The sequence below is a fragment of the Vicugna pacos genome, unplaced genomic scaffold, assembly GCF_048564905.1.
Source record: "Vicugna pacos unplaced genomic scaffold, VicPac4 scaffold_19, whole genome shotgun sequence".
Classification (NCBI taxonomy): Eukaryota; Metazoa; Chordata; class Mammalia; order Artiodactyla; family Camelidae; genus Vicugna; species Vicugna pacos.
In genome coordinates this window covers 72,260,823-72,332,414 of record NW_027328740.1, presented here as the reverse complement: position 1 = coordinate 72,332,414, position 71,592 = coordinate 72,260,823, and the positions used below count along the sequence as shown (strand labels likewise).

At 43.8% G+C, this 71,592-nt stretch overlaps 1 protein-coding gene across 1 annotated transcript; it reads left to right on the top strand.

The window, feature by feature from the left end:
• The first annotated feature begins 11,466 nt into the window (after window positions 1–11,466).
• LOC140693512 (uncharacterized) lies at window positions 11,467–63,751 on the top strand. Its single transcript, XM_072957332.1, has 18 exons — window positions 11,467–11,743; window positions 12,021–12,245; window positions 18,291–18,490; window positions 18,794–18,920; window positions 30,849–30,975; window positions 48,888–49,008; window positions 49,274–49,472; window positions 51,048–51,164; window positions 51,584–51,758; window positions 51,877–51,968; window positions 55,193–55,279; window positions 55,614–55,684; window positions 56,868–56,955; window positions 59,158–59,290; window positions 59,678–59,731; window positions 60,006–60,202; window positions 61,971–62,080; window positions 63,477–63,751. Exons 12-16 carry the CDS (start codon window positions 55,646–55,648, stop codon window positions 60,061–60,063), a joined length of 372 nt encoding a protein of 123 aa, XP_072813433.1. The 5' UTR covers window positions 11,467–11,743; window positions 12,021–12,245; window positions 18,291–18,490; window positions 18,794–18,920; window positions 30,849–30,975; window positions 48,888–49,008; window positions 49,274–49,472; window positions 51,048–51,164; window positions 51,584–51,758; window positions 51,877–51,968; window positions 55,193–55,279; window positions 55,614–55,645; the 3' UTR covers window positions 60,064–60,202; window positions 61,971–62,080; window positions 63,477–63,751.
• The last annotated feature ends 7,841 nt before the right edge of the window (window positions 63,752–71,592 follow it).

Below are 71,592 nucleotides of genomic sequence, written 5' to 3'. Positions count from 1 at the left end.
TTTACAGTCTTAATTTTTCTGTTTGTAAAATAAGGCTTAAACATGTGATTTTATTTTGATTCCTTTGCTTAATGCTTCAGAATAGCACAACGTCCATTATGTCTTTCTACCTGGAAAATTTTTTCTGCTGATATCATAGTTTTATTCTTTTATCTCGCTGTGAACATTTCAGACTTGCTGTGCAAACAATGGCAAAATCGGGCTTTTCTTCTAGTGTTAGAAACCAGTGAGCCGGGATATTATAAACAGCTAGAAGCTGCCTCTGGAGCACCATAAAGCTGAAAGGTGTGTTGAGTTCCCTGAGTATTGACCCCGCCGCTGTGTGTTAATTGGTGGGAGTTGATTTGGTACATATATGATGGGGTGTAGTTTCTTGACTTGGGTTTGCCTGCACGTGCTGACACTGAACCATGTGATCCTGAGTCAGCTCGTTCTGAGTTTTCCCCTCGTCTGTGAGAAGGGGACACTCATATCTGCTTTGTAGCATTGTGAGAATTAGTAATTATGTAACATGTTTACCACAGTGGGTATGTCAAGAGAGCTCATAAACTTTAGCTGCTGTTTTGTGTGCAGCCATCATTTTATAGTCTTTGGTAATTACAAAGAAACAAGAAAATAAGAAAAGCTGATTTTATGATGAAAGATATTTGAGGGACGTTCCATAATTCCTACACCCATAATTTAGCATCAGCAGAGTCAGAACTGTTACCACAGTCGCCCTGGACCAACGTTAAGCCACAGAAATTTTTTGTTACTTCATATATGTTGGGGCCTAAGGGGAACCAATACTTATACACATGTGTCTCCAGCAGCCAACTGAGAGATGACACAAAAGAGTAGGCAGGCGATAAATTCTTCTTTGTTACTGATGAAGCCACGTTCTCCATGAAATTCAGGGCTGTGGATAAATGAGTGTCATGATACTGTGTCCCAGAAGTAGAGACTCACCCTGTCCCAGGAATCTCTGGGCCACAGCAAGCTTCCCTTGAGAGAATGAGCCCCATCATGCACAGGGCTGTTCTGCAATGGAGCTGAGCATCCAGGGTGCTTCCCTAGGGTAGTCCAACACTGGAGGGAAAGGAAGGGTTTCACATGCCCTGCTTGTCTCCCCGGAATCACAACTCAATCTGTTAATGTGAGGAGGGCTAGCTGTGGGCCAGGGGTCAGGGGCTGTGAAGGGAGTAGCACTCTGCATGGCCAGAGGAGTGGGGAGGAGGTATCCCTTCCATCAGTTTTAAACAGGTGGTGGGATGGAACAGAAGGGTTCATCCCTGAGTTTATAAAAGGAGAAATAAGAATTTCCTTTGGGTATTAGTCTAGCCAGGAAACACAGAAGATGAGTAGGAAGGAGACTTGTAAACCACTGTAATATTAATTTGACATTTGTGAGCACCCAAAATGTGCTACATTCTTTCTGAGCGTTTTACAGAATGAATCCTTCAATCTTCTCAACAAGCGAGTAAGGAAGGTTTGATTGTTATCCCAGTTTCACAGTGTGGAAATTGAGGCACACAGAGGGTAAGTTGACCAAGGTCACAGAACTAGTAAGTGGCAGAGCAAGTATTTTAACCCTGGCTGTATGGTATTGTGGCTCCCAGAATGGCTTTGGGTGTTTAGATGTATCTGCATCCCTCGATTTCTGTACGTCTGTGCATCAATTAGCCCAGAAAGGACAGGGAAAGGAGAGTTACACAGGTGCTCACAGTCGTGTCTCGGCAACTGTCCACGAAGAGTGCACCGTGATTAGAATTAATTGTTTTCCAGGCAGCAGATCTGTTGGTATAACAGAAATTTAGTCCATTGAATTCATCTAGAAATCCTTCCCTGCTCGCTTCTGTCCACACTTGCCATGTGACTGCCTGCCCCGTGTTTGGGCCGTGGAGGAGAACATATACTCATGGTTGAACTCTGATATTGCAGTCTGGTTCATAGTTTTACATCTTCTGTTACATTAATAAGTTAAATTTCTGGTTTTCCTTGCATCAGTGTCTCATGAGTTTTGTTAATGTGAAACCATGGGAGCCCAGGGGGTTATGATGGTATAAATTTTTAGCACGTTGTGGCACTTCTAGCCATGCAGACATGACTGGGGGATGTACGCCTTTCTCACTGATTTCTCCCAACAGCAGGGTCCTCTCACGGATGTGAGGCTGGGAGCTCTCTGAGTAGCTCAGTCCAGAGGCCAAGTCCACCAATCCGAAAAATGATGAAGTACCTGGAAGTGGGTTTAATAAAAGTAAAGGGCTTCCAGGTAGTCCGATGGGCTGTTCAAGAAATTTGGTGAAAAGCTGTCCACTGTCTGTGGGTTTAGCTGCTGCTTTGCTATTGAAAAGTCTGGAGTAGATGAAGGGATTTTAAAAAGCAGAAAGGAGGATTTCAGGTGGTACATCCACACCGGTGAGAAGTGATGGATGACCGCCTGTGTGAGGCACAGACAGAGTCTTACAAACTTCCATAAAACAGCTTCAAATGCTCTGCCATCTGAGTGCGCTTCATATGGGGTCCAGTTCATCACTGGTCACGCTGTGAGGGCAAGTAACTGGACGATGGCAGAAAGGACACGGAGGCATCAAAAAGGTCTCACTCATGTTCCCTGTTTAGAGAATGTGGCACAGTGTATTATATTTGAGCTGGTTTTTCACTGAACAGTTTTTAGTGTTTTCTGGGACTCCCCAGTGCCCCAAGGTTCCATGCAGCTGGGTGTCCCCCTCATTGCAGCTCCGTCAGCGCTTGCCCTGGGCTGATGTGGTGTCACGGGAAGCAGGACGGTCAGCGTCCCCGGCTCCTCTGAGCTCCGTCTCCTCATCTGCAGAGCCTGGTTTCCCATCCGTGTCTACTTAGTAGGGTTGCTGAGAATCACACGTGATGGTTATCAGGTGTGATTTCTGGTTGTCTCTGCGATTGGCAAATAGCCAATTAATGATAGAAACTCTTGTTTTTTTTTATTGTAATTGTGTCTCCTAGATTGCAGTGGTTTTTAGTCTGCATTTTTTTATAACTTTACTCATTTTTAAATATGCCCTTATTTTATTTATTTTTTTTTTTGAGGTACTGGGGACTGAAGCCAGGACATTGTGCATGCTATGCAGGTGCTCTACAACTGAGTAATACCCACCCTCCTTTTCTGCACTTAAAAATAAATATTGCAATACACAAAATAGCTCTTAAACTCCATCATGGGACCTGGTCTCTGTATAGGCAAATGAACACGTATACTATTTCAATAAGAATAAATGCTGTTGAGACATAAGTTTCTGAATCTGTTAATGTGCTTAAAAACGATCATAGCTAGTGATAAACACGAGACTTAGATCAAGGACTTTTTAGGGTATGTTTTGCCATCATGGGAAATTACATTCTACCGAGAAGGCTAATTGGGTCTCTTTGATATTTGGATGGTTTAGCAGGTGATCAAGGCTTTCCAAAGCTGACAGTTTTGTATTTTAAACTAACTACAAAGTTATCTTCTAGAAGATGGAAATCCTAAGCTTGTGAATTTCCCAGTAATCCAGGGGGTATGTGTCTGTGTCTGTGTCTGTGTGAACGTTTGTGTGTGTGATTTCAGGAATGTAGAAATAAGTTCCATATAGACTTCTGATATCTTTCTCTTCCAGTTCAAGGTTTAAGCATATACTTACACAAATAAATTGATTTTCTTTTGTCATTTGGCATATTGGCGGGAATAAGAGGTTCTCATACTTGTTTCAGAAGGGTTGGGAAGCATGAGCTTAGAAAACGGGAGGAGAAAGAGGCAGGGAGACACTTCACACTTTGTGCAGTATATGAGAAACGGTAGCTTTTCTTTTCTCTTTTCTTCTAAAGCAAACTGGCTCTGAATTGTAACACACTATTACTCAGAATTGCTTTTCTAATCAGATACAAGTGCCTCAGATTTTTCAAGGCAACATGAATGATGAAATGTGTTTTAGCATTTATCTTTAAAAGTAGTTTTATTTCTCAAGTAAAAGACTATAGCCTGTTTCTTCCAGCGTCTCAAGAAATTCTCATTGATCTATGTACATGTTCTATGTGCTTATTTTCTTTTCTTTTTTTTTAAGTGCTTGTTTCATTGTGGTGTGAATCAATGTTTAAAATTTCTGGATTTTGATCTTTAGAAAATGCTGATATATCAGAACTGTTAAAAACCTGATTGTTCTTTGGTCCTTGTTTGGTGGGGCACCCTATTGATTACTCTTGTCTGTTAAAGAGAGAAATTCTTCCTCTAGCCTGCAGATCATTAAGTGTATGGTTTGCAGTATGCCTTTAAATTTCATTGAATGCATTGAACATGATTGTCCAGTGAATTTTGAGTTGACTCATAGTAATGACTTTGCTTTGATTCTGTGGCTTTTGCTCCTCTCCACAAGAGCTTGAATTCTCTGTTGCATTTTGTATACGTGTTCTTCACAGTGGAAGAAATTTTGCATTTTTTACAGAGGTGGTTTTTCCTAACACCTCTGAATGCCTTCTGTAATTGATACAACAAAAATCTGTTATTTCAATGCTTAATTATTTCATAAACTAGTTTTTGGCTTAATCAGAAACAATGACAGAGTGATAATAAAAAATAGGAAAACTTTCCTTCCTTTGAAGAATAGAAATCAGGTGGTCAGGCTCACCCATGCTTTGGGCCTGACACACTTAATCTCATGTCATTGTGTATCATGATTCGGAGATGGAGTTGCTTCAGGTTTATTGATTTTTGTTTTAACATTTGTGTTGAATTCTTTCTCCAGGCTTATGTATCCTGTTGGGTTTGTTGAAACTGTAGAAGGGAAACAAAAGCTTTTTTTGGTTTCCGGAGGCCTGAGTTGCTGATGATAAGGGTTGAGGGTGGGCTGAGGAACAGAGTGACACTCCCTCTGCTCCCAGCTGAAATTGATGAACAATGAAATCAATTAAGTGTATCGGTATTTGACCAATAGAAGTTAGCGAGCCCAAACTGGCTAGTTATGCCCAAAGAAAGTACTGAATTCACCTGCAGAATTAGGTGCTTTACCAAGAAGAAGCAGCTTAGAGCAATCAGAAAAATCAGTCCTATGATGAGATATAAAGTAAATATAATATCTTTTATTTCTGAAACTTTTCTACGTTAAGTTGTGTAGAGCTAAAATTAAGTTTCAAGCACCAGGAGTTAACAGTGTGGGTGGTTCTGTATGATCATTATTCAGGAATGTGCCTAGACTCTGCTAGAGTGGCTGAAGCTGGCAGGAAAAGACCCAGAGCCAGGATTTGTCACCTTAGGGTGTCCTCCATAATGGTTCCATGTGGGAGCCCATGATTGGGTTAACAAATTGTAACAGATCCCAGCCGCCTGTCAAATTTAAGAAGAAAACGTATGCTTAGTAACTGCTTTGCAAGCAAGTGCCTGTGCATCCTCACTCCTGTCTCCTTGCCTTAAAAAGCAGAGATAATGCTTTGCTTGCGTAGATGATGTTTTAGATAGCACTCTGCTCATCGCAAAGCAATGACCCAGGCCCACAGGTATAAAGGCTGGGCTTGTGTGCAGTTAGATACTCTATTATCCCCCAAGCAAGGACCTAGCTGGTCTGGTGGTCTGCTTTGTAATTCACATGTCTAAAGGATGTATCTTATTCCCCTCACCCCATGACTTACCTAAAGATACACTAAGCCTTTGTACTCATGGTGGATTCTACAATCTCTGTCTCATCCTTCTTTCCCCAAGTTCCTGCTTACTATCACACAACTGTTAATGACGTTTTCCTTTGATTATACACAATAAATATGGGATCATTTGAGAGGCTCGTGGAGTTGGGTCCCTACGCCCTCTCTCTTTCGTGACTTTTTCCACAGAGTCTTGAGTATTCATTCCCTGTACGTAAGACTTCTGCCAGCCAGAACCCACAGTTCCAGGTGAGAAGGATGCAGGCTTTATCTCTCCTACCCGAGGGAGAGAGAGTAGAAAATTGAGATCTGCTCTTCCGTGGTCCCTTCCTGCCCCAGGTCTGCTCCAGTTCACCTGCAGCCTTCTGGCCTCTGCTCACACTGCCTCTGTCCCAGGACTGACAGCAGCCTTTTCTTCCCTGGTAAACATTTCCTGTGCCTTTTAGAAGTTGGTCTCTTCTCTGCAATACAACCCTGGCAGATGTGATGGTGGTAAACGTGCTGGAGGGCAGTCACTTGGGGACTGCCAGGAGCCATGCTGATTCTCCTGAGTCTCTCATTCGGGGTTACAGAACTGTCGAGCAGCAGAGGAAGCCCTTTAACGTGAGGCCAGCTCAGCATTGCATCACTTTCATTTTATTTTTGAATTTTCAGTGGAGAAATTATTTGTAGCAAACTGTTCCAGATTTTTGGCTGCCTGCTTTCCTCACCACCATTTCCTTGTTGGCTCTGGTGCTTGTTGTAAGAACCAGGTTTCTTCTCTGGTTATTTCTAGCAGCTGGGCTTGCCGAATCCTTGATCTGCATTTGAAGCAGAATGCTTCTTCGTGATGTCAAGCTGATTTTCCTATTTCTGAATATTTCGTGTACACTCAGCAACTCTTTCAAGTGAAATGCTCTTGTCCAATTCTGTTAACCCATATTTGCCGATCTCCTGCTTTCATGCTGAGGGCAGTTTCTTCTTCCTGTAATAAAAGTTAGCAATTTGCATTTACTATTTGAAGGTTCTGGCCCTAGGTGCTTTTGTCCTTAACAGTTTTAATACAATTCACCCATTAAAATGTGCAGCGGTTTTTACTCAAAGCCCAGAATTGTGCATCGCAGTCAATCTTAGAATATTTTCATCCCCCAACAGGAAGCCCTGTATGCACAAGCAGTCATTCCCATCTTCCTCATCCTCCCCCAGCCCCAGGCAGCCATTGTTCTCTCTCTATGGATTTGCCTGTGCTGGACATTTCATGTAAAACAAGTTATTTCATGTAAATGGAACTGTCTATTGTGACTGACTTCTTTCACACTGAGTAACTTTTTCAATGTATTTCCAGGTTGTGGCCTGGGTCAGTACTCTATGCTTTGCTATTGCTGAATTATATTCTACTGTATATCTGGGCCCTACTGTTTACCCATTCATCAGGTGATAGTCGTTTGTGTTGTGTCTGCTTTTTGTTTGTGAAGAGTAATGGCGCCGTGAATACTCCTGTAGGAATTTTTATGTGGACATTTGTTTTCAGTTCTCTTACTTGTGTGACCAGAGAGCAGAAATGCTGGGTCATTCATAAACCAAATGTTCAACTCTCTGAGGACCTGCCAGGCTGTTTTCTAAAGTGGCCACCCTGTGTTACATCCTCAAAAGCAAGGGCTGCGCGCTCCGCTTCCTCTGTGTCTTCATTAGTGCTTGTTACACATTTTTTTTTATTATAACCTATTGTAGTAAGTGTGAAGCGGTTTCTCCTAGTGGTTTTGACTTGATTTCTTTTACAGCTAATGATATTGAACATCGTTTGATTGTGCTTATTGGCCATTTGTATATTTTCTTTGAAAAATACATTTTCAGATACTTTATACACATTTTAATTGAGTTCTCTTTTTCTTGTTGAGTTGTAGGAGTTTTTTCTTTTATTTGAAGATACAAATACTTAATCAGATAAATAATTTGAAAAAATTTTCTCCTCTCAGATGTTTTTTCACCTTCTGGATGGTGTCCTTTGAAGCAAATTTTTAACATTTGATGAACTCCAATTTATCACTGTTTTCTTTGTTCCTTGAGCTTTTGGGGTAATATTTAAAATCTGAGGTATTTTATTTAAACTTTTATATAAAAAATAACTTAATTCTTAAGACTGTTCTAGGAGATGGGTGCTGTGGCTGTCCCCAGTCTATGGATAGGAGACTGAGGTGCAGAAAATTTCACTGAAATATCAGTGTCACAGCTACCCAGTGCTGTGGGATTTCAGACCCTCATGTTTGTCCCCAGCATTTGTGATCTTCACCACCATGCTCCACTACTGCCTGGAATCATTAATGAAAAAGTTTTCCTTTTTTGATTTCTTGATTGTTTGTTTTCTCATTGGGGAACTCACCTCTTCATTTTCCTTGCAGAGATCTGTGTAGGTTTATTTTAGATCTCATGTACTTATTTATTACACAGGCTCCAGCGATGATTGTGCCTAGTTGATCTAATCAATTCATACTCAAGTCTTTCCTGCTCATGACACTAAAAAGAGAGTCATGATTTACATAATGCTCAAAGAAGAATGTACTTGAGTGATTTTATTTTTCTAACCAATCAAACAAATCAAATAAAAACCCGGTGTTGGAACAGATTATAAGCCCTGCAGAATAGGGTCACTGTCTTCCTTGTGTTTCATTTGATTTGTCACAGTGTCTGGATAGTGCCTTGCTGTCCAGCAGTTTTGTGAGTATACGGTGCTCGTGAATCATTGTAAGGAAAGAATTTTGACAACAGACTGTGTTGTTCATTTCACAAGGGAAAAGATCATATAGAAATACTGCTCAGATTTATTTTAAAATTAAGCTTGGTGTCTTGAGAAGGGTTCAAGAAACCATACAAAAATCTTTTTCACTAATTTTAAATCTATCTTAGACACATTATGCATACATGGCAGAGTAACTTATCAACTAGTTTTGACAAGAGGAGTGTACTATTGATTATCTATTTTAGTTGAAATATTCTACCTGGGATAAAGTAATCAGTGCCCATAAATGAACAAATATGTTTGTATTTCTATGCAACGTGGGGGCAGACTTCATATGTTTTTATATAATATATATGACTGTGTGTTTTAATCTGTCTGTCAGTGTTTTTATAGTTTTTCATCAATGTTGTAACTTTAGAATTCTTCTATGGAAATCACCCCCAATTCTAGTGCAGTTTGTACTGTGTATCCTGTCTTATGCATGGGATTCCACTGTCCCCTCACTGAGGAATTTCCTCTCCTATTGAGTTAGTAGCAGAGTTAAAGGAACTGTGATTTCTAGGCCTTTGCTCTCCATGTGTTTGCAGTTGGCTGTCAATCAAGATTTTCTCTTTCGTGAGTTTTCATTGTTCAATTAGAATTTTGGAAATAACAATTAATATGTTGCAACACTCTCCCTAGAAACTTGATGTGTTTGTGCTTTTCCGTTTCCAATTTACAAAAAATGTAAATGCACTCTTGTTTTTAAATAGTCCTTTTTCACTAGATATTTGTTTACTTCTTTATAGTCAAAATATTTTTTTCCCAATGAATGAATAGGTTTGCATGTTTTAAAAGATACCTTACTTTTTAAATTTCTTATTCTAACAGGTATATTCGTTGTACAGAATTTAGAAAATAAGGATAAACACAATTATAACTTAAAAATGGCCTCTAATCTCACCTGGAGATACAGTTGTAAGGTTTGAAATTGAGAATTACAAGTCCTCTCAAACTGTTCTTCTATTTCAAGTACGGTTTGGTTACTGAGATCCTCGAATTCCCATATGAATTGTAGCAGCAGATAGTCAGTTTCTGCAGAGGAACCCACTGGGATTGTGATCGAGTCCACGTTGAATATATGGATCGCTCTGGGGAGCACTGCCATCCCAAGAATGCTGTCATTTGATTCAGGAATGTGCGTGGTGTGTCTGTCCAGGTATTTAGGTATTCTTTAATTTTTTTCAGCATTGCATAGAGTTTACATTGGATTATTTTACTATATATTTTGCCTTTATACTGAGGACAAGTGTGCAAGGTACCGGGATCAGAAGTGTATTGGAGCTCCGCAGCTTGCTGCCACCATGGACGCTGTGCTCTTGCTTCGCCCACTGTACAATGTTGCACAAAATAGGACCTAAGTAACTCTCTCTTGAAAGAATGATTATATGATTGCTGGATGATGCTTGAGGGTCCTTGTGATGATGTCTTTTTCCCAGAATTTCCCCTCTTCTTTACTATGCCCTTTCCCTTCCTTTCCTCCAGCCTGTGTTTCAGCCTGCCTGTGGCATTGATTTTCCTTGTCTGTGGACTCTTCCTTTCACTAGTTCGTGATAATGTTACATGTGAGATGTGGAAACTTGCTAGATGTCAAGAAAGAGGAAATCCATTGCATTCTAGTTTTTTTAGAGTGTGCTATTGTATTATCGATTGAAATGAAATCAGGCTGACCCATTGAGCCATCCCCTGAGCTCTTTTTGCCTTCCTACAGGTGATACTGCTCTCGTTGCTGCATGTGCCCTTCCCCCAGACTTGGTTTTGGGGTTGAGTAAGTCACCGTCACTGGAGCCCTCTCTTTAAATGATGAAGAGAACATTTGCTCTTTCTCCCTGTTTGGGGACTTGGATGAGATGAGGCAACAGATAAAGAATGGAGCCCCACCTCATTCTGACCCCCGCTCTTTCCGTTCCTTTCTCCAGGGGAAGAGTACAATTCAAAAATATAAAGATTGTGAACTAATGAGATAGACAAGACAACCGATCATTTATTAAATACCCTTTCATGCCAGAAACAAATGTATTATACACACAAAAAGCACATAAAATACGGTAGTACTGTGGTTACAAACGTGGGTCCGAGTTCGAGTCCTGGTCTGGAGTGACAAGTCCTGTGAGATGGAGAATTGGTAGGTCGGCTTAGCCTCTCTTGGACTTGTCTTCTGTCCTGCAGAGATGGGGCTCGCTAGGCGTCCCTCCCCCGTAGAGGTGCTGAGGGGTGTAAAAGACACGTGTAGGCAGACCGAGCACAGCTGCTCTTTCCTCGTAAGTGCAGGATAGCATCGCTTTTGCGGTGATGGCTTTATGACTGCACCGTGTAGACTCTCAGTGCTCCAAAGGGATGCCTTGCAGATTGGAGATGGGATTCTCACTTCTGTATATACCCAAGGATTGTGTTATTGGGCCTTGCTAATTTGACTCTATTCTTTAGAAAGTACATAATGTAGATATATTTTTCAAACATGCATGATTTTTTCTTTTATTATTTATAGTTCTACCCTCTCATCTCTTGGTGTGACTTTTCATGGAATCCAGGAAACAGTCCTAAGCAACCTGCCTCTTCACACTTCTCCGTGGTGGTTTCCTTCCCTGACTAGAAGAGGGTTTTGCATAGGTAATTTTGATTGCTCCCCTTCTCTTGGAGACTCTCTGTTTTTCTGCCCATCTCTCACCTGTCCATCTGTCCATTTCTCTACCCACTCATTCTTCTGACTTGTTTCAATAAGCATTTCAGGCAGCTTACAGAAGAACAGGTACCAAATAAACAGGTGAGAAAATGGGGCCAAGTTCATACAGTGAGGCTAGGAGTTGAGCCTGTGTGAGAGTTGCCAGCGTGAGACACACGCCTCTGCCTTGTGACTTATAAGATAGACAACATCAATGTGCCTGAAGCTCCCAGCAGACACAGGGAAACAGGGTTTGTGGGAGATGCTCATTGGCTGTGAAATAAATAAGTGGCTTAGTAGAAGCCCAGCCTTTCCAAGTACTAAGGCTTAGGAGAATATTTTAGTGTCTTCCAAAATCAGATTATTGCATCTTTTCTTTTTCAGAGTTTTATGTATAGTTGGTTTACATTCTATACCTGGAAATTTCTCCAAAACTTCTGCCCACGTGAGTCCCATGACTCGGGAATGGGGTGGTTCTGCTCATTGACGGGTGTTGGCCAGAAACGGAAAATGACAGCCTCAAAGGAGCCTGGGATTTATCAGTTATGTTTTGTCAGTGCTGTAGATTTCAGAAAATGCTTTCACCTTTTCTTTCCATCTGAGGCAGCAGCGCGCTCTCTTACCAGCATCAGGAGCTCAGGGCCACGGGATGGTGGGGGCTGACTGCACTGCCGTCAAGACAGCTGAGCTAGTCACTGCAGGTGTGGTTCTTTTACATACTGCAGTTCATGCTCTTTACTAGAATGTTTCAACAGGGAGTTAATTAACTGAGTTAATTAACATTTTATAAATATGATGCTTTGTTGAAAAGACAGTCATAGGCAGAATATAAGTTGTGATCACTTTAAAAATGGTTTCATTACTGAAATTTCAGTAGGAAAGATCCAGTTTATCTTATTTCCGCCTCTCTTTAAAAGTAACAAAGAAACAAGACAGAAAAAGCAGAGGATGATTTCTGTTCTTCCTCTCGGCTTGCAGGTGCCCTCACCTCCAGTGGCATCCATCCAGACACCAGCACTGACACTGGCCGTGCTCAGAACTGCCTCAGCCCTGAAGACACATCTGACAAATGGAAGGGGGCCGCGCCCTGTTACAGCAGGTGCTCTCACTTTGTGGGTCCTTATGTAACTGCGCGGTGTTATTCAGGATCGCCCTTTCTACACTTTGTGACGCTGCTGCGGTGTCTCCTAGTTATTTGTTTCTGTAAGTACTCGTGTAATTTTCCAATGTGTGGTACTAGACATCTAAAAATGCATTTTTCAGATGAAAAATAGTGTGTATTTAATATAAATGTATGAAAAAAGGGTCAAATGGATCTATCCTGGTGCCAGTACTCAGAGATAATAATTAACACATTAACATCTATTTTCTGTTCTTTTCATCAGTGTGTATTACCTCTGTCATAAAAACCAGCGAGCAATGTGTGCCTGTATACTGTGTGGAGACCTCCATTTTCCATTCGGCTTATTACACATTTTTCTACAATATTCTATCTCCCCTGGCATGATTTTTAATGACTAGTATAGCATTCTGTCTTGTGGAGTCCTCGTCCATTTTACTTTGGACTTAAATAAACTTTTAAATTCCAAGTATACTTAACTGAAATTCTGAAAAGAGATCTGTTGTGGTACCGAAAGTCCCCTACATCCCTTCCCCTTTTTTCCTGAGAGTAAAAACTGCTGACAATGTGGAGTATATATTTCATGACCTTTATGCCTATGTCATATAAATAAACTCATACATACACGTATATGAGAAATCTATGTCTATGTGTGTGTATATATGCTTTATTGAAAAATAAGGCCATACTATATGTTTTCTGCAGCTCGGTTTATTCACTCAGGTATATATCACAGACGTCCTCTCTCTCCAGACTCACCCGGTCCTTTCAGATAGAGTAGAGGGTTTTCCTGATATGCAGGTTTGGTCTCTTGTGTAAGGACACCTTTCGTGGGAGCGTACTGTGGACAAGGCCTTGGACCACGCCGAAACACCGGAACTTTAGTGCCCACAGCTCACCGTGATTTACCGCATCATTGTCTTGATGGTGGACACTTAAGTTTTCTCCATTTTCCACTGTCAGAAAGGGTGTTTGACTGGCATACTTCTTATACAAACATTCCTGTGATCTTGTATGAGTATTATTTTCGTTAAGGTTTCTGGAAATTTAGTCCTTGGATGTGACAACTACATAAATCACAGGCTCCTTTCAAGTGAATCAAGAAATTCCTTCTCCTGTGGGGCATGAAAAGATGTAGAATAACTTATGTAACCAATTCTCTATCGCTGGATATGATTTCACTTCAGCTTTTCTTCTCACCATTGTAAACAGTGCTGTGTAAATGCTCTGATAAGTACATCTTTTTGAACTGAATTTTTCTAAATGAAACGATTCCAAAATGTGGAGTTCAGCCTGTGTGTACACACGTTTTTCAGAGTTTACATATCCATTGACATGTCATCCTCCAAAAGATCGCTCACAGTTTGTTCTCTCAAAGATGGACACTAGCTAGAATATCTTTTAAAAATATGTGCCAATATGATGAGCAAAAGTACTTTTTCATTGTTTTAATTTGCACTTGATGACCAGTGAGGTATTGAGCATTTTTCACTCATTAGCCATCTGACTTTTAAAAAGTGAATGATCTCTTTTGTCCTTTGCACACATTTAAGTGAGGCAGCTTCTTGTTGCTTTGTGACAGCTCTATGTATATTATGAACATTAACCCCTTGTCTTCATCAACATGTATCAGAGAGCTTTTCCTTGTCATATTTTGCCTTTCATTTTGTTCAGTAGGTTCATTTTTGTTGTGGCCCAAAATAATCTTAAGATTGTAAATGTCTTCTTTTTGGGTTTTATTCCTGATATTATTCTTAGAAATACTTTCTTATAATGGTATAAATTTCTTCTGTAGGTTTTTTTAATCTCTAAGATGGAGATGATGATGGTACTTGTTATAGTGAAGAGAAGTTGAATTAATATGAGCAAAGAATTATATTCGCTGTTATTAGTACTTTCTAATATTCACATCACATTCTGTAATTTTTCTTGCGGTCATTATGACTGGAATAGAATTTGTTTTTTCCAGGGGATTCTCTGATTGTCCCAAGACAATTATTGAATTCCTACTTTGCTTTTTAACTTGAAATCCCACCTGTAAAGAATACTTATGTACACTAGAGTCTCTTTTTGAGCTCATGGTTTATTTTTATCAATCTTACTTTCTTACACTAGCACTATATCTTACATATTGTAAACATTTATTTAATATCTGACAGTGCGATTTTTTGATTCTCTTTTCGATCCCAAAATTTCTTGGTTAGTATTATGACTTTATTATTCCTGAAGAATTCTAATATAATTTTTCAAGTTAAAAAAAAAAAGAAGTGCTCTCGTGGGATTTTTTAGTACTTTTGAATTATCTTTAGGAGAACGTACATTTTTACAAAACTGCTTTCCTGCATACAAAATGTTGATGTCTCTACTTTCACACCTCTTACTTTACCCCACAGTACAGTCCTGTACTTCCTCCATGTACAACATGGGCATTGTTTTTGAGTTTATTCCAGATTATTGTTGATGTTTTTGTTAATTATTTAAGTCAGAATTTTTTGCTATTGTATATTTTAACTGTTAAAACTGACACCTAGGAAGGCAGATTCGGTTTGTAAATACTCACTTTGTAACTTCTCATTTAAAATTGTAAGTATTAAGTACTTGTTACAGAATCCTTTCTTTTCTGTTTTTAAAAATTTGTTTCCAAGATTCTCAAAATGGTCATAGCAAAGTAGTATAGGTGGGGACAGAGATGGAGAGAGGTAGTGTGGCTCATGTACAAACTGTGAGCACTTTCATGGCTGTGTTTACGCTGGAAAAGCCGCTGAAGAGTCCAGGATAAAACAGGGGTGGCTTTGTATGCAGTTGAAAGCCAGCTTTCTTGCCTGGTGAAGCCTGGTGGGCGTGACAGGTAGATGATCAAGGTCGAATGGAGGTTATTGGCTGCACAGAGCGCTGTGTCTGAGAACTGGAGAATATCGCCATGGGAAATGCTTGGTGCCAGGAACAAAGCAGAGGAGCTGGGGACCCTGTGTGTTAAGGAATTTCCAGCCCTCGGAGTGGGAAGATCAGACTCTGCATTCAGATCTGAGTTTGAATTCATCCTCTTTAGTTTACTTGTCCTCTGACTTTGGTCAAGCTATATACCCTATTTCACTTCCTGTTTTCTTATCTCTCAAAATAGGAGAATTACAGCCTGCTGCCAGATTGTTTGATCAGGTTAAATAATTAGTGTCTATAAGATGCCACGTACAGTCACAAGCTCAGTGAGAAATGGGCTGTCACCTGTTCTTCTGCAACTCAGTGCTTGACAAGACATGTGGGAAAGCCAGTCCCTAATTTGTGTGTGATGCAAGTAGGAACAAAATTAATGTCTTGCCTTTCCCTAGCAGTATACTTACAGCTTTGCTTCATTTACTTCTTTCCTCCTTTCCTTTCCCCTTTCCCATCCTCCACCAAAAGATCCTGAGACTCTCTCAGAATAGTAGATTCAAATTACTTTAAAGGTTGGCTCATCCTCATGAAATGATAGTAACATAAAAAAAATCTGTGCACATCCCACAATACATTGTATTTGATTTACACACACACGTGTGCACACATACACACACACAATCAGGCTACCTTCCACTTGCAGAGGGATAAGGACCACTTTTTCTGAGTTTTCACTCACTGAGCTTGAGAACAATGTCTCTTACACAGACTTTCACCAGGCTTCGTGCATGGTGTTTTTAATTGAATTTCGGCTTTGTGGCCATAGATATAGTCTCCTAATAGAAGAGAGAAAGTGGAGACATAGACATTCCGCTGAGATATTGGTGTCATCATATTTTAGTTGGAAAGGACTTAAGACAGCATAGAGTCGTAATATTATATGGGTGAGAATCCATGATGTTGTAACTTGGACAAGAACATGGACCTTCTGCCGTCTTGTCCACAAAGGTGAAGAGGCAACTGGGCAGGGGATGGTAGGGATCCTTCTTGCTTGAGTTCCATGTTCTTGCTAGTTTTCATTGCTCAGTTGCCTTTAGTTTATGTCCATGAGGCCTCTCATGGGAAGGTCACTCTGTCCTGATAGATTGAGTTTCTTATCAGCAAAAAGCTCTGGACCCACTCATATTTCCCAGAGTTTTCTGCTGACCTGCTGACACTTTATATAATTGAGACCTAAGAAACTACAGAATATAAAATCCTTATTGTTATTGTTTGCCCTCGAGTTCCATAGGAAGGGGTGCTGTCTCAGGCTGTCTAAAGCCAGATCTGAACAAAGATAGGGTGACAGGCTGTGCTGCTGGTCCTCCACAGTTGAAGGGGATTTCCAACTTAGCTTTATATTCAAGGCAGATGAGTTCAAATCTTGCCTTTACCAGTTATTATCTTTGTGAATTTGGGGAGAAACTGTACTTTTTTGTGTCCAAATTTGTTTATCTGTAAGTAAGTTCAGTATTTATTTTAAGGTTTCTGTTTTAGAATTGAATGAGCTAATACTCTCATTTATACCTAAACTAGTGATCTCATGGTTCTATGCTGGTGCCTTGGTAGTTGATTACTAAGGGACTCCGCAGTGAGATTGGGGGTGGGGGACCCTGGATAATAGAGCTTATATTCCAGGATATGCTTGTAAAAGACTGGATGTGCAGTGGATTTTTAGTAAATATCTACTCCTTTCCTAATCTGCATTGATTGTGTATATATCTTTATACTAATATATGAACAATTTTTATTGCAATTTAAATATCTTTGTAGTATTTACAATATCTAGTTATAAAAATACGTGAAATAAAAAGATTTGAATTTATTTTCTTTTCAATAAGCAAAACAAAATAAAATAGAAAAGAAAAAAGTTTTGAAGGAGTAGAAATAATTTTATTTCTGTGGAATCAATTCCTTGTAATAGGTTTTTTGTTCATGTTGTTAAAAAGCATATAAAATTGATAGGTGGTGAAATACTGGAAATGAGGAAACAGTGGAGACATACTACCTCTAAGGCAGTCAATTTGTTACCAAGTCCAAACTCGTTCTGCTTGCTGCATGACAGGCCGATTAATCGGGAGATGAGATGTTGGAGTAAGGAAAAGAGACTTTATTTGTAAAGCTGGCAGACCCAGAAAATGGCATATTGTTATCCAGTAGAACTCTCTTCCCCAGGGCAGAATTCAGTCTCCTTTTATACTAAAAAGCGGCAGGGATGTGGCTGGTTGTTGCAAACTTCTTGCTGTATGAATTGTTTGTCCTTGAAATCCTTTGTTCCTGCAGCTGTCCATGTGGGTCAAATTATGGTGCCCCTGTAAAACCTCCAAAAAAAAGAAAGGTTATTCACTATTTTACAACTTGCCATCTATACATAAGTGTAGAAGAGCAAATATCCTTAAAGATCAGAGCCCGGAGAATAGGCCCTCCTGGATATTTCAGGCTAAAGGCAACTTTCTTTTACAAAAGGTGCAGAGATAGCAAGTCTGAGCCTAGAAAACAAGGTACAGGATTAAAGCCAAATGAACACATCTAACATGGAGTGAAATTTGTTCTTTCTATTACAATTTCTTTTTCTCCCTCATAAATAATTTTAGTAAGAAACGTGAGCAATTTTTTTATTTTTGCTTCTTAATAAAGGACTACAACTACAATTTAGTGAGCAGGGATGCTGTGCGTGCCTTGGTGTCACAGCAAACTCTTGTTGGTGGTGGTCGACCCTGCAACATGCCTGATGCCCCGTGAGTGTTGGTGAGGGTCCCCCTAACCAGGGGCTCTATTCAGGAACCACCATATGCGCGTTGACCTCTGGCACCTCTTTTTCAGCTGCAGGAAATTTTTTCAGATTCTATGATAGAAAAATCACTCCAGCTAGGGATAATCAGGGAGTAAAGGAAGAGGAAAAGGGCTTGAAGTAGAGTAGAAGAGAAAGACAGAAGCTCAGGGAGCCTGGGGGATTGGCAGCGCTGCCTCGGGAGAGAGAGGAGCAGAGGTGTGGATGGGACCGGCTACAGAACCAGCTCCTGCAGCTTTCCCTGCACCCAAGCCACACAGCTTTTAATAGGGCCCAGGACTCTCTCCTGGCTGGATGTCACCCTGGGCAGAACCTTGAGAATCGAAGGTAAGGGGTGGGCAGCACTCACCTAGGGGGTCACTGAGGACTTTGGTCAAGTCCACATTGACTTTTCCAGTCATGTGCCTTCACCTGTTCTTTATCTCAGGATCTGAGAAGCAGGAGCAAGGAACTCAGGGAGAGATGCAGGAAGATATCTGACTGTGTTAAGAGACGACAGTCACAGTGACACTGGGAGCGAAGACACTTGCAGCAAAGTAAAATAACTTCACAACCATTGCATCAGAGCTGCATGTGTGAGAGAGCCTAAGCCTGTCTCAGAGTGCAGGGGACAAGCGGAATGGAATGGTAAAATTAACACTGACAATTGAAATTTTGTTAAATAGCCTGCTACTTTTAATTTTATCACTTCACTGTATGCAGGTGTATTTCTATGAGCATTTATAGGTTCACACAACCCCACCAGCCCCTCTTGCCCCCATGGGGGATGGGATTTCTCAAGCACAGTGCCCCTCCTGCTTGCTTGGGCCACGCTGCGGGTCCTCACCTGGGGCCGGACTGCTACAGTACACTGAGTCCCCGAGGCACGGCCTGGGATACATGACAGGAACAACTGTGCTCTTGGCTGAGGGCCTCCATTTCCCCCTGCAGTGTAAGAATGCCGGTGACTCAGTTAGAAGCATGCATCCAAGCCGTCCTTCCGTGTCATCACCATCTAGAAGCGGTGCCTGAATCTTCTGAATTTCTGCAGAATGTGGTTTACAATCACCTTGAACAAGTGAGTGTGTGTCCTCTTTCAAGTGGAGGAGTTACTGCCATTTTCCTGGAACTTACTCACCACTAGTCCATCTGATTTTTCTGTGCTAGGATTCAGTATGGCCTGCTAATAACTCTGCAGTCAGGTCTAGAAACCCTGATGAAGAGGATTATTTATTTTCTTTCTTTATATGATAGTATTTTACTTTCAAATTTCTGAGTTTTCAGTTCTTGGAGGAATGTTTTGGGGGTTGGAGAAACAATTTTGCTCTTACCATCTTTGTGACCTGTTGCTATATGCGTCTCACCTGTCTTCTGTCACTTGTGAGGCGGTTCTATTTTTGACCCTGTCCGGGTTGTTCATATTTTAAAACATAAAATCTGTAAAAGTACAGTCCCTTTTACTCTGAAGACATTCCACAAATACTCCTTTAATCTGGGTATGGTTTTAAGAAGACACAATAATTGGAATATATACTTGCAGGTTGCCAGTGCAAAATCCCCAAATTAATAGTCGAGCTCAACATCTAAAATCTTTCTAATCTACCATGGATTTGTATGGATAAGTGAAGTAGTTTGCTAAGAACTCAATCCTCCCAAGCTGATGCTCTGCCAGATGGTGGAGCCGAGGGACGAGGGTGTGTCCTGCCCTTACTGAGCTGACAGTTTCATGGCAAGGACCTTCACCAGGTGAAGAAATTGAAGTTTCTTCTAAGAACAGTGGGTCTGAAATGAGTCCAAAAGCGTGGGAGAGACACAATCACATTTGTCTCAAGTAGGGGAGAGTGGCTGTGGGGCCACCTGGGAGACTCATGAGTCCAGGTGGGCAGTGTTGTTGGCTTCCAATTGAGCGGTGGGACGGTCAGTGGGTAAAAGCGAACAGATTGAAGGCATGTTTAGATGGTAAAGAGGAAAGGATCAATGCTGTCTGTGAAGGTAGGATGGAGTAAGGCCCAGGTTTCTGGGTGGATTAATGAGTTAAATAATGGTCCTGCTGTGTTCTGAGGAGGGAAAGCAGCAGAGGGAGTTCTGGGGGAAAACTGATGAGTTCAGCTGTGGGTAAAGTGAAAGGCTGTTAGATGTGTGGTCTGGGAGCTCTGGTGAGAGCCAGTAGTGAGTAGGGGGCGGGGAGAGAGACTTTCAAATCATTTTGTCTTGTGAAAATACATACAAGAATGAGTAATGACACAACCCCTGTATATTCTGGATTTAAAACCCAGTAACATTTTGCTATATTGACTGCAGGGGTTCTTAATTTTTTAATAGAAATAAAATAAATAGAAACAAAATAGTGGAGTTAATGAATATCTTAGAGTTGATGTGTGTCCTTGTATGTATTTTCATACCTCATCTGTTTATAAACATAATCTACAAAAAGTTAACTTGCTTAGCATTAGAGTTAAACAGAGGGACGTGACACACTCTGTTGGTGGTTCAAGGTGATTTCTTGGGCAAATTATGTAGCCTCTCTGTGCCTTAGTTGCATCTTCTGTGACTGCCCCCATGCCCCTCATCACAGCTGATTTCCTAGACTTGAAGTTGGGAGGGAGGCTGCTGAAGGGAGTAAGAGGTGGCAACTGCTAGGGTCACTGAAGAGAGAGACAAAAACAGATTAAAGCCGAGAAACTGAGTGCTAATACCCTCAAAGGAGAAAGAATCCCTTAGTTTTTTGAGCCACTTAGCCTAAGAGAACGAAAATCATGTGGATCCAAAGCTCTTGAGCATATGAGTATTGTGGGTGGGAGGGTTTCATCAGAAAAGGGTTGAGAAAAGGCCTTTTGGTTTCCTTTTACGTTTCCAGTAAGGATGAGGCGCAGAAGAAAAACCACCCGTTTCACAGTAGAAGGTGCTGTTTTGTGCGAAACTGTCCGAAGGTTGGAAACCATTCATCAGTGGTGCTGGCAAAAGAAGAGACTTCTGGATTGGGTGGGGCACTTGCTGTGACTTCCAGGTGACCTGCTGGCTGGGGGCTGTGAGGCGGGCAGTAGGTTTGCAGTGTGACCTGGGTATAATCCCTGGCATTGAGGCTGCTGATCTGACTAGCAGAGCTGGGCAGACACCGTCCTAACGGGGCTGCTCGGGATGAGGCCTGGGACACCTGCCATGCTGAGGGCGAGAGGAGAGCTCCCCTGAGGTTGTGTCCCTGTGAAGATTAGAAACGTCCTCCTGCAGGGGAGGAAGAGCCTCTGAGCAGCGGGCCGGATGCACAGGCAAGACCAGCCTGAGCACGGAGATTTCAGGAAGCCGGAATTCATACAGGCCCGAACAGCCTTGTTCCTGAGAAACTGGAGGGAAAAGATGCTGCAAATGCAGGCTAAGTTCAGACACTATTGTGTGTCATGAGTGATAGGAAAAGACTGTTCAGGCAGCCACGAGAGAACCCTGTGGTTGTCCCAGTTGGGCGTCACACAGGAGGGAGGAGCAGAGTTATATACTTTGCCACTTATTAGCTGTGTGACTTTGAGCAATATCACCCCACTTCTCTCTATATATATCTACATCTGTAAAGAGACACAGTGACAAGCTCGTGTCATCAGAATGCTTTGTTTAACTCTGATCCCCTTTGTCCAGTCCTGTCAGTGCTGCCCTGCAAGGTTCTGCAGCGGCTGCTCTTGCCCTGTGATGGGAGGGCATAAAAGGGCATTGTAGCACCCGAGGGCAGAAAGGGGTTGCTTTAAAAGCAGACATGTAGCGTCCTGCAGCTGCAGACCTGCAGGCAGTTTGGTTCATGGTCGTGGAGAGGACTTTGGAGGCCTTAGCGTCGTCTTAAGACTTGTTTTCCCTTGGGGACCTGATTTGCCTTTGCAGATTAATGTTGAAGATTTGGGCTTCTGGCAAAGCTGTTTTCAGAGATGGGTATATACGTAAAATATCATATAAAATAAAATGATTTATTTAACGTGAGCGACTTTGCAGCTCTTGGGAAGAGCTGTGTTGGCCTGGTCTCCACGGGGGACACCAAGGGTCAGCAGAGCGTGCGGGAGGGAAGGCAGCCTGCAGTGCTTCTGCGGGGTGTTCTCCCCAGCAGGGCGCTCTGCTGAGTTGTCTCTTCTCTGAGTTTGGTTGCCAGAGGAGCAGACAGCAAAGTAATGAGATCTGGAGGGATTGTATAATGACAGGAAGAAATAGGAACCTGGAGATTTTCTGGACTAAAACACGCTTTTGGTTCCTGATTCAGTGTGTTCCATTACAGAATTGATGAGTTGTGTCTATTCTGGAACGTCATTGAAATAAACGTTCAGCCTAAATGTTAAGGGCTTTGATTTATTTGGCTGGAGGACTCGAGCCGGGATGACAGCCTCTCAGATCACTCTGAGGGACTGCTCCCAAGAGGTAGTGGAGGAGCTAGGATAAATAGAATCTTTACAACAAAGATCAGGTAATTGGAACAATAAAATATTGCTTGTTATCTAAAGAAAACCAGATATCTCAAGTTCAAGTATTTAGTGGTTTTCTATGTATGGTGGGAAGCAAACATTTGGGTCATTGAATTCATTCCTTTGGCAAGCCCCTGGCTATCTAGGGCCAGTATCCTGTCCTTTCTTGCACTGAGTCTGCTCAGAGGGCACCACTGTGAGTGGCTGAGAGGCCGGGCTGTAGGCATGAACTCGCTGGGGGTTGGCAGCAGCCGCTGATGATTTGGATTCAGCATTCTTTGTTTACTGACATGGTTGCAGTATTTTCATGCACATTGTAGTATTTTCATTCACAGTGTTCCCCCTTGGTCCTAAATTCGACCAATATTTTGAGAGACATTTCATGACCAATTTTGTCCCACGGTGCTAGGATGGCTCATTCCTAGTTCAGGTGAAGAATCTTCTGAGTTGCCATTCAAGGTGTTAGTTTTTTTTATCAGGCCCTGTTGATACTAAAAGTTCTCTGGATCACCTGTCTTACTACTCTATTATGATCCAGGAAGTGTTTACCCATCTTTGCTCATTCCCATACCTAGAATCACACTATTATATTTATTTTATTCAGGGTTATAAATTTTATCTGTTTCTTCAAGATGTTTAGCCATCATCCATCTTGTGGGCCTAGTTACACATTGGGAAATGTAACAGACAACAATTTTATAAAATAGACAGGATATAAGTAATACAGCTAGTAACGTTAATAAAGTCACGAGTAAGAATTTAATAGTCGAGAAGTTGTATTTTTGGGTTAAAATTTTGCTTGTGTTTCTGAGTTTGATCCTATGAGAAAGTTCATATTTATGGTCAGGGTCAGGGCAGGTATTAATTGGCCAGTTGAAATCTCCCACCTTGTAAGATCAACAGTGGCCTAAACAGAACTATAAATTCTTTTTAGAATAACGTTTCTGAGGGCTATCTAGTTAGAGCCTTTGAGTAGGGAAACCCACCAAGGTAACACAGAAGTACTAGACATAGGTAATTTATCATAAACTTAACAATTGGAGTAGTTCATAATCAAAGGTTGGAGAAATTATCAAAGTAATTGGTATACAGTCCTGGTCCGGTGTCTTGGGTCAGCAGTCTAGCTCAGATGTCGTCTTCTTCTCATCCAGGTATGGAAGCTTTTTCTCCATTTGGGCATTGTTTTAAGGTGAGCAGTGCTCTATAGGCCAGTGCACTGCAGGGGCTGTTTCAGATAGGAAATGAATCCGAGACTCCGTTTCCTTCAGCTTTGGTGTGTATGGTCTAGTTAAGAGTATCTGAAAAAGGGTCTTTCCATTCAGGTTGGAGACAGTTCTTTAAGTCATGCCTGTTGCAGTATGTATAATCCCCTGGCTGCAGGTCATGGGGCATTGGAATTTTACCCAAGGATAGATTACTGAGCTTCAGAATCAAACCTAGAGTATTCTTTTCATAATTCAATTAAACTGTACAGCAGTGTGACATAACAGCAAGGAATGATCTGGGAAGTGTCTTAGTAAATATGGACCTCAATTAACAAAACTAGAATTTAATATCCACTAAAATATAATTTTTTTCTCTCTAAAGTTACCCTCAGTTCTCTCAAATATAGCCAAATCAAGATTAATTTCTTTACAAATTAAATCTGATTATTTGATCATATAGGCTTTTTAAATTGACTGTGTTGGAAGTTTTAATACGGAGTCTCAGGGTAGAATGTTAATAAGGTTTTCTAAGGCCAAGAAAGCCACGTCAAGGCTTTTCATGGATTTTTGCCTTACAGATTTAGGTAAATTCTTTTCTCTTTAAAATCCTTAAAATACCTTTATACTCCTATATCTCTTAGGAGATGATCTCCCTAATTTGTCTGATAGAGCCACTGGGGACCTAAGTATTTTTAGTCTTTTGAGGGATCAGATAGAGAGAAAAGATAACTGTTCCAAGTCTGTATACATAGTTATAATTTATCAAATTGCTGTGAACCATAACTAGCTTAAGGAGAAGAGATTCTTTATGTCTGGGAAACAGGTTAAAAGGCAGTAGTATTTCAAACAATATCAAAAATTATAACCATATTCAGCTGGTTAATCAGTCCCATGTAACTAATTCTTTTAATGAGAGTTTTCATTAGAACTTTAAAATGTCTTACCCAGTTTAGTTCAGTGCTGTAGTTTGAAATTTATTAGAAATCAGTAAATCTCCTTGAAGAGAAAGCATTTTGCAAAACCATCAGAAGAAAACAATTAACTGTCTATAAATGACAAAAGATTTAAAAGCATGGTTAAACACCGTTACACTATAATCAATAAAGAAACCTGTTCACTATACCCATAATTATCACTGGTAACATTTCAGATAAACCAGAATTTTAGGGAGTCCATATAATTTCTACAATACCTATATTAATAATATTTCTCATTCAATATAACCTTAGAAGTTTTATGATTCATTTGACAATTCCATGTTATTTAAAATGCCAAATGAAACTTTATAGTTAAAAATCTCTCTTTGGGATGTTTCAGGGGCCTTCTGTAGCATCCCAAACTTAACTGGAGATTAAAAGAATTTTAATTAATTAAATTAATTTTTATTTAATTAATTAGAATTTTATATTTGGGGAGCTTTGTGAAAGATTTCAGAACACTTGATCAGATAAACATATAGATCACTGTAAAGTAGTACTAATTCATTAACAAGAAAATACGTCAAAAGTAAAGGCAGAACAGATCAGCTAAGTGGTATAAGAAGTTTTACAATCTGTTACTGAAGGTGGATTAATATTTTAAGAAAATTTTTTCCTCTTAACAGAGAGAAAACCAAATCTAATCTTGTTCCAGCTAACTTCTAAGATTCATTTACGTTGCCCAATTTGATTCTAAACTTAGCCAATTCTGACCACGTACAAAACTTTCCTCAGGGTTCCTTTTCCACAAGCCTTCCACAGCTTTCTATACTTATATTAGTGTGTCCCTTATTTTGTCTTCCATTCAGAGGTAACCAGCTTCAGGAGAAAGTCACTATTTTTCATTAACAAAGTATTATTCCATTCTTACATCTTCCTTTACGCATTTATATTACTTTCCTAGGATACTGAGATCATTCCCTTACTAATAGAGACTATTTCTGTGTGACACCAACCATTTATTAATATTTCTAAACACCTTTAGTTTCACTGTAAGAGGAAGTTAAATGTTAAGTAATTCATATTTCAATCTTATTTTATCTGAAAATGGCATAGATATTTAATAAAATCTTGTCATTTAACTTAATTTAGCACAACTCTAGAATTTAAAGATATCAAACATTTAGAGATTATTTTAAGCATACATTTTAAAAATATATTTTAAATATTTACCCAAAGCTCTCATCTCATTTGCATTTAATTTACTTAAAATTTTACCACAGCACATTACTGTTATTTTTTTTTGACAAATCTGCAACAGATATAACAGGATCTTATTTGACTTTCATTAAACCTAGGTACAGTAAAGGTATTATAGTTAAGATGGATGATTTTAAAGATGTCTACATTTATTAGAACATACTTAAACTAAACAATATCAAATATTACCTTAATATTGAATATTTTCCAATTCACATGACACTGAAAGTCAATTTGTTAAGTTTTTATTTTAAAAATACTTAATTTTTAAGCTCTTATATTTTTACATCAATTAAGCAGAGCTCTTTGACTTCGAAATTTTTTTTTTTAGCAGTAGAAATATCTCACTTCTATAATCTGTATGCAGGCTTATAAACAGACAAAAGCTAGAGATCTCATAGCTTCACTTTAAAACTTACTTATATTTATAATAATAGTTGGAGTAAGCTGAATTTGCTTGCTCAAATCACTAAGGCTTACTATTTATGAAACAGATAATTAAGATTTCCTCACAAAGTCTGAAGGACCCGTCAGAGTTCTGAGTTCTAAAATGCCAAAAATTTCATGGCCTCAAGTTTTATTTCGTTGAGCTAATTAGGCTCAGTCCTAGGTCACTGTTTGTTGTATTTATATTTCTGATCTGCAAGACAAAGACACTCTCTTCCAGGTCCCCAGATAAATGCTCTGTCACCCAGACCCAATTTTATCTCCTTAATTGGCATTTTTGTATCAGTGAGAAGAGCTGTAAACAAAGAATTCCATGTTTTAAAACTAAGGTTTTCTTTATTTTGTCTTCCAAAGCTTGCATAAGACATTTATTAAGGTCTCTTTTCCTTGAGTTATAAGTTAAACCCAGGGTAAACCTATTTTTTTTTTTTAGCTACTCAAATTACTTTTTAGATTTACGTTATATTGGACGTCTCAAGTAACTATATTGGTTTCCTTTAATTTGTTCAATTAATATTTTCAGAGGGATAGACATGTGCCCAGCCTTATAATACCAAGAAGGGGAAGCGTTTTTCCACTGAAACATATCTATCCCACAACATAAGCAAAAGGTTTCTATAAAGACCATCTAAATATACCAATTTCACAAACTTTTATCTCAATTTTATTAAATCTTATACCTTTAATTTTTATATTTATTAAGTTTAATCAATAATTCTTATTTCTAGAAGGAGTGACAGAAACCTTTTTTTTTGTGGGTGTACATTGTATATAATTTTATAGAAGTCTCTAGGATGCCCAAGTTTCAGCCAAAGAGCTTAGGCCCTTCTCGATTTTTAATTTCATTAATTGGTCTGTTGTCCCAATCCTTGATCAAGTATTTCAGTCTACATATAAATATATGTTAAACTGTGGTAAATAAAACGGACTTGTTTGAACTTTAATGTTGGGGGGGAGTAGGTGAACTCTTTGGCCCTTTTTTTTTAACTTTACGTAGTGTAGTATCAAAACCCTGTATGTAAATCCAAAAATGTCCATTTTATTTATCTCATTCAAAATAACCATATAAAAATATTTATCCTTTTGGGATAAGCCACTTATCTGTTTTTTTGACATTTTTACAATCCTTTTTCCAGTTATTCAACCTAATTAACATTAATTATACTAAGTTTTTATTAGCATCTCTAGAAACATTTATCAGAAAGGAAAAACAAAAATGTAGCTTTTCAAACCAGTTATATTTTTATATCTGAGTTCTTAGGTTAACCATTAGATATATTTTTCTGCATTTAAACTTTATTTTAATAGGTACCAATAAAACAGCCGTTTATAATGAGATCTCTTTAAACTTTCACCAATTAAAAAGTTTTTCCAAATTAAAAAATCCATCATATGGCCATCAATTTATATATATATAAATATATATATATATATATATATATATAGTGATTTTAAACCAATAAGATGAAGAGGCCCTTCCACATGAGAGTCGGGGTGTTGCCTAAATAAAATTCAAAGGTTTACTCTCCAAAAGCTTAAAGCCTTCGTGGTCCAGGCTGATGCAACAAAGTTTAAGATGGCAAAATATCTGAAAATTGGTACAATCAAAGAATTGCTTAGAATCCCAATTTATTTGCGTGGCCACCGTATGTACACAATACTTGAACTTTTGTATGGCAGAGTCCAAGGTTTCCTTTAAAAACTAAACTAAACATATATATACTTACATGCACACACTTAAAACATCCAGAGAAAGATAAAACGTTTATATTTCAAGGACACAGGAAGAGAAATCCAAGTTCCCACTAAAGGGGATTTTGTTTTTACAAGTTCAGAATGCCAAAAAATGTTTTTATCAGGCCTGGTTATTTCCAGAGTGAGTTTTTTTTTTTCTTATTCCCGATTAATGTTGTAAGTTTTGTATGTACATAAATCTGGCTGGGGTTTTACTTGGAGACTGGCAATCTGTCATTTCTTTTTCTTTTCTTTTCTGTTCTTTATTTTTTTTTTTGAAAGTTCTATTCCCCATTGTAAGGTCGGGTTCTCAGAATAAATTTGCTAGTAAGATTTCCCACAGGGACAACTCTGTGGCATGAAGTCTTTGTGTCTACCACTCCTGGAAGATTCCCTGTCACCCGAGAATGCTGTTACCAGCCAGGAGGATGGTCCAAAATTTGGAGTTGAAAGTTTCCTCATAAGAGTTTTACTTTTATCCTGAAAAATTCAATGGAGGTAACCAAATTGAGGAAAACATTAGACCAGCCTCTTACCTAACCACTCAGTCCTGAACCCAGTGTCTTTCAACTTGGACCCACTCGGGATGTCTCCACTGGGTGGGTAATTCACCTCAGTTTCTTTCAACTGGAGGGCCACGTACCTGGATACACCGCCAGATAAAACTTAGGATCATCAACCAATATGTGAGATCTGAGAACCAGGAGAGACTCAGCCAAATTCATCTGGACCCCCCGAGGAGGCGGATGAGCACAAAGGGCCACTGCTGGTACCAAGGCTCTGGTTACTTGGAGAGTTCAGGTGGAGAGAAATCTGCTGTGGTGCTTCATGGTGTCCAAAACTGTTGACTGAAATAAACGTGCAGCCTAAAAGTTAAGAGTTATGTTTCATTTGGCGGGAGGACTCGAGCCAGGATGACCGTCTCTCAGAACTCTCTGAGGGACTGCTCCCAAGAGGTTGAGGAAGAGCTAGGATATATAGGAGCTTTACAACAAAGACCAGGTTGTTGGAACAATAAAAGATTACTTGTTATCTAAAGAAAGCCAGGTATCTCAAGTTCAAGAATTTAGTGATTTTGTATGAATGGGAGGAAGCAAATATTAGGACTCACTGAATTCATTTTTTAGACAAGCACCTAGCTATCTCGGGCCAGTAGCCCGTCCTTTCTTATTCTGAGTCTGCTCAGAGGGCACCATTGTGAGTTGCTGCAGTGGCTGGGCTGCAGGCCTGTCCTCGCCGGGGAGTGGCGGAAGCCTTTAATGACTTGGTATCAGTATTCTTTGTTTACTGACATGGTTGCAGTATTCTCATTCACATTGTAGTTTTTCGTTCACAGACCGAATATGGATCATCTGCAAACTTGGAAAGCAACCGAGATGGAATTACTGCAGATACCTTCTGCTTTAATAAGCCGTGTGCAAACATAAACACGGAGGAAGCATACACTTGGATTTGGAGGTGTAGGAAAGGGATCCTGCACATTGCAGGAGAACGCAATGCAGAATTCCTTAAGTCCAACTTTCTTTACTGTAGTGGTTTCTGAGAACAGTTTATGGTAATTAAACAACATTGACAAACGGTGGCACACATTGCTTTTAAGGGATGGCCGGCTGCAAACTTTTATATTGGACAGGTGGAATTCATAGGCAAGTGGTCAGGTGGATGGGAGAGAGATGGAGCCAAGGCCTGGGCCCAGATTCCGGTTTAAATTGCCATTTCTTCACCATAGGGCCTTGGAATAGAATGCATACTCTCAACCTGTTGGTGAATCTGTGAAATGGGCATGATAATATTCATTTCTTCCTGGGATTGTTGTAAGATCTAAAGAGTATTATAGCACACATGAAGCATTTAACACCCTGGCACTTAGCAGTGTTCACTGTGTGGGGCCGCCCCGCTTAGCGTGCGTCAGAGCCGTAAAGGCAGCATTTGTCTGTTGAGGATGCACTTGTAGCCCCTTGGCTAGGTTGTGAATTTGTTGATTTCCTTTAATACTTGTAACTCTGTGTGACATGGGCAGTTATTTTCATGGACAGATGAGGAATCTCAGGGTAAAGAAGACTGTGTAATTTGCCCAAGGTCAGACCATAATTTTGGGTGCAGGGGCCTCAGTTCAGCATGGGCCCCTGGGCCTTCTGCTCTCTCCGTTCAGCACCAGAGCCAGATATGGAGTTGGCTGTTTCCCTGCCCAGAATATCCGGCAGGACCCAAGACACACCTGGCCCTGTGCTGCTTGAGCAAAAACTCCGGAGGAGAGGGAGTTACAAAAGGGATAAACATAAAAACAGACGACAGCAAACTGTGATCAGCTCTGAGAAGGAAAGGAACACGTCTCGCCGTGCAGAGCTGGGAGCTTTCCCGTCTGGGCTGCTCTGGGGGTGTTCATCTCAGCTAAACAAGTTCTGCTGTTGCAGCAAGGCAGGAAGGCAGGGCGCATGTGGGCAGGTAGACAGGGCCTCATTGATCGTACTCATTCCCCATTAAGCGGCAGCTTTCACGGGCACTTACCTAGTAAACATTGGCCATAATCTTCACGCAATTTGCTTGGTAGTTTTATTGACCCCAGCTTTGAGATGAGGTCATTGAAGCTGGGGAGTTTGTTGCATGCCCGTGATTACCTTGCAAATACCCCCACTGGTCTTTCAACCTAGACTGGTGTGGCTGTCATGCCCCATCCCTGTGAATGGCATCGTGTAGCTTCTCCCAAGTGGCCCAAGTGACTGACATTGATATGCTTAATTCGTAGGAAATGGTATGTGGCAATAAGAGAAAAAGATAGTAAGAAATTGTTTGGAAAACAAGAAAAAAACCTATTCTTCCCCAGCTGGGGGAGCGTAACCTGTATCACCCACCCTAATCACTGCCTGTCACCTCCTCCCTGAGGATTCTGTGTTCAGAAGCCACTCTGAGCCTTGGGAGAACATTTTTCCTCATGACACTTTTGACTAGGACCCGCGACATCTCTGTCCCTGGTTAACACTCTCTTCAAAGCCGTTTAAATTTTTTGCAGGTTCCTCCACTCTGATGTAAGAATACCCTGTATAACTTCTTGATGCAGCTCCTTAATGAAGATCTTGTGATGGAAACCTAGCCAAAACTGGGATGTATGCACATAGTGACTGCAACTTCAGCACATTGTGAGTTCATAATCAGAGGGGTGGGTGACTCAGGAAAGGCTTTTTTAAGGTAACAAGGGGAAAGTGAAAGGACGCTTGCTGTGTGAGAAAGAAACATCTCGGTCACAGCCAGCAAGACACCTGTGTTCATGATGGGGTGTGGCGAGTGCAGAGTTCTCACAAAGAAAGAAGTGATGTGATGGGAGGGAGGACAGTTGGGTAATTTATTGGGGAGGAAAAAAGTGGGCTGAACATTTCCTGGTTGAACAAGAGGATTGTGACATGACGTGCTTGTATTTTGGAGAGAAGGGTTTTGTGGGGACAGGCCTAGGAGTACGCTGTATGGCTGGGGAGTCAGCACAACAGAGAAACACAGAGAACCGGGCAGACCCCAAGGCCCAAGCTGGGGGAGAGGCTGCCCGCAAATTGGAACCCTGGAAGCTGGTTCTGTCCCTTAGCTGGGGCCTCAGACGTCACTTCACAGCCCAGTCCTGTTGATACAAGAATAAAAAACGTTGGGCATGAGAAGGGCTGTGTCCCAGGCTTTCGTTGAGCCCCTGGGATGTGCCCCACCAGATTTTGTTCTTTGACTTCATGCAGTAAAGAATTCAAGAGCAAGCCAGTGTTGAGTAAAGGTATATATATTCAGACAGATACATTGAAATGCAAGAGAAACGTCACGAGGTGTGGGGGTTTCATGCACAGATTAGAAGTAGGTACACACCCCACAGACAGAAGGTCTGTCTTCTCCAAAGAGGGACAGAGAGTGGTGACCGCGAGGTGGCGCTGTGTTGCTTGTTTTCTTGGGCTTGGTGGTTTCATATGCTAATAAGTAGAAGGACCAGCCTTAGGGCAAGGGGCTAGGATTCCCAGGGAGTTGGCCATTTCCCACCCTTTGACCTTTTGTGGCTATCATTGGGACTGCCATGGTGCCTGGGGCATGTTATTCACCAGGTTACTATTACAATGGATGTTTATTGAATCTCAAGATCTGCTAGAAGTTAAATCTCTTCATCCTGAGCCTCAAGGCCTATTGGGGGTTGAATCCTTCACCATTTTGATGTCAATTGCTGCGGCCTTCCTTGAATGGCTGTGCTCTTCCCCCTTCCATCCTGTATCACTGTGATGACACAAAGACAGCAAAGGCCGGGCCCTAACCGTGCTCCTGCATTTAACGGCAGGAGGTGTGGTGTGGGCTTATGATGACTCTGAGTGGTGAGAAGGATGTTTCAGATTTTCCCACGTGAGACATGGCGACTTACCAGCAGCCTCCCCAGATTTATCTCACGGGCATTATCGCTTGTGTTGTTATGGAAACAAAAGGCCAGCCAAGAAATAAGAATCACACAGAGGGTTGGAGTACTGAGATTTATTACGCTGGCGGGCTCAGAGGGGTTTCTTTTCCAAAGCTCTGAGCACCTCCAAGACGTGCACATGAGGTTTTATAGGGTTAATTACAAGTATGGGGCTAATACCCAATAAGGCTCAAACAACAAAAAGCAAGGAATCAGTACACTGAAGCTTATCAATTTGGAACAGATCACGTTACTGACAACTGTTGACCTTGGATTTTCGGGTTAGCTTATTAGCCCAGTAAACTGACACTAAACTTCAGATTTACCAGGTAGCCCAGCAAAACTTAGATCAGGAAACCGACACTTATCACACTTTGATTTGTGACTTAGCTTGTTAGGCCAGCTGTGGTTTTCCTTCAGTGTCACTTATCTTTTGAATTTTTCTTTTTTTCTTTTTTTTAATATTTAATCCAAATTTAATATCAGGGTTCTTTGGGAAAGAAATTTCTCTTTTTCTTTTCTTTGGTGATCTTTTAGGGGGGCAGTTAATTAGATGTATTTACCTGTTAGTGGAAGCCCTGGGGCTTCAACCCAGGACCCCGTGCACGCTAAGCACACGCTCTACCACCCGCCCCATCATCTTTTCTTTTTGGTTTCGCTGCCAAGAATCCTACAGCTGAATTTCTAGTCAGCCTTAACACTTGCCCTGACTTCATGGAATCCATTTTTATGAGTTTACTTCCCCCTGGTTTCATTTAAGTATTGAATCTCCATTTTCTCTTCACTCTCCGTTTTGCCTTTTGTTGTTATGGTTGTTAAGCTGTGTTTAACAGAATTGTTTAAATTCTCTTTTAGCAAGAGGCTGAATGTAAATAAATATGTAAGCAAACAGCACAATTAAATGCTTTTATACATTCTGAGCTGTTTAGTAGTAACTTAAAAACCGAATTGAATATTAAAGTGATAGCATTTTAAAAATATTTTTTAATTTTTCATAAAAATATAGCTGATTTAAAATATGATATTAGTTTCAGGTGTACAATAGATGCTCCATTTATAGTTACTGTAAAACATTGTCTGTATTCCCTGTGTTGTAAGATACATCCCTCTAGCGTGTTTACATTACATGTTGCAGTTTGTATAAGAAAGTTGGGTAACGCAGAGTCTGGAACGTGGCTGTGTATGACTCAGGTTCACGCTCACCCTGCCTGTCAGAGCTCAGGCCTTCACTCCTTTCTGCAGGGGAGCGAGTGGAGGCAGCTCTCATCAGCGCTGTCACCACCCTCTGAGTGGCAGTGACAGCAGTGACTGTGTGTGGACGTGCAAATTGTTTTTCCAAGAGCTTTATATGCGTTTCTGCATTTAATAATTAAAGCCCTCCTGTGAGGAAGCGTTTTAAGTTTTTAATGCATAATACATTTTATTTTGATATTGATAGATTTCAAACCTCTGGAAAATTTACAGGAGTAGTACAATAAACGCTTAGATACAGTTCACTTTAAAGGGCACTATTTGGCTTTCTGTGTCTGGCTTATTTTAGCATAAAGTTTCAAGGTTCATCCATAATTGTAGCCTGAATCAGTACTTTATTCTTTTTGCTTGATAATATCCTTTTCCTTTGTTTTCGTTTTTGGTCTATTTAAAAATATTTTCATTGAAGTCTTGTTAGTTTATAATTTTGTGTTAGTTTCTTGTGTACTGCACAACACTTCAGCTAAATAGGAACCTACCTGTATTCATTTTCATCCTCTTTTTAAACATAAGTTACTATAAGATATTAAATATATTCTCCTGTGCTATACAGTATAAACTTGCTGTTTATTCTTTACATACTCAGTATCTGCAAATCTTGAACTCCCAGTTTATTCCTTCCCACACCCTCTCCCCACTGGTAACCATAGTTTGGTTTCTATGTCTCTGTGTCTGTTTCTGTTCTGTAGATAAGTTTATTTTTTTTGTTTCTTTCTATTTTTTTTTTTTAGAGTCCACATGTGAGCAATCTCATATGGTATTTTCCTTTCTCTTTCTGGCTTACTTCACTTAGAATGACATTCTCCAGGTCCATTGATGTTGCTGCCAATGTCATTATTTTATTATTATTTTATGGCTGAATAGTAGTCTATTGGACAAATATGCTACAACCTCTTTATCCAGTCATCTCTCAGTGGACATTTCCGTTGCTTCCATGTCTTGATATTGTAAATAGTGCTGCTGTGTACATTGGGGTGTAGGTGTCTTTTTCAATTAGGGTTCCTTCTGGATATATGCCCAGGAGTGGGATTGCTGGGTCATCTGGGAGGTCAATTTTATGTCTTTAGAGGAACATCTATACACTTTTCCACAATGGCTCCACCAAACTGTATCCCCACCACAGTGCAGGTGTGTTCCCAATTCTCCGCAGACTTTCCAGTATTTATTGTCAGTGAACTTCTGAATGATGGCTATTCTGACTGGTGAGAGGTGATACTTGATTGCAGTTTTGATTTGCATTTCTCTGATAATGATATTGAATATTTTTTTATGTGGCTACTGGCCATTTGTACGTCTTCATTGGAGAAATGTTTCTTTAGGACTTCTGCCAATTTTTGAATTGAATTGTTTGTTTTTCTTTCTTATTAAGTGTAAAAGCTGTTTACATATTCTGGGAATTAAGCCCCTAGCAGTTTCATTTATTGTAAATATTTTCTCCCATTCCATAGTTTGGTTGTCTTTTTGTTTTGCTTACTGTTTCCATAGCTGTGCAAAAGCTTGTAAGTTTAATTAGATCCCTCTTGTATATTTTTGGTTGTTTTACTATTGCTTGAGTAGACTGCTCTAGGAAAACATTGCTGAGATGTATGTCAGATGTTTTGCCTATGGTTGCTTCTAAGAGGTTTATAGTGTCTTGTCTACATGTTTAAGTCTTTAACACATTTTGTATTCATTTTTGTATATTCTGTGAGGGAGTAGTCTAACTTCAATGATTTACATGCAGCTGTTAAGTTTTCCCTACACCATTTGCTGAAGAGGCTGTCTTTACTCCATTGTATGTTCTCACCTCCTTTGTCAAAGTTTCAATGACCAAAAGTTTGTGGGCCTATTCTTGGTAAATGTGTTTATCCGTTCATTGATGGATGGATATTGTTAGTAACTTTTGGCTACCCTGAATGATACTGCTATGAATATTGATGTGAAATTTTTTATGAGAATATGTTTTCATTCTGTTGGCTGTACATTTGCCCCGCCATATCTGTAGTTTCCACTACATGAATCCAGATGGTTGATTGTAAAGGGACTCGAACATCCTTGGATTATGGTATCCAGGGTGTGGGGTTCCTGAAACCAACCCCCCAAGGATATTGAGAGATGACTCTATATGTAGGAGTGGAATTGCTGAGACATATAACTCTAAGCTTTTGAGGAAATACCAGACTTCTCCAAAGAAGCTGCAACATTGTTCCTTTCCCCTGGCCGCATATGAGGTTTCTCTGCCTCCTGAACGACATTTGTTATTGTCCATGTTTTGGTTATAACCATCCTAGTGGGTGTAAAATGAGATCTCATTTTGTTTTTGACTTCCCTAGTGATGCTGAGCATCTTTTCATATGATTATTGGCCATTTGTATATCTATTTAAATTCGTGGTAAATTTAAAAATTGGGTGTATTTTTTTGTATTGTTCAGTTGTAAGCATTCGTTATATATCCTGGATACTACTCTCTTATTAGATACATGCTTTGCAAAATTTTTCTTCTATTCTGCACATTGTCCTTTAACTATATTTTTTTAAACATTAAAACAATTTCTTTACAAGGGAGGTAGTTTGATGTAAAGATTTATTTTATTTTTTTGCAAAGCACGCACTCTCTGACTTGAGATACCCTTTTCCCCTGTCATTTCACTTTCTTGATGATGTCCTTTGTAAGAAAAAGGTTTTAGTTTTGATGAAGTCCAGTTTATCTGCTTTTTCCTTCTATCACTTGTGCTCTTGGTTTTGTATCTAGGAAACCAAAGCCTATCCTAGGCCCACAAAGATTTATACTGTGTCTTCTTTTAGAAAGTTTATAGGTTTAATTTTTACATTTCTGTCTGTGATCTATTTTCAATTAATTTTATTTGTTATATAAAATATGGGTGTTCAGATTCCAGATTGATTCTTTTGCCTGCAGATACCCAGCTGTCCCTGAACCATTAGTTGAATAGACTATTCTTTCAATGGAGTGTTTTTGGCCCCCTAGTGGAAAAGTGTCTGTAAATGTAAGTTTTTCCCCGTGGGTTTTTATTGTGTCTCTTAGACTTATTTATCCAAACTTATGCCAGTATCATACTGACTTAGTACTATAGCATTTTAGTACACTTTAAAGTGAGTCCTCCAACTTTACTCTTCTTTTTCAAGGTTGTTTTTGCTGTCCTGGGCCCCTTGCACGTCCATGTGAATTTTGGGATCAGTTTTTCAATTTTGCATAGAAGTCAGCTGGAATTTTGATAGGGATTCCACTGAATATATAGTTCACTTTGAGGATTCTTAACATTTTTAATAATATTGTCAATCATTCCATGAAAATGGGATGTCTTCCATATATGTAGATCTTTTAAAATTTATTCTGGTGATACTTCAAAAAGTTCAATGTACAAATCTTGTAAATTTTTGTTAAATGTATCTCTCACTTTATTTTTAATGCTGTTGTAAATGGAAAGGCTGAATTTCTTATGGGTGGGACTATGTATCAATCTTCTTATTTGTAGAATTCCTTCACAACAAATACCCTTGGTATATATTTGCTACATAAATCTATCCACAACTATTCCCCGCCCCGTGTTATAAGAAACCAAGACCCAAGGTAAGCTACTTGAAAACACCTATGTGGAAGTGAGAAATGAGACCCTTGGGTGGGTCTTTGTGCAGATGATACTGAGAGCTTATTCTGAATGGCTTCTTCTTAATTACTTTTAAACAACCCTTTCAGTGTATTTAGTCAGATACATTAAGATTATGCCCTTTTGATGTGCGGAGTAGCTAAGACTATAATTTTCAAATAAATTCTAGTGAGAGTGTTGTACTTGAAACCTAATTTGCATCAATCTTTGAAGATTTATGTTTCAGGAGCTTTGACTAAAGAACAACTGTCTTTATTCTATAATGAGAACTAAATGCTCAAGCAACATGTAAGAGTTTGAGCAAACTGCCCCCGCCCCGTAGTGCTGGGTGGCTGCAGCTGTAACTGGAGTCAGCACTTACCTCTCCCAGTATGCTTGTGCTGATCTGCTCAAAGTGGTTCGTCCAACAGTTTGTCAGTAGTCTGTTGGACAAAGTCATAAAACATTGATTGAAGGTTGCTAGAATGCAATATATTCTTATTAATATTAAGTAAGCACATATTGAATGCTTACTGTATGATGGAATTGTCCCTCAGCCTCACATGAATATTATTTCTCTTGAAACCTCACATATTTCCTTGTTATTCTCACTTTACAGATAAGGAGACTGAGAATTAGGTCTTCTCTCTTTGGGGGGAGCTCATTATTAATGATGGGCAGTTGTAAGGAAAAAGATATTGATTCATCATGAGAAAACATTTTTGTGAGAGTCAGCAATGAAGAAGATGAACACTGAAGAAGGTGATCATTGTTCGAGTGAGACAAGCCCTGGGTTGTGCGGAGTCAGCATCCCTGTCCTAGACACGGCACGTGTAGAGCTGCGTGGTGGGTGAGGCGGCGCGGCCGTGCAGGGAAAGCGGATGCTGGGGCCTTAGGCTGTGCTCAGGCCTGGTTGGGCTTTCTCCTAAGGGGAGTGAACCATCATTGACAGATTTTAAGTAGGAGAGTGGGGTGCTCTCATAGTTCATATTTGTCTTCTAGAATGTTTGGAAACATTTAGAAGGCTTGGCAGGAGATGATGTGATGAGTCAGAGTAGGGTGGCTGCGAGGTGTAGCAGTGTCCAATTTTCAAGTGGTTTTCAGGCCCAGGCTTGTGGCTTAGTAGCCGTGTCAGTTTGAATGACGCACGCAAGGAAGTGAAACAATTTATCTAATCAGTTGAAGCAGTGATGTACCCAATTCCCAGGACTATTGTGGAGATCCAGTGAGATACACTGTGCAGTGTGCAGCGTGGTCTCCAGCAGAGGGTCAGTGCTGAGTGAGTGCCAGTGAGTATCTGGTAGGTCAGTTGAGGGTAGTGGGACTCGGTGTCTGAGGATATCTGGTCCCTGAAGGAGGGGTCCATTCACATCTGTGAGTGATGGGCCTGAGTTGGGAGACGCAGGGAGACCTTACCCTCCGACCAGGGGCCCTGGTAAGGACGGCTATGGGAGGAACACCGTGAAGTCAGCTCTTTGCATGTGGAGTTGGAGCTGCCTTTGAGACAACTAACTGCAGTGTCACGAGCTTAAAGAGGAGATCTGGGCCCAGGTTGTGCATTTTCCTAAAATCTCAACTCCTAAGGACGCCGAAGTATTGATCACTGAACGTGAAGTCATACTTTAAAGGACAAACGAATAGTAGTATTATCTCTGTCATCAAAGCTCACGTCTATTTATTCATCACTCACTTTGCTAATTGGGTACTTACAGAGCTCACTTCACCGTCCTCCCGTGGGCTCAGGCTCCACAGAAAAGAGCTGGTGAGACTCCCTCTTTTCTAGAATAAGACACATTTAGCTTGTAGACTTCTGTACCTCGCCAGACTTAGGAAATTAGTTTGTTGGTTTAATTGTATTTTCTGTTGGCCATGTCCTGACAGGAGAGAAATTTTACCTCATGGTCATGTTTCAATTAGCTGTTACTGAGAATTGCTGATCTGATACATAGTGTATGTATTACATTAACTTTGTAGAGTAGTTATCATTTTTCTGTCTTTGCCCTTTAATTTTGTTTGCCCCTTCAGTGTTCTATTCTTTTTGGGGCCTTATTTTTTTTTAATTAAAAAATGTCTGTTAGCAGTTAAGAAAAAAAAAGCACAGAAAAAATGCACATGAGAACTAAATTTAGAAAATGTCTAGTGTGTTTTCTGTCTCGGCAATGGAGGGTACTAGAAACTCCTGAAAACCTTCATTACACAAGTTCCTTAAAATGCTGATTGAGAAATAAAACCTTCCTTCCTCATCTTTCAAGCTGCACAACTCATTGTCAAGAAAGTGAGGGAAAATTCTCAGAAGCCAAGACAAACGAGAAAGCAGGGTTTCTGAGAGATACGTGAGCGTTAGAAGCCGTGGTGTGCTGGTTGGCTCCTGAACTGATTTTCAGTTGCCTTGACAGGAGGGAGGGATGTGAGCCCCAGACCTCTCACACTAGGAGTTGGATGGGTGATCATATAATGGGCCAAGCCCATCCTGAGAATCTTGCTTTACTAAAGGGTGAAATAGGAAAAAAAAATTCCTCAAAACAAGAAAGTAAGAAAAGTCAATTTTGTTGGAAGAGGGGAAAAATAACAAATCCAAAGTAAGGATATAGTTTAAAGCTGTTCTGGCATGAGAGTGACCACAAACTCCTGGCAGAAAAGCACAGCTACTCCTTGATTGATAAGTTGTATTTTGAATGAATCAGTGAACAGCTATTCCGAAAAAGGCCTCCAGAGTCTTGTGGATCAAGATACTGGACAGCAAACACCTCTCTTCCAAGGTCTCATTCAAATAACCAGAAAGGTTTTAAAGGAAACTAACAATAATCTGAGTTGTATTTATTGACATTACTATATGCTAAGAATTCAGAGGTGACTATGGAGTTGTCTCCTATTTTATGGACCTTATTTTCTCTTTGGGGAGAAAAATGACATAGTTGGGTATCTTGGTGGAGGGAGGTGTTAGTCTGTTGCAATTAGCCAGGAGAGGAGATTAAGAAAACAGTGAAAGATCGGTGAACTTTTTAGCTGAGGACAGTCTTGTTCACTTGGCTTTTAATTGCAGGCTCAATGAGCTGTCACTGGAGGGAATAGATCTTACGGAGGATGGACTTAGCTCAGGCCTCTTTTGAATGGACAAGTGAACCTGGAAAAAGACAGTCAAATCTGTGCAGACATTAAAGTTCACTTGAACGTGCTGCATCCCTGAGCCAAAGATAGGACAAATATGCAGCAATTCTTGAGGACAGAAGAGTGGTTTTTAAGGTTCTCCAAGAATGAATCCCATGGAACCGAGATGGCCAGTTGTCAAACTGAGACTTTGTTCTTTGGACGGTGTACCCAGCAAGGGTATTGGCCTTTTATATGTTTCCATTTGTCTTTAATACATGTCTGTTGATGAGGACATGGGCACAAATGTTTGACACCTTGTCGAGGCGATTTTGGATACCTGCCTAGAAGCACGGGCACAGTTGTGGCTGCTTCATACATCTTGCAGCCCATCCCTTTCCCCGGCTCCGTGATCACGGCAGAGTGGTTCCTTGTTGACCTGTCCGTTTCCTCTGTGACATCATAACCCATGAAAAGACCGGAGCATATTAACTTGGCTTTGTTAAAGTCAAAGAAACAGATCAAATATGGAGTCAGATTTGTTCTTTCCTATTTCAGTAGTACCATGGAGATGGCAGTTTGGGCAGCTTTTTGTAGTGTCCTGGAGGCTTTCTCTCTCAGCTTCTGGGTGCCTCTATTGAAAACCCTTCATTGCTGTCTGGCCTGCTGGTAATGCACACTGCCTGTTTTGCCCTGAAGATGTGTTCTGTTTATAAACTCATCTCTACTCCTTGGAAAACAACTCAAGAAAAACTCAGTTGGTTTTCCACCAGCCATGGGCAGGGGTGAGGTAAACCGTGTTATTATTTCATAAAATAATAGTAATAATAATAATAGTCATAGTAGTAGTACTTGTAGTAATAGTAATAATAATAATAATAATAATAATAATAATAATAATAATATTAATAGAAGTCTTAAAACAGGACAGAGCACATTGGAGAGAGTCAAAAAATGCTTTCTGGCTTAAATCAAAAGTGATGACTAATGATTCCATGGCTGCTGTATTTGCTAAGCTAATTACTCCTTTGCTCCATTACACATTTCTTTTATCTGAAAAAGAAATACAAGGAAATGGTTTAAAAAAAACTCAGAGAACAAAAATACACAAGTGAAAGATGTTTTCCCTCATCCTCTGTTCTTTCAGCCCTCTCTGGAGATGCCTCTGTTTACTATCCTTTGGGTGCTTTTCCAGATATGCTTTGCACATTCCCACCTATGTATGTAAATTCCTTTAAAATTTTAGTTATTTTTAACTTAAAGGGGTTTAAATCCTCAAGTGGCATCTGGCCGGGTAATATAACAGAACAAATCTGACTCCATATTAGATTTGTTCCTTTGAATTTAACCCTATGCTCTGTCACCTAGGCTTCATCTTGCTTGTAAAACAATGTTGCCTAGAGCCTGAAATAAACAGGAGACCCTATTCTGAAGGCTCTGACCTTTAAGGATATTTAACACTTTTTCATTCATTAAAAGATAGCAAATTGCAGAATAGAAAATAACGTTTCTTTTGTTGGAGGTTTACAGGGATCTGACCCACGCAGATAGCTGCAAGAAGAAAGGATTCTAACAAGAAGGAATTCCTACACTAAGAAGTTTGCACTAACCAAGCACATAGGAAAGGAGCCTGAATTGTGACTTGGGGAGATGGTTTTCCAGGACATTAGTTTGCCATCTAGGTCTACAGAAACTTGCTATTCCATGCCCCAACATCTGGTCTCCCAACTTATTGGCCTGTCCTGCACTGAGGAGAATTAATTTCGACTTGGTAACACTCCTATCTACCTAGAAAGCTGGGCACTGGAGCTGAGTGTTATGGAAACAGGCCAGCCAAGACAAAAGCACCAATCGGAGTGTTGGAGTACTCAGAATTATTATGCCGGTGGGCTCAGAGGGGCTTCGGCTCCGAAGTTTTGAGTACCTCCAAGACGTGCACATGAGGTTTTAAAGGCTTAGTTACAAGTAAGGGGGCATTAGCCAATAAGGCTCAAAGAACAAAAAGCAAGGAATAAGTACACTGGAGCTTATCAATTTGTAACAGATCACATTACTGACACTTGTTGAGCTTGGAATTACGAGTTAGGTTGTTAGGCCAATAAACTGACACTAAACTTCAGATTTACGAGATAGCCCAGCATAATTTAGATCAGTAAACTGACACTTATCACACTTAGATTTGTGACTTAGCTTGTTAGCCCAGCTGGACTTTTCCTTCACATGAGGACAGCTCTCCCACACCCAGGGAACTACTGTGAGCCCTTGATGTTTCCACTAGGGTGGGGTATGGTTTACCCAGGAGGGATGGGGACTATGCACCAACACTCAGGCAGTCTGCTCTGTCTGGGGCTCTGATCTTGTACCATCCCGCTCCCCGCCAGCCCAACACCTGGGACAGTGGAGCTAAGGCAGAGATCCTGCCTGCCTGTTTCCCAGCGTGTAAAAGGGGAATATGTGCTCTTCCCAAGGTAGTTCTGAGCGACAACACCTGCGGGTGCTTGGTTCTCAGAGCAACAGAAAACCCAGCTCCGCGTGGGGGCAACGGGTGTGATCTCCCTAGGGTTTCTGCAGAAGCATCGGACGGAGGGTTGGATCACGGTGGTAAAATTGAGCTGCGGGGCTTGAAGGGTAACAGAAGGGTACAGAGGCAGGTCTGCCGCCTAGGGGTGCCCCAGAGGTAAAGCTTTTTTTCTCCAACTCCTCTAAGACCCTCCCTTCTCCAGATCCCTTCCTTCTCTCTGCTCATCCTGTCCATCTGTATCCCTCCAATTTTCCCGTCCTCTCCACCCGCTCCCATCTTCTCCCTCCCTCGCTGTCCCACCTTCTCTCACAGAACCCAGAGAGGATCGCTGGCCCTCCTGCGCATGCGCAGTCAGTGCCAAGTGGTCCGCTGGTTGGGAGCTCCATATCCGAGCCGGGGATCGGGCCCAAAGGCTTCTCAACTACGTCGCCCGGTAGGCCTTTGGTTCCTGCCTGGGGTCGGGGCCTCTGACTGTGGAAGTGCAAGGTGGGGGGCTCCTGGGAAAGGGGTCAGGCGGCTGCGGGAGGGCGGTCCGCCTGTCACAGACCCCAAGGGCGCTAGTCAGCCCGTGTTCAGATGAATTGCTCAGGCCAGACCCCTCTGCCAGCGCCACCTGCCCCGGCGTCCCGGCCACAGTGTCCAGGGCCTGGTGTGCACCTGCCATCTCTCACCCAGCCGGGATCCCCTCAGTCCGCGGCTGGCGTCCCCTTCCCCTCTCCCTCCCGCTAGTCCTCTCCTCCCGGGCTTCCTCTTCTCGTCCGGCGGCCCGTCCCCGCCCCTGGGCGGGCTGTGTCCCGGGCGGGCGGGGTCTGCGGACCCGGACGGGGGCGGGCGCCTGGGACTGTGGCTGGGGCTGTCCTCCGAGCGAGGCTGCAGCCCGCGTCCCCCTCCCCGCTTTCCCTGCCCCGCGACCCCGGGGCTGCCCTGCTCTCCCTTTCCCGCTCCCTGAGGACCAGCTCTGTGGCGTGGGCGCTGCTACCTGGGCTGAAAGCCTCCGGCTCTAACGCCCAGCTTCTCCTGGTGGAGTCGGGAAAAGGGAGCGTCACTGCTAAGCGAGGTTCTGTCTCCCCCCTCCATGTTTCTGCCTCAGGTAAGTACCTTGAACACTTTCAGGTGTTATGATGGCGGTGCTTGTTGATGTCACGTGTTTTTATAGTGAGAGGGATTGCAGTGGTGAAAGCAGGGCTTGGTTCTGTTAAAAATGTGCTGAAGGCATGAGGCTGTGACATCCTCCTTCCTTCCCTCTCCCAGGGTGAAAGGAGTGATCCTCGATTTTCAAAAGATAGTTACAGTCCCTAACTAGCCCAGCCCAGCTATTGTGCGTTAACAGGAACAGCACCACCAGAGGCCTTGGAGACCCAGGGATATTGCAGTCCTAAAGTGCTCCTGGCAGAGTTTGGCTTGTTTAGGTTTTTTGTTTTTCTTAAATTGTGGGACAGACTAGTGTATAAACTGAAAAATAATTGTCAAGAAATAATTTTCATAGGACAGTTTTATTGTGATATAGTTCACAAACCATGAATTCCATCCATTTAAATGGTACAATTCAGCAGCTTTTTGCATATTCACAGTGGTGCATCCATTATTATTCCAGAACGTTTTCATCACTTCAGAAAGAGCAGTGGAAATGAATGACCTATCCACCCCTCCCAAGTGGTGGTTCTAAAGAAATTTCTTGGCTATTCCTGACCATAAATTAACTTGTTATATTCCAAGAAAAATCTGGTAGGAATTCTAACCAGAATTGAAATGAATCTGTCTATCAAAACAGGAAGAATTTATAACTTTATGGCATAAACTTCTTCTACCCATGAATATATCTGGGACCCTATCTTTTCATCTGACCAGAGCCTGGCCCATGTGAAGTTCTCACTACTTTTTGGGCTTGTGAATGATGAGATTCTATACATCGTTAGTTGCAACTGTAGCCTTTCACAGAAGAGAAAAGTAACCTCAGTGAAGCAAGTGACTCTCTGATGGTCAGAAAGAGTGACAGCCAGTGCTGGAGTGATCCAGTGGACTTGGTGTTTGCAGCTAGATTTCTCGACCACCTACAGTTAAGGGGATTAGAGAGTTCTTTTATTTTTTCTTAATGGCGTTGCATTTATTTTTACTTATTTTTTAAAATTATTTTTTATTTAAGTGTAGTCAATTTACAATGTTATTTTCAAGTGTGCAGCAGAGATTCAGTTATAAACATATGCATATGTATATATATATGTTTTAGATTGTTTTTAGTATAAATCACTACAAGAAATTGAATATAGTTCCCTGTGTTATATAGCAGGCCCTTGTCATTTATTTTATATTTACTAATTTGTATCTGTTAATCCCCCCTTTCCTGCCTGCTAAACACAGTTTGCATTCTATGTCCATGTGTCCATTACTAGGAGCACCGTTTTTCCTAGTAATATATGCTCTTTGGCTGCTTTCAGTTTCAGTAATTCCATCTTATCTGTGGGCGCTTTTCTTCTGGTGGCCTTAATGTGGTTTGCACACGTGGTAATAGAGATCTGTATTTGGGAGAACCCCAGGCCTCGTGTAGTCCCTGGTACAGAGTGCCCACTGAATTGATGCTTGAACTGGGAAAAAAGCACAGTAAATGTTGGAATTTCCACTATGGTTGAGAATTCTATAACCTCTTTTGACAAACTTAATATTGGCTGCACCCATTCTGGGTAATTTGGTGGAAATTCATGTTATGGTGGTGAAGAGACGGGGCCTTGTATGCTTCTTCTCTTTCTGTTTTCTAACACTCATTCTCCTGGGCCTTCCAGATCCTCCCCTAGAAGTGCCAGGTCTGGCTTGGTGCTGCACTGAGGCAATATTTGTTAATAAGGCCCTTTCCTCATCTCTTCTGAGCCTCCGGTTTTTTCTCTGCACAATGAGGGCTTAGACTAGATAACTACTTTTCAGTTTCTTTTAAAGCCATGTTTCCTTTGAGAAACAGAAAATGCAAATCTCTCCTCTCAAACCAACCCTTTAGATTTTGAAAAGTCCTCCAAGGAGTGACATAGCTCTTTGTGGAAAATGAATGTGATTGTGATTCCAGGTGACACAGAAAAGACTCTTCAGAGATTGATTGCAGGGAGAGGGCAGGAAAGGGGCAGTATGTCACACTTTCTAGTGTGAGCACTGGAGCAGGGGCTTGGATTTAAATACGGTGTCTGACGTGGCCTCTCTCTAATCTTGTAGAATGTGATAAACTTCTCTACCTCAGTTTCTTGATGTGTCAAGTTGGGGTGATAATATTTTAAGGCTTTTGTGAAACATTATGCACATAAGCCATTTGTGTATGGGTAGAAACAAGACCTGCTAGGGATTCAGGGATTTGTTTAAAAAAAAAAATCTTGTCCATAGCACTCTGTCTGTGTGTATTTAGTAGTTCCTGAAGGGTGAGGGTGAGTCTAAAGTCCATCGTGGGACAGGTGGCCCATGGTTCTCTGTGCCCCTGAATGCCCCCTCCTCCCCAGTCCTCTTCCTCAGTCCAGGATGAAGTTCCCTAGTAGATTTACTCAGAGGTCTTGTGAAAATGGCTATTCATTTTATTGTTTCACCAAGAAGGGCTGCCATCATGACCTCAGCCCTCCCCGGCCGCCACACCAACCCGGATCCCACCCCGGTCCATGTCCACTGGCCTCGCCAACGGCGCTGCCGTACGTTTACCGTCTGTGAGACGCCGCCCCAGAAAGGATGTCGGCCGCCGACTGACGCGGCCAGAACTAGTGGCCCGGCCAAGCAAGCCGCCATCCCCAGCAGCAAACACCGCCATGGCCCCGGGCAGCTGCACACTTCCGGAGCCCGCTGCCTGCCCCAGAAGCGCACGCCAGCCCGCGAGGAGCGCGGCGTCTTTATCCATGGCAACGCCGCGGGGCCCTCCCCTAGCGCTTGCGTCTGCGTCCTCCCGACGCTAGACGTGCAAGGGCAGAACTTTCGGAGCCAATGGGAGCAAGGGCGCGGCCAGGACGGGGGTGGGGGGAGGCTTATGGGGCAGCTGGGCGGGGCCGGGGCGGGCGGGGCTGCGCGGAGGTCCTCAGCTGCAGGTGGCACCGGCCGGAGGCTGGGGCAATGCTGCCAACAGTGGGCGCGGCGGCGGGGCAGCGGGGCGGGGGCACCCTCACCTGTCTGTGTGCGGGGCTCAGCCTGGGCTCCGCGGCCTCCGCTTGCACCGGAAGTGGACCCAGGCTACCTGTGGGCAAGATAGAGGACTGAGCCCAGGCAGGCACGGCTGGCCAGGTAGGGCACCTGAAGTGCAGATCCGCCAGGCCGGCTGCCGGCCTTGAATACGCGCTGCTAGGCAGTTTCCAAGAAGACGGGATCTGTCCCAAGAGGGGAGGTAGGGCAGGGTGCCAGATGCCTGGTTGGGTGCGGTCTTACAGGAGAGCCACGTTGAGAGGGTGCAGAGCAGCCCCTGTGTTGGCGGGGCTAGGAATTTGGGGTATAGGGTGGGGATGATGTGTGCCATTCCCTGTGGTCTCCCAAAGAACTCGCACCCCCAAGCAAAGGACCCTGCTCCCTCCACCCTTCACTGCATCCCCTGCCTTCCCCATCACCACCGCCCCTGCCCCCGGAGTGTCCCATGACCTCTCCCCACACCAGGCACCGTCCCTGTTACAGGTACTTATCTCCTGGTGGTTCCAGCCCAAGGGTGGGGGCTGTATCTAACCAGTTAGGATGCCTGGAGCCTTTGTATGAAGCCTCAGACTATAATGCAGGTGTGCACAGAGGCCCCTCAAACAGGATTCCCTGCATTCCCTCCCCACCACGCACCCACAGCGCAGCTGCCACACCAGGCCAAGCCTGCAGGAGGACCGCTGTTCCCTCTCCTCCTGTCCCTGATCAAGAGTGCACCGCCCACACTGCTGGGTATTTAGTGGGCCTTAGAAGAGCAGCTGGTATTTTCATGGACAAATATTTGCTCTTTTGGGAAGAGTTGAGTGCAAAGGGATGTAGGGTATGCCTTTTCTGTTGTCCTGGAACTGGTGACTAGGATGCAAACTTAAGTCAAAGCAGTTTTTAGAGAGAGCCGCAATATATCTTACCCAAAGATCACTGTTCCCCTACAAAGGCAACACCACCTGGCGGGTGGGGTCCTGGTCCCTCTTTCTGGAGGTTGGGCTTTGCACCCTCCAGCTGGGACAGAGCCCGAAACAGCTCTGAACACGCTCCAACAGGCTTTCCCAGCACAAACTGCCTTTATTTTGAATCTGGCTGAAGGAAGCAGCTGAGAAATCTGGGTAAATCTTCCTGGGTGTAACCATGCCTTTTGTGCTGAATGAAAGAGCGGCTCTCCACATGCTAACAGCTTAGAACTGAATGTGTGTCGAAGCCTTCATGCATGTAGCATGTTGGGAACAGCGTTTCATGGTGAGGGGAACTCTATAACTTACATGTGTATGGGGAAGCCCTCACTCCAACAGGGTTTTCCTGCACAAACTGCCTTTATTTCGAAATTGGCTCTTGCTGAGAAATCTTGGTAAGTGTTCTTAAGTGTAGCCATGCCCATTATGCAGGATGAAAGAGCGGCTCTACACTTTTTCACATCTCAGAAATGAATGTGTGTTGAAGCCGTCATTCATGTAGCGTGTTGGGAACACAGAATTTAGTGGTGAGAACTATGTAAATTACATGTCTATGATGAAGCACTCTCTCGAGCCGGGTATTCCAGTGCATACTGCCTTTATTTCGAAACTGGCTTCTCAGAAGCCTGTGGTCTCCACTGCAGGTCTGTCTCCAAACCCAGGGCCAGCATGGTAACTCTGCTCCCCCTGTCTATTCTGGAAGTTCTAGGTGTCCTCCATGGCCCTACCACCATTATGTTTTTGGAAAACCCCGCAGATGGAATGGGCCTGAGAACAGGAGAGCTGGATGCCAGAAGCCACTGCCCAGTGTGAGGCTCCTGGGAGGGGCATCTCCTCTCCGTGGGCTCTGATCTAACCTCCCCTCTCCCCCACCCCCACCCCTCTCCTCCTGCATTTCCTGATTGATCCCTGGATAATGGTCCATACCAGGAATGACCTGGGAGAGGTTTTATGAGTCTTTAAGTGGAAAAAAAAAAAGAAATCTTTAGACAAGTTACTGAAAGTAACTTCCAGCTTTACCGGGAAAGACCTCATTCCAATGTTTAAGGCTAGTTGACAGGGTGTCAAATTGCTTAACCACTCACATCTGAGCAAGTGCTACCTCTCTCTCCAGCTCCCCGCAGCATCCACCTGTGGCAACTTGGCCAAAAGAAGGCAAGAAAGCTCTTTCCCCTCGCCAGCACCAGCGTGGCTTTGGAGTCAGTGGAGGCTGAGAGAAAGAGCCCCGCCCTGAGGTTTGAGGGGCCTCCAGCCACAGCCAGAGGAGCGGGGGTTTTCAGAGTGGCCCAGCAGGGAAACCAGGCAAGGCCACCTGGCCCAAGTCTTCCCTGCCCAGAGAGCCCCATGAACTGCTTTGGGCCACACTCCCCGTTTGGGCCCCCTGCAAAAAGATACCACGGGAGCCACACCTGAGAAGGCAGAAGGACAGCCCTTTAGCCTGGGGTCCCAGCAGGTGTGTCCTGTGAGACCTGTGGCCACATAAGTTCCTTGTCTCTCCAGGTCACTGAAGGGACTGTGCTGGGCATCTTGGTGGTCAGGGACATGGGAACACCTCTAAACTCTGAAGAAGGACAGAGAGACTCTTCCTGGAAGCAAGGATTCCAGGGAGACACCTTGCCCAGAACTGGGGGACTGTGTCCTGAGCAGACCCCTGGGAGGCAATGTGGGGCTGTGGGGTCCTCTTCTGAGAAGGGAGCAGGTGAGTTTTCCGGGGGTGGGGTCCTGCTTTGTCCAGATATGTCCTTGTGTAAGACTCATTTACAAACACCTCCAAGTCCACCTAGGGGTGGCCCCAGAGGTGGGGGTAGAGGAGGAGAGTGAAGGGTGCAGACTTAGGGCCCCCTGAGCCACCCAGGGAGCCAAGGGTCAGTGGGAACATCTTGGGAGTCTAGTGCAGGGGTGGAGGACGAGCACTAAGAACATGCCAAGTCATGCAATAAAGTGACCCGTGACCACGAGACACAGGTGGCCGTACACCAAAAGAGGCAGATAGAAATTTAGACCCAGGATCTGAGAACCTTGAGAGGGGCTGGAGGGTCCCAGGAACCCTCAGGAACAGCTCTTCTAGGGGCACAGACATCCCAATACACACATTTCTCATGGAAGCTTTTTGGGGTGCAGAGTGAGTTACCAGGATCCTGAACTTAGTATGGAATCACGGTTCCTGGCAATAAATTGCTGTCATTTGTCCCTGGACATGCACAGGGGAGCTGACTGCTGTGGGGGTCACTGCAGGACTAGAATCTTCTGGTGTCTGCTCTGTGACCACAGAAACCCAGGGGGATTTCTCAACAGGAGAACCTGGAGACCATGCCTGCAAGGACCACCCTCATGGGATGGCCAAGGAGCTCGTGGTACCCAGGTCACCAAGTGACGAAGTTGTGAGGTTGCCTGGGGAATCGTGGGGGCATGTAGATTTCTGAGGTCAGCACGTGGGCCCAGCACTGCTGGATGGTCTGCACAAAGAGGGGCCTGCCCTCCTGATGATGGCTCTTAACACCTGCAGGGAAACTGCTCCCAGGGCTCCTGGAGGTCCATATTGAGAGTGTCCTGCCAGCCTTGTGGGGTCACCTTCCCCTGATGCAGAAGCAGACCTCTCTCCCTTGAGGCCCAGGGGACACCTGGCTCAGGTGCCACCTCTGTGCCCTGGACACGCAGAGCCCCAGAGCTCTGGCACAGCCTGGGGTGTGGTGGTGTCCGGGCAAGAAAGGCCCTGGGAAGGGGGTCATTCAAGGGCAGAGGCCACTCTGCAGGGATGCTGGACCTGGCAGCAATGCACTGCTTCAGTACTCCCTTGGGTTGGGTCTCCAACCTGTGGGATGGAAGGGCCACTCCTTCCTGTGTTGCAGTCGGGGGAACTAGATCCATCGTCAAGGTCAGCCCTGAAAATGGAGGCTGCGCTACCTCCATTCCTGGAAAGAAAATCAGTCCCCTCCAGTCCAGGTGATTCAGAAAGTCATTCAGCAATGTTCGGGGCCCCCACTTTAGGCTTTGAATTAGAGCTGAGCGGCTTAGGAGGCCAGATCCCTGACCGTGGCTCCAGGAGCAGGTTTTCTGCTGGGGGACAGGATCCTCACAAACACCTGTGTCTTTGTGGGACACTCCCCTCTGACAAGCTGGGAGGCAGGGTGCAGTTGTGGGAAATCGTGTTTACATGAGCAGAGGGCCACCATGTGGTGGGGGCACAGGAGACTGTGAGAATGAGTCCCACAGCCTTTCTGGAATCAAAAAACTGGCAAATGTGAAAAAGTGCATAATTTGTTTTATTGAACAGGCTGCTTATGTACGTTTGGAGGACCAGGTTCAATGACTCAGCATCCCTCCAGGACAATAGCCTCAAGAGAAGAACAGACAGAGCAGGAGGAGATCTGGGGTTTCTCCCAGGAATGAGGTGGAACAGGGATTTCTGCAGATTTGCAAGGAGTCCCCGACCACTGAGCATGGGGTTACAGCCCCACGAGACCCCTGTCATGTTTGGCTTGGGCTCTGGTTCTGGCCTGCTCATGTATTCTTCCAGCAGAGTTCCAGAAACTCAGAGGGTGGACTTAGAGGGGCTGCGTTTGGAACCTAGTGAGGAGTTGGAGGGTCCTTTATATTGAGTCCCTTCATCCTAATCACCGTAGCTGAAGCCCAACACCCCCCAGGCCCCCATGGTTGCCGTGGAGGGAGAACAAGCCTGGCAGGCGACCTAGGGGTCCCACTACTGTGTCCTTCCCTTGTCTTCGTTCCCTTTCACCCCGGAAGGTGTGATTGTCTCGTGTCATGGTGGCCTCCACAATGTCCCTCCCAGTAATCTCTCTTCTCCATCAGGTGGGGTTCCCAACCCCGCTCAGCCTTCTCTGCATGGATGCTGAAGGACCAGGCCCACCTGAAGTTCTGAGCTCGAGCAGTAAGGTGGAAACAAAGAAACCAATGGAAAAAAGAAGCAAGTGATTGTGGCAAAGCTCCCCACCACAGAGAAGCTGCCCTGAGTGGAAGGGAGAGTGTGGGCATGCCCGTTTGTTTCCTATCTCCCAGTGCTCTTAGCTTTCTTATTGCCTACCTGCATGGTTACAACAAAATGATCTGCAAAACTGAAAATATTTACTCTCTCGCTTTTACAGAAAAGGCTGGCCAGCCTCTGGTCCGGTACCAGGCAAGAGATTGGAGTTCCTTTCCAGTTTGGAAACATCTTGGCAGGCCCAGGTTTGCAAAGGTCTTTAAGAGTAGTTACGGAGTTTTGCTTTTAAACTTTTTTACGGCTGTATATACTTGTGAGATGTGGTTGTGATGTATAATTCTGAGCCGGGATTTTCTCAAACTGTTTCTCACTTCTTATACCAGACATTCCTAAATTCCAAGTGGAACTGCATATTAAGGAAGCCATGGAATTTAGCAAAAGGATACAGATCTCATTTCCTTTTAAGCATCGGTGTACCTCCATCATGGCAGTATTTGTTATGTGTTATTGATAGGGGAACTAAGTAGTAAACAGATTAATAGAAAATAGGGGATTTTAGGTACACAGGTTCATCTTTTCAACATTGTTTGTAATATTTGCAGTTTAAGATGACCATTCCTGAGAAACAGGCAGCCTCTTAGAATGAAATAGCATTTCCTCTGAACCATAATTAATTTTTATTTTGTAGACAGCAGGAAGGGTAATAACACGTCACACATTTGGGGACGTCAAAGAGAAAATGTAACTTTCTGGGAGCTCACTCCCCCGCCTCCCCCTGCCCTTTTTACTGTCCCATTCTCCCTGGAAGGCTCTTTCTTATCTTCTGCTCATGGCTCCAGTAACTCTTTCTTCCTCCTTGTTCCTCAGCTGGTAAGGTTAGTTTTCTACTTTGAACAAGCAAACAAGCCAACAGAAGAGAAATTTCACAAGCAACTCCCAGCACATCCGCTCGCCTTCTGATGTCTGTGACCTCACTCTCGGTGCCCCACCGCTTATTAAAAGTGGCATCGAAAGCCAGTTCCTCCAAAAGTCCCCGAGGCCCCATCCCTCCCATCTTCTCTGGGTTGTCACTCCCAAAACCATCCTCTCTTTCACTGCCTCATCTATTTTGTTCTCCTGCTAGTTGGCACCATCAGTATATAAACGTCCATCCTCTTAAACCAACAGCACTCCTTGACCCTAATTCACCCCCACCAATTGCCACCCTGTGTCTTTGCAGCAAATCTTTAAGGAGTTGTTTAAACTCACTGTCTGCATCTTCTCTTGAGCCATCCCCTTTTACACCCATTCTGGCTTTTCGCCTGATCCCTCGCTCTATGGAAACTGCCCTGTCAAGGCCATCAGTGACCCCATGTTGCTAAATATAGTGGTCAATTTTGACTCCTCATCATGCTTGGCCCCTCGGCAGCATTTGACCCAGCTCTTCCATCCCTCCTACCCCGTGTTCCTGCTTCACTCAACCCCCAGCCCATCTCTCTGTCTGTTTCTGCTTTTGGCCTGCTGGCTGGTCCTTTGCCAATGTCTCCTGTTTTTTCCAAACATATACTGTGGGTGTTCCCCAGGGTGGGTTCCTGGGCCTCTCCTCTCTCTCTCTGCTATTCCTTTGGTGGAAGCAACCCAGCCTTGGAAATTGGCATGCCATCAATTTCTCGATTTCTCCAAAATTCCCTGATTTCCCCTTTCCATCTGAGCCTTTATCCCTGAGACTCACATCACATTCTTTTCCTTTCATTCATCTTGCTTTCACATTCATACATATGTTCTACTATGAAATTACTTTTCCAAATTTTGAATCAGTACATATATATCATGTAAAATGCTCAAATATGTATTATTTCCACTAAGATGCTAATTCTACCTTAGAACATTTCTGCACTTCTGTATTTATGTGAATAAAGCGAATAGTATTTCTACAAGCCTCATAGTTAAACACTGTTAGTTTGGGGCTATTATGTAACATGAAATAATGGTACATCAACATAGTCGTTTTTCATTTATTTTTATGTAACACCGAGATGAGGTTTTTGCCCTGAAGACTGGTTTTATTGAAATTTTACCTACGTTACGGACAGTCAGTTTATGTGAAAGCCCTCATTTCTCCCCTTTTTGATATATGCTCCATTTGGCTATATATAACATATAACTTGGCATGAAACAAAATTCCCAAATCATTCACATAATACAATTAATATGTTTAATTATATTTTTTAAATGTTAAAAAGAAAAAGAAAACAGATTCCTCTACCTATTAGGCACTTCTGTGGCAATATGTAACACACCCCTTAACCATGACATTGAAGAACTGAGCTGATACCAGCCCCTTTCCACCTGCTCAGCCCCACCTTTTCCCATCCCCTTTCCCATCCGGAGAGGACATCCCTCCCATTGTCCAGGCCCAGATGTTGGAACCATGTCCTTTCTCTCTCTTTCTTTTACACTCACAGACAGCAAATCCAGCTTGTTAGAAAATTCTGGATATTCTGTCTTAATTAAATACCTGCTCTCTGCTCCCCGCCCTCCTAAGAGCCACCTTCAGCCTTTCCTGGATACCAATAGCCTTCTGTTTCCATCTTTGCTTTCCTACAATCTCTCATCCACACAGAGTCAGAGGGAGCCTGTAAAAACATACATTGGGGGTGGTGGGTGTTGCTCAGTGGTAGGGCGCATGCTTAGCATGCTTGAGATCCTGGGTTCAATCACCAGCACATTCATTAAAATAAATAAATTACTTCCCCCCAAAAAACACAAACACAAAAGCATAAGTTGGACTACATCACCCCTCCCCTCAAAACTCACTAAACGGGTCACCATGTCATTAGGAGCCAAAGTCGTCACAAAGGCCTCAGGACCCGGCGTGCTCTGCCTCTCTGCCCACACTCTCCCCCTCACTCTGGGGGCCTCTGGCTCCGGCTCTTCCTTCTTCCTCCGGATCTATTCTGCTTCAAGTTCATTACTCCGTGAGATCTGCCAGGATTGCCTTATTCTCTCCTGCCTGCCTCCCACCCCACCGCCATCACCCGAGTTTGCTCATATCACTCTTTTTTAAAAATTTATCCAAACTCTTGCTACCCCAACATGCTGCCTGTTTCCTCTGCTAAAATTCTGAGCCCCCAGTGATGGGGAGTCATGTCTATTTTGTTGACTGATAAAGCCCGAGAGCCTTGGGAACGGTCTAGTTAGGAGATTCCCGTATGTAGTAGGAGCTTATACACATTTGCTGAATGAATGTAGATGCCCTGGTCCAATCCGATGGAGCACTTCTGTGACGTGCTCAAAGAATAACTCTCCTTTCCACCTGAGAGGGGGTGACAACTTCCCTGCTGATTAAAGGCAAGAACTTTTTGCTTTATGCTGTTAACCTTAGGCGGGGAGACTGGGGGATCTTCATATATATTTTTAAATTTGGTTCACTCTGCAGTTGGTCTTTGGTCTCTGTATAATTTTGAGAAACTCTTTATAAGTGATCATTCTTTGATCAGATTGAACAGGTTCCAGGGGGAAGGACCAAGCCTGTCCCATCAGCCATCCTATGTGTCTTGTCCTGGGACCCAGTGGATGCTCAGCATGTAAGTGAACCGACAGGAGTGAGTGAAGAGATGGGAGCATCTCATTATTGTGGCGGATCTCTGTCCAATGCCTTGAGATTTGGGGAAGGGTTTACGAGTGCAGAAGGGAGAGGTCAGGTCCTCTGTGCTTTTCCTGAGTGCCCTGGCCTTACCCATTCCCCCAGCCCCCTCTGGGCAGCCAAGCCAAGGAGCTGGGCCACCAGGGGTTGTGCTGATCAATAATCCACCTTCACCCCAATTCCGGGGGTAGGTACACATGGTTGTAGACACTGGAGTCAGGTCCTTGGAGGAATTCCTCACCGAACTATGTTTTGGACCTTTTATTTTTCTCTAGAACCTCCAGCTGAAGAAGATTGTCTTAGACACATGAAAGTTGAGGACACCTTCTGTCCCCTCGCAACCCAGGTGGGCCTGGGAGTCTGCTTTTTCTATTGCCGATGGGCTCGTGTTGATTTGGGCATCCCTGTGCCTGAATTCCTGCAGTACACTCGGTGGTAAGGATGGGGGTGCCTGGCAGGGAGGGAAGCGGGTTGGGAGACTGTACAGCTGGGCTGATGTTAACCTGGGGTGAGCGGGAGCTTGCTGATGCATGGCATCTCGGGGCAGGGAACTCTCCACACTCAAGAGGGGTTCCCACTCCCGCAGGGTCCCTTTGATCAGGGTGCTGGGCTGTCAGGGGACCACAGGGGTCCCAGTGAGGATTAGGGTGCCTTCAGGCAATGGGAAGTGTGGGGTCCAGTGGCAATTGAATTAACTGTGCACCCAAACCCAGCCCCCACCTCTTTCAGCCTGTTTCCTAATCTGCAAAACTGGAATGTTATTAAACATCTCGCGGGGTCATTGATGGGCTGGGACAGACTACACAGTCAGGAGCTGGAATTCTTCTGTCCCCTGATTGTTTGCCTTCTTTCTGACTATTTGCTCTCACAAGCTCAGTCTCTCTGTCTCTCGCTCTTTCACTTCTAAGTTTCTCTCATGCTCTGGTTTCATTTGATTTCCAACCACCGCCCCTCCCCTCCGCCAAACTCCAGATGAGTGAACTTGATTTCTATGTGACAGTTCCAAATTCCCAGGAAAGATGCTCTGTCACCCTCTGGATCTTCTGTCCAACCCATGAGTTGTGGCCAGATGAGCGAGTCCCTCTGGGACCAGCAGAGGGTCTCTGCCCAGCCCCCAGCCACCACTGTGGGAGCACATAGCTCTCCGTGGAGGAAGTACTGGCTGTGACCTTGTGTCACTAAGTGTGAATTTATGTCTTCTCTTGAACCACCTTCATCCTCCTAAACAAAGATGAAAATTAAACACTCCCGGGATTTGTGTCATGGAACACTCAGGGTGGGGGCTAATGGGGTTGGAATTTCTGCTGTATTTAAGGGGCTACAGTGAATCCCCAACGAGAGCCTGCAAAGGGAACAGCACCGGCCCCACCCGGCACTTAGGGCGCTGAGTCTGCGTGACGTTGAGCCAGGCTTCTGACCACAGCTCAGGGGTCTGGTCTGACCAGTTAGCCTTTGAAACCAACCAGCTTTGGATTCCTCAATCCCACCCTGAGGTTTTACCTGAACCATCAGCTTCTGTATCTCTGAAGACAGATGCTGAGGACCCTTCACGTAAGCCGTTCGCACAGCCCTGTTCAGGCCTTTGTGCTGCACGGTCTGCCCGGCGAGCTGACCGAGGTTGGTATTTTACTGATGTTAGAAGTAGTCTGGTTTCCCGATGTACTGTTTCACTGAACAAGCAACAGAAGCCACTTCTCGCTGATAAAAGCAGTAAAGGGACATAATGAAAAGATACTGGGAGGGTGTGTGGAGTGGCCAGGACCGGAGCCAACCCAGGAGCTGTAGGAGGTGTTAGGGAGCCCCAGGCACCAGGCTGGGAGGGGTGCTACCGGGCCCCCTGCCACCCCAGAAGGGACCCCCCTCCACCCGACCCTCCACCTCACTCACTGCAGGTTCATGTCCCGGCAGGGCCAGGTCACACTGAAGCCACCAGCACACACCTCAGTTGGGGAGCTGGCCCCGTCTGAGCTGCGGGCGTGCCTGGTGTGGGGAGAGGCCCAGTTAGAGGAAGGCAGTTCCCCTACTGTTCCGAGTTAAGGTGCAAGTCAGTGCCCATCACTCAGGAGAGCCAGGCTGGACGGACCTCATTGTGGTGACTAGGCTGTCTGAGTTCACTTATTACTTTCTACGTTTGAAGGCCCTGGAGGGAGAAAAAGTGAAGGTTCTAGTACTTATTTTGTGTTTCCCACGTACCAGGTGTGGTAAACAAGCCACTTCAGACAAGGCCCGGAGCAACCACGTAAATAGGCCACGGAGCAAGTCGTGCAGTCAGGCCTCTGTGGTCCCGAAACCCGTGTCCCCATCGGCTCCATAGTTACCAGTGGAAACTAGGGGGATTTATGGGACTGTGTGCTCCTGTGAGGGCTGGGATATGTGTGTTTAAGTCCACATCTTCAGAAACTCGGCTAGAACCACAGCCACTGATTGCACGGTGGCAGAGGAAGGGAGGATTCCAGCCTCTGGTCCAGCTCGTGTGGAGCTCAGAAGTTCTTCCTCCTGTCCTGAAAATAACACCAAATCTGAGGGAGCTGCAAACCCACTGCTCTTCTTAGATCCCAGAAGACTGAGGGGGAAAGCTGCTTCCAACCCAGAGAGGTTGCAAAGGGAACAGCGGGCAGGCTTGGAGAGTCACAGCTCCCAAGGCAGAACCTGCTTTTGTAAGAACCCTGGGGGCAGGCAGATTTAACAGGTCCCTGAGGCCAGCAGGAGGCTCAGTGTGGGGAAATCAGAGTGTGACAACTCCAGGGGGCCAGTCAGAGGGGCCCCATGCTCTTTTTCATGTATTTTACATCCAGGACCGTGTCCTGTTCTCAGAATGAAGGTCAGAGGATAACTCCTCATGCTTCCTGCCTGGAGAGGAGAAAATAACTGTATTGAAATACACCCAGAACATTCTGTTTCATTGGGGGAAGTTGTTTTTTGTTTGTTTTTTTAATGAGAAATTATTTTACCAGAGCCTAACCAACCTGGGAGAAGGGAAATCCCTTCTGTGTCACCCAAATTGGGGTGGGGGGAAAGAGACACACTTGTGGAGGTCACAGCTCAGGGCACAGGCTCAATGAGAACTAATCACAGGACTGCAGATGCCCTGCTCTGTCCCGCTCCCCCAACACCTTACCTCCATGTCAGTAGGGCCCGTGTGTAATAACAGGAATAATACTAACAGAAGTAAATGTCTCAGGAGTGTCTAGGGAAAACCCAAAGACAGCGGGGAGATGAAAACAAGGACACACAGGCTGTTTTAGCCTCTCACACCAATAGCTGTAGCAAACTACACACAGCCCAGCCCCAGTAGATAAACAGACAACCTCACAGAAGAAATTATTTATTTTGGTTCTCTTACCCAGTGCATTCCATGGTGCATCCTCGCCTAGAATTGAGTGGAAGCAAGTCCATCTCAGAAGGGACATAACTGAAGAGGGATGGCTTCCCAGACTCTGAGGGGCAGAGAGAGCACCAGCCTGGGTTAGAGAAAGGTGAGGGGTGGGGTAGGGTGTGGGCTGCCTTCTTCCCCATATAAGGAACCTTCCTGAGGCCAGCACAATAGGAGGGAGGGCCATGGGGTGGAAGCAGCCAGACTTCATCCTGAGAACTGTTGGGATGCCTCAAAGGGACCATTCAGGTGCCCAAACTGGGCCCTGATTGAGGGAGCCAGTCGGTCTGACTCAGAGCCCAGGACTGAGGTGGGCTCACAGCAGGCCGGTATTACTTGGCCGGATCCATTTCACTTCTCCGAAGCCCTGTGTAAAACATGAAGCGTGGACGGCCTGGTGAGCACAGCTCTGCCCTCAAGACCGGTTTCAACTCCTCTCTTCCCAGAGAACAGCATCTCTGAACCCGTCCTGGGTGACCTCACAGAGATCACCCTAGTGGCCCAGGCTAGTGACCGGGAACATGTACCTTCCTGCAGGCAAACCCTGACGTCCACTGATGCATCATATACTGGCAAAGAGTGAGTCACTGTGCATTGGTCTAACAGCAGAGACTCTGCCAAAGGCCCAAGAGGTGGTGTGTGGGACATGCAGGGGTGCAGGAGTGTAAGCAGTGCAAAAGTGTAACTGGTGACAGGGGTGCAGGGGCTGTGGAGGGCGCAGGCATTTCAGGGGATGTGGGGGTGGAGGGGTGCAGAATTGCAGAGAGTAGCAGGGGTGCAGAGGTGCAGGGAGTGTAGGGATGCAGGGAGGTGCTCAGGGACCTGGCCAGGATAAGAAGGCAAGTGCACATCCTTGCAGTCAGCCTGACCCCGGTAGGCTATTGCAATGCTTTTGGGCTGCGGCGGCGGCGGTGGCGGTTGGGAGGCTGCCCGGGCAAGCCGATCGATTTCTTCTCTTCCCTGCAGCCTGGCCTGGGGTGGGGCTTGGCCGCCGGAGATTCGCCAGATGTTGCACTCCAGGTAAGCTTGCTCCTGGTAGGTGGGGCGGTTAGGTCAGAAGGCAGTGGCAGCGGCAGAGGGGCGGAGCGGGTCTACCCCTGGTGAACGGGTGGAATAGCTGCCTTGTCCCGGCTGCTGGGCCTGGGAGCGGCCTCTTCTTCCCCAGGTCGCCGGACACTCCTGTCCCACTCAGCTTGCTGAGTGCGGAGTGGGGGCGGGGCCGTTAAGGTGCGGGACCCACGGGGGGAGGGAGGCTGCCGCGGGGGAGCCGATCAATTCGCTCCGCTCTCCCCAGAGGCGGAGCCAGGGGCGGCTTCTGCTGCCCTAGAGGCGGGACGCGGGTCTCCAGATGATCTTGCTCCTGGGAGGCGGCGGCGGAGGCGGCAGGGGCAGGGGATGTGTTCCAGGGAGTTGCTCCATTTCTTCTCTCCCCCACGGCCTGGCTTGGGGGCGACGTCTGCCGCCGGAGATTTGCCTCAGGTCCGACTCCAGGTGAGCTTGCTCCTGGGAGATGGGTGCGGTGCGGTCAGGGGGCTGGTAAGGTGGTGGCTGCAGGCATAGGGAGGCTGCCCCGGAGGAGACTGTGGATTAGCTCCATGTCTGCACCGCGTGGCCTGAAGGCGGCCTCTGCTGCCCCAGGTCCCGGGACACCCCTGTCCCACTTTGCCTGCTGGGGGCGGGAGGCAGGGTAGTCAGGGTGCAGGGGTGGCGGTGGTCGGGGTCCTGCAGCGGGGGAGCGGACCATTTGCTCCCATCTTCCCCGCGTCTTGTCCTGGGGGCGGTCGCTGTTGCCCTGTGTTATGAGACGCGTGTATCCTAGTCGGCCTGACCCCGGGAGTTGGACTTGGTACTTTGGGGGTGGTGGCAGCAGCGGCAGGTTTTCCCATGGAACTTGTCCATTTGCTCCCACTTCCCCCCATGGTTTGCCCTGGGGGCGGTCCCTGTTGTCCCAAGTTCGTCGGACGTCCATCTCCAGGTCAGCCTGCTCCCTAGAGGAGGCCACTGTGAGGTCATGGGCAAGAGTGGTGGCTGCTGCGGGGGTAGGGGCTGCCTTGGGGAGCTGGTGGATTGGCTCCCGTCTCCCCGATGGCCTGGTGTGGGAGTGGCCTCTCCTGCCCCAGGTCACCAGACGCACCTGTCCCACTCAGCCTGCTGGGGGAGGGGCGCCCTGGGCGGTGCCTTTAAGGTGCGGGGGTGGCGATGGCGGGGGTAGAAGACCTGCAGCGCGGAGCCTGTCAATTTGCTCTCCTCTTCCCCGTGACCAATCCTGGGGGCGTCCTCTGCTGCCCAAGAAGCCGGATGCCCGTCTCCAGGTCAGCTTGCTCCTGGGAGACGGGCCCGATGCGGTCAAGGGGCAGAGGCAGTTGCGACGGCCGGCTGCCCCGCCTAATGGGGCCACTTCTTCTCCTCTCCCCTGACCTGGCCTGGGGACGTCCTCTCTGGCGCAAGATTCGCCTGACACCCCACACCTGGTCTGATTGCTCCTGGAAGGTGGGCGCGGTGAGATCAGGAGGTGGAGAGGACAGGGGCTGCCCCTGGAGAGCTGGAGGATAAGCTCCAATCTCTCTGCAGGCCTGACGTGGGGGCGGCCTCTGCTGCCCCTCGTTCCCAGGTCACACTTCTTCGGGTCATATTTCCCCGGGGTTGCGGTAGGGTGCGGGGGCGTCGGGGTGTTGGCGGGGGTATGGAGCCTGTCACTCGGGAGCTGGGGGTTTAGCGCCCATCTTTTCCGCAGATTGGCCTGTGGGCAGCCTCTGTTGCTCCAGATCGCAAAGCAATTTCCCTGACAGCTTAGCCACCAGAGGTGGGCAGGATGGGCTGAGAGGGCTGAGGCAGCCGCCAAGGCAGCGACGGAGGGGGCTGTCCCTGGCCAGCTGGTCAATTTGTTCCCATCTCAACCTTTGCTGCCCCAGTTTCGCAGAACGCCCTTCTCCAGTTTATTCTTCTCCAGGGAGGTGGGCGCAGTGCATGCAGCCCGAGGTCTGGGCTCTCCCTTGGGAGGGGCAGAACTCTCTTGTTCTCCTTTGTCTTTATTCTTCAGCGAAGTGGTTACTGGACGCAATTCTTAATTCTGAGAAAGTGTAGCCTGTGTTATGGAAGAGCTGCTGGACAGTGAGGTTTCTGGGTGGATTTTCACATCAGCTGATGCCCCAGGCAGGCAGGAAAGCTATTACTCAGAGCTTCTTAGTCTGGGGTTGGGGATGGCCCCGCCATCCTTGCCATGCTTTTTAAAAATGTGTTACTCCCCTCTTTTTCCTAGGTGACATTTTAGGTTATTGGGTCTCAGATTGCTGGCACACTCATCCCTGTTCTCAGACATCTTTTAAACTTGGGTGAAGTGATAAGTAGGGGAAGATGATTTACTGAAAGGTAAGAATACTTAAATTCGCATTAAAGCTACATTCTGTCAATCTTTCTAAAATGATTTTCCTCTGATTCTAAATCCACGACCTAGTGAATGTTGTACTCCTGTGTAAAATCATTGATCTTCACATCACATTTGTTGAGTGGTCAACGAGATTTGTTAATTAGATTATTCCTGAAAGGAAAAGTTCAGGCTTTTCAGAATTCCTTGTCTGATGTCACCCAGGCAGTCACAGTAGAAGACAGAGCTGATATAAAAATCCCTCAGCTGCCTGAACTGCAAAGCTTCTGGGATTACTGATCCCTGAAATGCAGGTGACTCTTGATGATAATCTGGGGGATGGTTTAAATGATCAGATTCTTCCAGTCCTATAAATGGGTTCCGTGGCCCCAGCCCCGGGAGAACTGGACATAAGGGCCATATCGTGTGTGGTGGGATGGGAAGGCAAGGTGTAAGAGCTGGAATCACTGAGATTCCACACTCGCTAAACACAGACTCCAGAGCCTAATTGTTGTCAGGTTCTGTTCTGGATTTGAGAGTGTGTTCATACATGATTCTTGCCCTTCTGGAGTCACTGCCTGGGTGGAAGTAACCTTTACATAGATCTGTGGAGGATGACATTTAAGTAGATGGGCTGTTATGGTTCTCAATGTGCCCAGGCTTGCTCTTCCAGGCACTCGTGGGACTAACGCGAGTCATGTTATTCACTCATTCACTGATTTATTACCCTTGAATTGATCACTCGTCCCACAGTAAGTGAAACAAGGTAACAGGAAGCTGAGTTTTGTCCCCTCTCCTATCACTGATTGTTTTTCAGTCGGGCGCCCTGCGTATGCATTGTGAAACGGTGGTATTTCGTGCCCAATGGGGCAGCACTGTCAGTTCTGAGAATCAGGGGAGACACATGGGTAGGACAGCACCCTGACACACATGGCACCCCCCATCCCGTGAGACAGAATTGTCGATGCTCAGGTGACCCGATGTAGACTGCGGTGCTAAACCTGAGCATGTTTAGTTATCCTGGTGGCTATGAAAATACAGACTACCAGTCGCTACCTCTGGAGACTCTGAGGGTGTGCACCCCAGGATTCTGCATTTTAAGAAGCACTTTAACGAATCCTGATGAAGAGATCTGAGTGTCCCACGGAGAAACACTGGTGTGCGAGGCACCAATATTGAGGATTCTCAGGGAACGATGTCTTTTTAGGATGGTCCATGGGCCCTCACTTTAGACTTTTGCCTTGAGTTTAATTTTATGTGTTCAGAAGTGATGTCTTTCAATTCCAGTGCATGTCAGCATGCTCTGTGCAGGGATTTACTCTCAGTAGATGGCAAAAACTATGATTCTTCAGGTCACCGAGCTACACTGTGAACGATATTTTATTTTGGTTTTCTTTGTAGCAATGCAGAGTCTCCCGAGAAGAGATTTAGACTCAACAGCTTTGTGTCAGACTTTGGAAGACCGCTGCTGCCCAAGGTGTTCTCTGGCAGTGCAATGACGAATCTAGGTCCCTCTTTCACTGCTACATCAATGAAGTGGACCACTTGGACAAGGCCAAAGCTGGTATCCCTACCATAGCCCTTTACAGTGTTATTCGGCTCCAGGAAGCCATCAGATGCAGCAGGTGGCCAGAGGAGGAGCCGAACAGACTCATGAAATGTGACATCCCCAACTTTATCAACACGGACCAGAACTCTGCCTTTGTGGAAGATGATTTCCTGATTTTGTAACTACCGATTGTTCTAGAAAATAAGCCAGTTGCCCAGAACTCACACAAAGACTTGAATTGAGAAACGTGCTTTCTCAGGTATCTTTCTGAAGATGTGAAGTCTGTCTTTGTATGGAAGGAAGTCCCCTTTCACAAAACTGAATGTGTTTGTGTCTGAGAGAGGGAAATGGAGACAGAAAGACGAAGAAGCAGAAGAGAGCCCCCTCAGAAGAGATCTAGTTAAGGTGAGTTTTTGTGCCTTTAAAAAACATTTGGGGTTTTAGGGGGAACAAAGTATTTACACTGTCTTATTCTCCTCATTGGAAACCTTGGCCCCGTCGTCAGAGTCAGCGGCCTTGAACGGGGGTTGCACGCTGCGTTTCATCTGGCACTGCCACTTCCACGCTCTGCCTTTAGCACGTTGCTTTGCCTGTCAGGGTTGCCACCCTTTTAACTGTAAGGTGAGGAGTCTGGAGTAGATGATCCACCCCAGCTCTGCTGTTTTGCAAATTTCTGATTTCGTATTCGGATGAGTCTGGGATACACCCAGAGCAGTATAAACCAGGCCCTACCTCCTGCCTATTGCTGGGGCATCCCTCAGGTCTGTGCCTTCTACTCAACCCTTTACTGAGCCCAGCTTTTGTCAGGAGCCCAAGTGCCTACCGGGATGGCAGGGGACTTGTCTTTCGTGGTCACGGTGGCCAAGAATTCTATTGGTGTGCTGAAACAACTCTTCTGAGATCCTCCACCCACCCCTGCTCAAACCTAATGACAGCACTACGGTTCCTTTCCTAGGAGGAGGATCAATCCATGGTGCATTTTATGACAATCCTGTCCCCAGGGATGCACGGAAGTTTATCAGCTGAGTGAGGGGAGGTGCCTCTGTGTCCCTGTATCTCTGTCTGCTGACAGTTCGCTGCCACCGGCTACTGAACAAGAAAAGTGCTATTCACCATGTTGTGTGTTTTCCAAATGTGTAGGTGATGGTCTTGTGGCTCGTGCGTGGGCTTTGATTTGGGATGGTGAAGGGCTTATAAATACCTCATCAACATGTATTCGAGGTGGCCTGGTGCCACACAGATTTGATTCATGAAGGCATCAAGCCTGCACACTGGTTTGGAAACAACTTGGTTTTGATCATTCACACTGCATGCATGACTCGCTGCTAATCTCTGGGTGGTTTTTTCATTTCAGATTTATTCACCCCATGTCTTGCTTAAGCTGAAAAATACATTTATTTCACCAGAATATTCCCTGATTCTTTGTTTACACACATCCAGTTTTTTTAATTCCTTTAAAAATGATTCTGTGTTTATAATGCCTCCTAATTTCTATCATCTCTATGTTGCCAGTGGCCTGAGACATGCACCAGATTTGATGCCGGAACAGTTCCACCAAAAGAAATCCCTTTGCCGTAATATCTTTTGAGGAAAATATTATTCTTTAAGGCTCTAACAGTAAATCGTAGAAGAAAGCATGGAACATTTCTTGTAGTTAATACATGTTCATGCGAAAAGAAATGATATTTTCATTAAACAATGTTGATTTTAATAACTTTTACAAATGTGAACATTATTATTCATAATTTAAGTAACCAGATAAAACCACAGTTATTTATTATGAAGATTGAAAACTATTTACATGGTCTCTTAATTAGAAGTAGCTTTATTAGAAGACTGAAGGGTATTTAAAAGATGGAAAAATACCCATGATGACACCATCATTTTTATTAACTAAATATCAAGAACTGTGCAGGGATAAGATTTAACCCTCTGCAAACTGCCAAGTTAGCATGAGGTAGTTTGTGGATGCTGCCAGAGGACAGGACACTCCCCCAGGATCAGAGACAAAGGACTCCCTGCCAGCACAGAAGGCAGCCTGTGGTTCAAGTTCATATTGGTTCCTGAGTTCCTTTCCTATTGCTGTTGTAACAAAGGACCACAGACTCAGTGGCTTAAAGCAATACACATTCATCTTCTCACTGTTCTAGGGTGCAGTAGTGCAAAGTCAATGTCAGTGGGCTAAAACCAAGGAGTGGCCAAGGCTAAGTTCCACACCTAGGCTCTTGGGAGGGATTCATCATCCTACCTTTCCCAGCTTGCAGAGGTGCTCACACTCCTTGGCCCAGGGCCCTGTGTCACTGTGACCTCTGCTGCCACTTTACATCTCTGTCTCTGACTATATAGATATAGAGGAAGAGTCTTCTACATCTGGTATGGACCCTTTTTCCTACATGGACATTGTATCCTTATTTATGTGCAGATGAAAACCCCTTCCCTCCAGGGTGCGGTGGCATCAGCTCACAAGATGACCACTCTGGGCTTTAAGTGTCCTCTTTGTATTGTCATCAGGGAACTTCTCTTTCCATAGTTAGCTCTGTGTTACTTTGTTGTTATATTTTACCCAGAATTACTGAAAGTTTTACTTAAAAGGGATCCTAATTAGCTCTGTTTACCTGTTTCCAGAGCTGAAAGCTTCAGTTCTAGAGTATCAGTTTGATTTTTCCTAAAAATACATTCCAGTATATTTCTCTGGTGAAAGTCTCTACCCTGTTATCTATTCTCCCATCATTTCCTTATTTTCTTGAATATATTAAAAGTATTTTATAGCCTTTATTGGTAACTCTGATGCCTACATCACCTGGGGTTTGCATCCTTTGTCTAATGCTCCTTATTCTCATGTTATCTGTCATATAGTCTGGACATGTTGCATGTCTAGAAATTCTTTATTACATGGCAGACATTGCAAATGAAAAATCCATGTTATCTTCCGTGAGAGCTTTTCTACCTTCCCGTTAGGCAGACAGTGTGAGGGACTGATCATGTCACTCCAATCAGGCGCTGAGGTGGATCAGGACTAAAGTGCCTTTTTTCTTAAAACAGCTTTGAGGTATACTTGGCAAAATAATTTTCACACGTTTAAAGTGTACAGCTTAATATGTTTTGACGTAAGAATATCCCCAAGGAACCATGACCACACTCAAGACAGTGAACATACCCATCACCCACAAAGCTTCTCTCCTGACTTTTTTTGTCCCTCCCTCCCTCCCTGTCTCTTCCCCTGGGAACCATTGATCTGCTTTCTATCACAACATATTGGTTTGCATTTTCAAGATCCTTATATGAATGGATTCATGCAGTATCTACTCTATGTTGTCTGACTTCTTTCATTCAGTGTAATTATTTTGAGAATCATCTGTGTTGCTGTATTAATAGCTTATTTGTCTTATAGTAGAGTATTGTTTAGTGCTGAGTTTTTACTGAAGAGTTTATTGTGAGCAGTGTTTGTATAGACCATCATTTCTTTCTGCATTTACTTCTTGATGGATGCATGGGTTATTTACAACTTGTGCTATTATAAATAAAATAGCAGTGAATATTTGGTTATAAGTCTTTGTATGGACATATGCTTTTCCTTTCTAAAGCACCAGATGAGGAATGTCTGGATTATATGGTACATAGGTGTTTACCTTTTTAAAAGAATCTGTTAAAGACTTTTCCAAAATGGTTGTACTATTGTAAATTCCTCGTGGTGTGTATCAGTTCTGGTTGCTCTACTTCCTTGCCAGCACCTTGTAAGGTCAGTCTTTCTAACTGTATTCATTCTAGTATGTATGTGAACTAGTATCTCACTGTGGTTTTTAAAAGTATTTCTCTAATCATTAATGACACCTTTAATCAGCATCTTTTCATATGCTTATTATCCATCTGGATATCTTTACTGAAGTGTGTTTTCTGGCCTCATTCATTCAGGTGTTTGAATTATTATTGAATTTTGAGACCTCTTTATTCTGGATCAGATACAAAGAGAGACCATTATCAGATATATGATCTGCAAATAGCTTCTGTCTATGGCTTGTCTTTTCATTTGCTTAGCAGTGTTTAGAAGAGCATTGAAGAGTCTTCATGTTCATAAAGTTCACTCTATCAGTTTCTTTTTAAAATAGATGATACTTTTGGTGTCATAGCAAAGAAAAATTTGCCAAACCCAAGGCCATAAAGCTTAAGCCTATGCTTGTTCTCCTAGCTGTTTTTTAGTTTTAGATTTCCTATTAAGATCTATGATCCATTTTGAGGTAAATTTTGTATATTTTGTGAGGTGTGAATCAAAGTTCATTTTTTTTTTTTGCGTATCACTATCTAATTGTTCCAGCACTACATGCTGAAAAGATCCTTTCTCCACAGCATCCTTTTTGAGAATCAATTGTCTGTATAAGTCTTGGTTTAGTTCTGAACATTCTATTGTGTTCCATTATTCTATTTTCCTGTTTTACACCAACACCCTAATTTCTGATTACTGTAGCTTTATAAAAAAAAAGTTTGAAAATCAGATAGTGCAAGTCTTCCAACATTGTTTTTCTTGTTCAAAGTTGTTTTGGATTTTTGGGATCCTTTGAATTTTTATATGAATTATAGAATAAGTTTTTAAATTCCTTACATCCTGTTCTGCCAAAATTCCACCCATGTCTTTGGCCGTCTCCAGAGCCACATTTTCTGAAGAAGTCTCTCTAGATCCCAGGTGAAAGGAATTTCTCTTTCGTCTGTGCTCAAATCACATTTGATATTATTTGATTCCATTTAATCATATTTGCCTGTATGTACTTGTCTGATCTTTCCAGCCATTTAGTAAATCTCAAAAGATTAGGAATCTTGACTTGGTTCCCTCTGTGTGCTGAGAAACTAGTTCTATGCTTTGCAGGAGTGAGCCCTGCAGTAAGAGGTATCTGCAGCACACATCTAGCTCATTGCTTGAATATTGTCAAGGAATTCTGCAGATTTAGAATTGTTTATTGATTGTTGTCTCCAAGACGGCTCAGTCTTTTTTATTTCTATTGCTACTGCTGCAGTTTCAAAGAACAATGGGCTAGTTATTTTGCAAATATCAAATCATACTCTAATTGTGTTGTCACGCAAATTATGTGCTGCTGTGTCTTAACAACCTGCTTAGTGTTCACAGGCTCCTTCACTCATGGAAAATTTGGGAGAATGTCATATCCTTAGAGATAGCAATGCTGTCTTTGGCGACCTGAGCAGCAGTATCTGAATTCACTCCTGCTATTTTTCCAGTGTCCCCTCTAGACCTCCTCCAGCCCTCCATGGGGGGCCCTGCAGTTCTGCCCTAGAAAAGCCTGTTGCTTCTCAGGAAGACTTCCCTATGAAACATAATCATGTCCTTCTTGTGGGGACATTCAGTCCAGAGACCTGAAAGCAGGGGAAAATGTTCAGCCTGCTTTTGGTAGAACCTAAATTCTTCCATACTTGTTAGAAGCAATTTCAATGAGGAAACTGTTTTGGCATCTAACAAATCAGCATAAATGACTGATGAGGAAGATCAGCTTCCCCATCCCACTCAGTCGTCATGTTGATGTGACACACACATTGGCAAACATTTTCCCCTGTGAGCAACGTAAAGTTCAAGACGTTATGAATGGCTTTTTATTTTTATTTCTTAGTCTTTCCACATTCACTGTGTCTCGTGAGATTATATGAATCCTGCTTATTTTCAGCCCAGCACTAAACTTTTTAAAAGGATCACGTGTTTAAAAGGCTAGTGGACACTTTTTTAGAAGACAGAAATCCTTAGATTTTGGTCCCAGAGTTGAATCTTGGTTAGTGGTGAATGAAAATTCCCGTTAAAATTTTAAATTCAGTGATATAAAGTCTTAAAAATAGTTAAATATTAGTCAATTTCATTAAACACTATAAGAGTTATTTACCTTTAAGCCTGTTTCTGGGGCAATTTTGCAATGATTCCCTCCCTTTATCGATTCCCTCTTTATCAGAATCCTTGAGAGGCCCCTGTCATCATTGTCAGTATCATCATTATCATCATGGAACTGATTCTTCTGGAAGATTCTAGGAAAATAAAGAGATGGACGGGATTATGTGTAGGTCAGTGTGTGCATGTACAATAAGAACAGCTGTCAGGCATTAGATGCAAGATACCCATTTCATTTAGGGGAGAATGTGGTCATGAAATCCTGATGTGGTGAATGAAGGAAGCGGTGGGAACAGGATAGTCAATGCAAAGGAGGAGGAAGTGAGTGAGTTGGAGAGCATAGATCCTTGGTTAGTTGATCAGCACATTGGTAAGAATGAGGGGAGTGTGATGGCAGAATCATGTCCCTCCCCAGCCACAGGGTAGCCACCTGTGACATGTTACTGTACATGGCAAAAGGGATGACAGATATTTTAGGATTAAAAATCTTAGAGGATTTCTGTCTCCTAAATTGTCTATTAGTTAGCCTTTAAACCCATGATACATTATTATAGATTAGTGCAGGGGCACAAATAAAAAGGATTCATATAATCTCACCAGACAAACTGAATGTAGAAAGGATAAGGAAGAAAAACAAAAAGTCACTTATAAGTGCCTTGAACCATAAATTGCTCATGAGGAAATGTTACACAAGGTGAATGTCACAGCCACATACATACTGCCTGAGTGGGATGGGACAAGGGGATCCTGAGATGAGACAATAGGGTGAGTAGTCTGGATTGTCCAGGTGGGCTGAATGTAATCACAGGGGTCCTTAAATTGGAGGATATTTCCCAGCTGAGTTTAAAATCAGAGGGAGGTGTAGCGATGGAGCAATGTTCAGAAAGGCTGCTGACCATGAAAATGGAGGAAGTTGAGGGGCACAAGCTAAGGAAGGTGGGTGACCTCTGTAAACTGGAAAAAAAAAAAGGAAACATTCTCTTCTAGACCCTCTAGAAGGAAGGAACCCTGCTGGTATCTTGAATTTATCCCAATGAGAACTGTGTTGGATCTCTGACATCCACAGCCATAAGCTGATAAGTCTGTGCTGGTTTAAGCTATTAAGCTTAATGGAATTTGTTACAGTGGTAATAGGAAAATAACATAGTGAGCGGTAGTGTAAGGGATTAAAGGTCTAGGATGGGGTGTGGAGAGAATTCTGACATTTACACCTAAAAAACAACCAGGTGAAGTGGGAAGGTGTTTTAAGGAAGTCCTACCTGGCAGGGCTGTCAAGCAGACTGGAGTGAGCGAATCCTTGGAGTTAGAGGAATCAATTAAACCTCTACAAGGAAAATAAGAAATAAAATGTAGCAGGGCTTCAGTGTTAGTAGATGTAGGAATGGAAATGGGCAGAGAGATATAAACATTATTTTGAAATTAGCTACAGGTTTGATGACTGCATGTTTGGGAGAGTTAGCCGATGTGTGGACTGAATGCATCCCCTCAAAATCCATATGTCGAAACCTCATCTCCCAGGTTGATGATATAAGGATGCGGGGCCTTTGGGAGGTGATTAGTAGGATAAAATGAGGTCATGAGAGTATTGCCCTCATGAATGGTATTAGTGTTCTTATACAGGGCCCCAAAGTGCTTGCTTCTCTCTCCTCTCTGGGCCATGAAGATAGTGGGAAGACAGCCATCTTCGAGCTGGCAATCCTCTCCCAGATACATTGACCTTGAAAGCCTCAGCCTCCAAACCATAAGGAATATGCTGGTTGTTTAAGCCACCCGACACACGGTAATTTGTTACAGAATCCCAGACTGACGAAGACAGTGGAGAATGCCACTGCGTTTGGCACTGATTGCCTGGAGAATGCTGAAACCCAGGGAAGTGGGCAGCACAGACGTTTACTCATTTAATCCTGCCAACACTGTAGGGGATAGAGTCTACATTTTCCTCGCTATTTAAAAGGTAAGGAAAAAGAGGCACAAATAATAACAATGACAATGACAACAACAACAACAACAGCAACAATAATTTGTCCAAGATTCACACAGAACTCCCTGGAGGGAGAGTGAGAATTAATACTTATGCAGGCTGGCCCCAG

Excerpts from the sequence above, each read along its gene's own strand:
- LOC140693512 (XM_072957332.1), top strand. The coding sequence starts at position 55,646 with ATGAAAGTTGAGGACACCTTCTGTCCCCTCGCAACCCAG. Across the intron at positions 56,956-59,157 it reads TGCCCGGCGAGCTGACCGAG|AGAACAGCATCTCTGAACCC; the intron begins GTTGGTATTTTA and ends CTCTCTTCCCAG. Across the intron at positions 59,732-60,005 it reads CGCCAGATGTTGCACTCCAG|AGGCGGAGCCAGGGGCGGCT; the intron begins GTAAGCTTGCTC and ends CGCTCTCCCCAG.